We start from the raw sequence: 72,089 nt of genomic DNA, 5'->3' as shown, positions 1-72,089 counted from the left end.
CAGTGGATTCGAGCGAATACATGGACATGCTTCTGGAATGGAACAGCTGGCAGGAAACAGTGAATAGAAATAAACAGACTCATGAAGCAACAGCCCGACATTGTCTTTAAGGAATGATTCTGTTAGTATGACTATATCCCAGACACCCCATCACCTTCCCTGGATATCTCCTGTCTCAACAGCAGGACATATATAACAGAAGTGTTGGCACAGTGGGATACAGTTGGAAGGGAATTGCTCTGGGATTCCTCAACAGTGAATCTGATCCCATGAAGTCGCATGGCGTTAGTTTACACGTGGGAAAGGAAACCTCCTGCTGATTACCATGTAGCAGACTCTCTCAACTGATGAGTCAGTACTCCTTCATGATGACCAACACTTGCAGGAAGCACTGAGGATGACAAAGGCACAAAATGTACTCTGGTAGGGGGATTTCTAAGTCCACAAAAAGAGTGGTTCAGCAGCAGCATTACTGATTGAGCTGGTTGGGTCCTAAAGGATACAACTTCTCGACTCTGTCTGCGGCAGGTGGTGAAGGAAACATCAAGAGGGAAAAGTCATATTTGACCACAGCCTTACTAATCTGCCAGTTATAGAAGTATCTGTCCATGACAGTATCGGGTAAGAGTGACCACCGCATGGTCATTGTGGAGATAAATTCACACCTTCGCATTGAGAATAACCTTCACAATTTTAGGTGGCACTATCACGGTAAGAAGTAGGACAGCCTTTGAACAGATCTAGCAGCTCAAATCTGGGTTTCCATCAGGTGCTGTAGGTCATCAATAGCAGCAGAATTGTACTCCAGCACAACCTCATGGCCTGACATATCCCTCTCGCAACAATTACCATCAAGCCAGAGGATCAACCTTAGTTCAATGGAGTGTGCAGTAGGTCAGGAGCAGCACAGCACCAGGTATACCTGAAAATGAGGTGTCAGCCTGATGAAGCCACCAAACAGGACTGTGCACTAAACAGCATAAGGAGTAAGTCACAGACAGAGCTAAGTGATCCCACAAGCAACGATCAGATGTAAGATCTGCAGTCATTCTACTTCTACTTGAGAATAGTTGTGGACAATTTAACAAGTCATTGGAGGAGGAGATTCCATTAGTATTCCCATCACTAATGATGGAAGTGATGGAAGAGCCCGCACTTCAGCGCAAAATGAATACTTTCATGCATTCGCAATAATCTTCAGTCAGAAGTGCTGAGTGGATGATCCACCTCAGTCTCCTCCAGTCGTCCTCAGCAATTCAGTTACCAACATCAGCCAATTTGATTCACTCCATGCAATATCCAGATTCAGTTGGAGACACTGGATACCCTACAGGGTACATACCCTGACAACATTCTGGCAATAATACTGAAAAGTTGTTCTCCAGAACTTGTCACTGCCCTCGCCAAGCTGTTGCAATACCGTTACAACAGCGATATTTCCCCGATTACGTGGAAAATTACCCAAGCATCTCCTAAACATAAAAAAGCTGAACAAATCCAATCCGGCCAATTACGAACCCATCAGTAAAGTGATGAGAGGTGTCAGTGCTTTCAAGCAGCACCTGCTCAGCAATAACCTGGTCAATGACGCCAGTTTGGGCTCTACCAGGCCCACACAGCTCCTGATCCCATTACCTTGGTTCAAACATGTACAAAAGAGCTGAATTCCAGAGGTGGGATGAGAGCAACAGCTCTTTAAAACAAGGCTGCCTTTGACCAAGTGTGGAATCCAGGGGCCTTAGCAAAACTGGATTCAATGGATATCAGTGGCAAGTTCCCCGCTGGTTAGAATCATTCCTGACACGTGGAAAAATGGTCATGGTTGATAAAGTTCTGTCAACCCAGCTCCAGGACAAGACTGTAGGAGTCCCTCTGGCAGTGGCCTAAGCCCAAAAATCTTCAGGGCTTCTTCATCCGTGACCTTCCCTCCATTTTAAGGTCAGAAGTGGGAATGTTCGCCAATGATTGTGCAATATTCAGCAACATTCGTGGCTCCTCAGATACTGAGGCAGTCCATGTCCAAATACGACAAGATTTGGACAGTATTCAGACTGACAAGTGATAAGTAATAGTCAGGCTACACCAATACCAGACGCTGACCATCATCACGAAAATACAATCTAAACACAGCCCCTTGGTATTCAATGGTACTACCATCACTGAATCCTCAGTAGACTGCTACTGATCAACAAGGCAGCTCTGCACCATCTTCTCAAGGGGCAACTAGGGAGAGGCAACAAATGCTGGCCCAGCCAGTCACACCCAGATTCAGGAAATTTTTTTTAAAATTAACATTGGAAGGTTGCTTAGATATCGTAGGCATCGGTGCTCAGGCCCCAGCTGTTCACAATACCCATTAAACATTTGGTTGCGTGAATCAAATCCAATCTATCCCAACCTGCGACAGAGCGAAAGGATGTTGGTTTGTGAGTGGGTGAGGGAGTTGCAAAAAAGCTTCAATATGACTAAGCCAAGTGTTGTGAATGGGCAAATACGTGGCAGATGGAGAGCAAACTGGGTAGAGGTGACGGTGTGCCCTTTGGCAAGAACAACTGACTGGAAGCCTATCGTTTGAAAAGGGATGGTTTGAAATATGTTGATCTACAAAGGATGCATCTCCTTTTTGTTGCTTCCTTCTGCGCAGCCCTCCGAGGTCCCTGCAGGGCAATGAGTTCTGAACCCAGAAGTCAGCACTGGGAATGGCATTGGCACGCTGACCAGTGTACATAGACCCACCAAGTGTGGAGCTGTAACATTGAAAAGGATCTGGGTCTCCCTGTACACCAGACACTGAAAGCAATATTGAAGGAAATAATACAGTTCGGAAGATCAATGGTGTGCTGACCTGCATTTCAGGGGGATTTGAGTCCAGGAGTAGGGTGTCTTACTGCAGCTGTACAGGGCCTGAGTGAGACCCCATCTCGAAAATTGTGCAGTATTGTGTGCAATTTGGTCTCTGTACCTAACAAAGGACAAACGTGACATTGAGGGAGTGCAGCGAAAGATGACCACACTGATCTGTACGATGTTAGGCTTGTAGTGGGAGCAGTGTTTGGGGCGACTGGGCCTGTTTTCCATGGTCTTTAGGAAAATGAATGGAGATTTCAGTGAGATATATAAAAAACTTACAGGGTGAGACAGTTTGTAAGCAGGGATGAAAATTCCCCAGGCAATGGTGTTTAAAACAAGGGGCCGTAGTATTAGATACAGACAGGCCATTCTGCATTGAGATGGCAAAAAAATGTCTGCACTCAGGCTGGTGAAGCTGGGGAATACGCTGGAACCTGGAAGCCAATACATCGAATATAAATACGGATTTAGAGACAGTGAAGCGATGGTGAGAAAGAAGGAGAACGGTGTGGAAATAAAGGGTAAACCAATATTATATTGAATTGGGTAGAAAACTCGATGGAACAAAGGGACTACTGCACTTCTTAATTTATAGCTTCCCAAGCTTAATCACATTAACGGATATATTCATTGTATGGAATAAGTGCATTGCGGAGATGTTGAACATGACCGACAATGAGGAAGGCTTGATGTGTTGTATGGCCTACTCCATTCCTGATGTTTCTGTGCAGCCTGTGGGGAAGCTCCGTAAATTCTGTCACAAGTTCTCAGATGTTAGGAAGAAGGTCTCTGCAGTGTCGACAGGACTGCGTTTTCCATTCCTTTTCCATTACTGACACTGGGGCCGGGCGTTTTTTCCGGCTTTATCCTTTAAGACTTCAGAGCAGTTTGATACAATAGTGTCTTGCTGGGCAGATTCAGAGACCATTAAAAAGTTTATCACCTGTCTGTGTGTCTGCAGTCACGTTTAGGCCAGACAAGGAAAGTACGGGAGATTCACTTCCTGAAAGTACTTTGAGGAAAGGAATTGGTGTGTACAATCGACATTGATTTCAAGCGGACTATGACTGACACCAGATTTTGCATCTTAATATTTTGTCAATTGTTTTTAATTTCCAGAGTATCAGCCTGGTCTGGATTAATACTCCAGTGACAAAAGCACCATCTCCACATGAGGACCAAAAGGAAACCAAACTGAGCAGTTTAATTCTGTGCTGCTTGACAGCTCCGTCAAAACATAACTCCCACCAATTTGACTGTCGTGATGGGACTTAACGGGTGGTATATGGTCAAATTGTAGGTACTCTTCCCTTAGGAGATTGGATATAGTTGAGTAATTATTCACAATACCAGGGAGAGATCAGAGTTGGAACTGGAATGAAACAGTTTTCCCAGGGACACGGCTTGTTGTGCAGCACAAGTCTTCAGTTCTATTGCAGGAATGGTATCAGGGCCCATTGACGTTTTCGTATCTACTGTGTTCAGCTGTTTCTTCGTGTCACCAGCAGTAAATCAAATTGCTTGAATCCTGGCATCTGTGATTCTATGGGCATCACGTCGAGGGTGAGGTGGATCATCAACTCCATACTTCTGGCTGAGGGTTGCGCAGATGCCTCATCCTGGGTTTTTATACTGATGGAAAGGGATGTTCGATTATATAGGATGGGGATATTTAAGGGGGCCACTCCTCCAGTCATTTGTTTAATCGTCCATCGCCATTTATAACTGAAGGTGGCAGGAGTACGGAACTTCAATCACATCTGTTGGTCAAGTGTGGTAGCTTTAATGTGTTAGTATCAGGTTTAGGTTCACGTGGTTCTGACCCTGACATGTTCACCCACAGTCGTCACTGAGGCATAGATTGTGTTGATGGTAATGGCACACTGAGGAGATTATCCCGGGCAAAAAGTTACAGGTTGCGGTTGAATGTTGTTCTGCTCCTCCTGCTGCTGTGGTTTGCAGCACTTAATGAATACGCAGATTTGAGCTGCAATATCTGCAATGCAATTCTGTTGTCTGTCTCTTAGTTCACATCGAGACCCATTCACCCATCAGCACTGTACTCAGTGACCTACTTTGGTTTCTGATGTGGTAACCCTTTCATTTCATACTCTCATTCTTCTAAGGGTCGCTCCCTGGGTCATGCTTCCAATCTGACACATTCTGCAATACCAATTAATCGATTTTAATTCAATTGTTTAATTAACCTGAATCTTTTTTTCTTCCTTGAATAATGCCATCTTCTGTGTTTAAAGTGAATGTGTTTCCCTCTGTTTCTCTCCCTGACCATGATTTAGAGCTCTGCAGTGAGAGTGATGCCAGCCTTATGTAGTTTCAGAGCCATTCATCTTCACCACATTGTATTTGTCCTCTTTGGTTTGATGTCTCATCACTCATGGCTGCCTTGCCCTCCAATGAGTATGTTTTATATCCTTTGGGATGAATTTCTGATATCCTCCGAATTATCCACAGAAATTCCTGTCTTTGCTGCTCCATGGTCTTTCCTGCACGGCTTCCCCTCCAATTAACTCTGGCCAGATCCTCCCGCATGTATTTGCAGTTACATTGCTCAATTATAATCGCATTACATCGAGAAGAGAGCAATAGATATAAACTGAAAGAAGGTGTTTTGAGAGAAGGGACGCGAATAATAATGCATAGATTTCTTAACTAGCACCAATGAGAGAAAGAGAGAGGATATAGATGAGGAAATGTGCAAAGTGAGAAAACCAGATCACCGAAAGAAGTGGATGAACATCCCCCAATGTTTTGGCAATTCCTGTGTGCTGCTGTTCTTTGTACAGTGCATGTGCAACAGAGTAATACCTTCAACTGCTGGGTCTAATGCCAGAATTTTTCTCTCCAATGATATGACATACACTATCTTCAGAAAGAACAAAGCAAGCCAACATATTGAAGTCCTGGTAAAAAGGGGATTAACTGAAATAAGTTGGGACACTATAATCAAAAATTTGGAGCACACATGCTGGTAAGAATGAGAGATAAGAGTAGAGAATTCCAGAAAAAGAAGGAACATTGAGAGGATCAAATCATATTTCAATGTTTTATCAATTTTATGCACCATATGCATAATTTTTCGTTAAATGTGTCTCTGTTGTTCATTTACAATGTGTTGTGCAAAATGTGAAAAACGTTACTGTGTTAATAACTTAGCATATTTCAGTGAGAAAAATGTCAAAACCTTTTTTTATTTCATTTGAAAATAATGGCCAGGCAGATAACGCGTCCAGTGAACTTGTGGGTAATGCTAGTTCAGACTAGGCTGGTGGGCACAGCTGGTGAGGTATGTGCAGCGCTATCAGGTGAGGGGTCAGTAGATTATCAAGATGTCAAATTAGCTATTTTGATTGGCTATGAATTGGTTTTAGAAGCATATAGACAGAAGTTCATAAAAATAGAGACGGAACCAGATCAGACTTATATTGAGTTTGAAAGAATTAACCACAGTCATTTTGATGGGTGGGTGTTGGCATTAAAAATGGATAAGACCTGTGAGGCTTGAAGGGAGATTCACCTGCTGGAGAAGTTAAAAAAATCACTTCTAGAGACATAAAGAATTCATGTGAGTGTACAATAGGTCAAGAAGTGAGAATCGTGGCAGAAATGGCAAGTAAATATGCATTGGGGCATGAGATGATATTTAGTTTCTGTCAAGATTTGCATCCTGTGAGGGAAAGAAATTGGGAGAAGGGAAGATCACACATTACAAAGCGAACAGTAGCGCATAATTGTTTACCACAGGCGAAAAAAGAAGCCCATGGAGTTGAGAGTTGGTGTAGGGCCTCAGATATTCTCACTGTAAGGGAGTGGAACACATAAAATTACAGTGCCGATGGTTTAAGAAGGGCACTGGGAAAAGCTGGTTTCACTGCAGTAAGCGGGGACGCACAGTGCTGGGCGTTGAATGGAGGCACTTTGGGGAAAGATGTGGTAAAAGAGGCTAAACCAGTGGCTTTAGTGAAACTGGTAAAGGAGACTCCAAGTGAAGCTGAGGAGCTGCAGGAGATTGCACAGCCTCAGCAAGGGCTAGATATGGAGGCACTGCCTGATCTCTCATAAAATTCACCTCTGTAGATAAAGTTTAAACAGAAAGAACAGGGGGAGAGGACAAGAAGTTATAATTTTGTGAGATGCGGGATCTTCTCAGTCTCTAATAGTTGAGAAATGAGGTGCTGGAAAAGCACAACAGATCAGGCAACATCCGAACAGCAGGACAATCGAATATCAGGCATAAACCCATCGTCAGGAATGAGGTGGGAGAATAAGGGGACTGAAAGATAAATACGAGGGTAGTAGCTGGGCTGGTGGGACGGTCACTGGGAAGGCAATAAGAAGATGGAGCTGGGAGTGATATGTCAGTGGCGAGGGTGGAGTCGATAGTTGGGAAGAAAGATGGCCAGTTAGGTCAGTTCAAGAGGGCAGTGCCAGGTTGAACGGTTGGATCTGGGAGAGGTTGGTGGAGGGGAGATTTGGAATTTGGTGAAGTCAACTTTGATGCTGTACAGTCTGAGGGTTCCAGATGTCCTACCACTGATAGGTGTCCTATCACCCTCCTGTCTGAACTATTACCATCACACATGACCTGCATTAACCTATCGCTTTCCATGCTCCCTTCCACCCAGCTCCACCACCCCCCATTTAATTCTCAGCCTCCATCCCCCCATTTTCCTGCTGAAGAATTTATGCCTGAAACGTCAACGATCTTGCCCCTCGGATGCTGCAGACGCGCTGTGCTTTTCCAGCCCCACCCTTTTCAACTCTCATCTCCAGCAGCTGCAGCCATCACCTTCTCTCGCCCTCTAATAGTAAGAGATGAAAGTATTTTCATTCTTTGTGGCATGTTAATCAAGACCATGATAACTTGTGGATTGAGTACAGAAATTAAGCATTCCCTTGTGTAACATCAGGATGGAATGCCAAATCATGATTAGGGAAGTAACAGTGACATTGAGTAAAAGAGTGCCAGGAATACAGTTTGTTCTTGGGAACGATTTAGCAGGAGGCGAGGCGGGAGAGGCACCCTTTGTTGTGGAGAAGCCAAAGGAAGACTAGGGAATTAGTGATTTGAAAAAAAAATACCCAGGAACTTTCACAGACTGAATAGTAACAAGGTCCCACTGTCAAATGTTACAGCAGGAAGGAAAAACGAAAGAAAAAGACAAATGAGTTGATGTTCAGGGAACTGACACCCTTTTTGATGTAATGGTGCAGAAAAAAAATACCTGAACAAGCAGAAGATCAGGCAGAGGTGTTTAGTCCAGAAAGGCTAATGCACTTGAGCAGATATATACACACACATACACACACACATACACACGAACACACACAGAAAATGAATCAGACAATATTGTCGAACGTTAATAACTTAAAGATAGAATCATAAAATTAAAATGGAGAACTCGACAGGTTAATGCAGAAGCGAAATGGGCCAAAGTGCACCAGATTGTGTTCCCAGCAGCATACACTTTTACAGGTAGCATAAACTAACTGCAGGCGGTCAGCTAGGTGTGCCGAACACTCAGGCTAAGGCGCAGAAACATTTCTAGTGGCCTGGAATGCCCAAGGATGCCGTTATTTTTTGATGTACTTGACATACATAGCAAATGGTAGGTACGTCACATGCAGTAATAAAACCAGCACCTTTGTTGTCAATTCCTGCATTCGAAGAACATTTCACGTGGGTTATGATTAATTGTGAGGCTCCCCTTTCAAAAATAAAAGTGGAAACCAACATTTGATGACCATAATGGATGTGTCTACCAGATTTCTGCAGGCAATTTCATTACAGAATGTTAAGGAAAAAAGGGATGTGGAGATGTTGGTAGCTTTCTTTAGTCGTTGTGGACTGCCCAGAGTGATTCATTCAGACCAAGGGTCTCATTTTACTGCTCAGCTGTTTAAGGAAGTCATGGATAGCTGAGATATAGAGCACTTCAAATCAAGTGCGTCCTATCCTGAATCTCAGGGAGCCTTGGAAAGTTAGCAGCAGACGATGAAGACCATGTTAAAAGCGTACTGTTACGATTACACGAATGATTGGGATAAAGGTGCCCCATTAAATTGTTTGCCATTAGAGATGCCCCAAATAAATATACTCACTTAACTTCCTTTGAGTGAGAGGTCCTTTGAAATTAATTAAGTATAAATTGACAGGACCGAAGTTGGAGATCTCACACTTGGATAATGTGTGTGAGGCGAAGGAGAGATTAGATGGAGTAGAGGAGGTTGCTACCCAGTATCTGAAGAGCACAACATTGAGTGAAGCAGGTGGCAGACAAAAACTCTGAAACTTTGAAGATTTCCTGTGTGGATGACGTATTAGTATTACCACCAGTGGTAACATATGCCTTCAAAGCTAGGTTCAGTTGCACCTTTCAAATAAAAAAAACGTGGAGTCAGTTAAACTATCTAGTAAAGATATCGGAGATGACAAAAATCATTATCGTGCATGTCGTGTGAATGAATAACGCTCCATCCATATTTAAGACTCAGGAGCAGAGTTATGGTCAGATGAACAAATTGTGCAGTTTATCTGTATGATGTAGTGAACTTTAGCAAGTGATTGAAAGCTCACATGTTGGCAGAGCATGATGAACGATTACAAAAAGCAAACTTGGTAATAAACTTAAAGAAAACAGAATTCACGAAGGCCGATGTTTGGACATTATATTGGACATGGAAGATTGACCCCATGGAACACAAAAACGCTTTGAGGAATTTCCACGACGATCCTCGAAGAAAGAGGTGCTTCGATTTTTTGGAACTGAGTGGATTCTATCAGAAGTTTGTTCCAAACTTCAGCAGCGTATTGGCACTGCTGTTGGATATATTAAAAAAGGAAACAGAATTGTGGTGGACAGAACAATGCCTGGAGGCATTTGAGAATGTTAAAGCAGGATTAATCACCGCACCAGTTTTAGCTGCATCAAATATTTTGAAACCCTTTGAAAATTGTATTTGATGCTCGGGATATAGGGATCGGAGATGTATTGATACAGAAAGAGAGATGATGGAATTGAATGGCTAATTGGCTACTTGTCGAAAAAACTCAATATCCACCAAAACAAAAAAATACAAAATATGCATTATTGAACAGGAATGACTAAGTTTCGCAGTATCCTGACAATATTTTAATGTGTAGATGACAAACAAATTGTCGGAAATGGTTGTGGAAAACAACCAATCTCTCGCATTTTTTGGAATATTTAAAGACCAGAATATGAGACTATTTCATTGGAGTCTTACCTTACCGACTTTAAACTAGCAAAATATACATGCTGTGACTCCTACAATGTGATAGCAGATGTGTTTTCGCGGATTTAAATGAAAACGTGTAGGTAAGATTTGACATATTCAAGTATTATATTGATGTGCAGAATTAATATGAATGATCTAACTGAGATTAATACTTTTTTTTATTTCATAAAATTGGGATTAAGGATAAGAGGGGAAGAAATGTAGCCATTCTTTCATTCTGCTGGTTCATTTTATTTTCTGAAGCGGGAGATGTCATGGAGCCAAAAACATACATAGGCATTTTAAGACAGAACTGGTTTTGCTGAATACAAATTAAAGCCACAAATGCCAGCTAAAGGTCACTCTGTTTCATATGTTACCATTAGCTGAGATATTGATACCTGAGTTTTGGTTGCTGTTTTCACAGCCATTCAAATGAAACCAAAGAGTTTAAATAACGCTCAGGATACCAGAAGCCAACAAAATTTGAATATTATTACTTGGACACCTGAAGAGCAATCAAATTACGAGAATTATTATATCATGGGGAGTATATAAACCCAGCATTTTGAACACTGGAGGGAGAACTACTGCCATCCAACAACAGAGCAACGCTCTCTGTTAAAGACACGTGTTCATGCAAACCTAAGTGCAATTTTTAAAAAAAACGACCCAGGGAGATCAGCAGCTGAAACAGCGAATACAGCGGGGAAGATAGAGACTGTATGGCTTTGAGAGTGTAATGTTTAATGTGTGGGTTGTTGGAACAGCATATTTTTACAGAGTTGGAGTCAGATAGTAAGAAGCTAAGGAAAGAGGTGCTTATATTTTTGAAAAGTTATTGTTTAGTGTTCACTATTAAAGTTAAGAAACTAACTTGTTAATTTTTGTTTAAATAGTGGAATGCAGGAGATCTGTGTCACTCATATTTTAATAAGTGACGAGGAGGCGAGGCGAGCTTTTCTGGGTGTTAGGTTTTAATTAACAGAGGGGTTCAACTCCACCTTGTAAATGTCAATCCACGCTAACCCCATTTCCCTGCAGTTGGCCCAAATCCTTCTAGTCCTTGCTATTCACATATTTATCAAAATGATTTTGAAATGTTGTTAAAGTACCCCCCTCAACCACATCTGCTGACAGCTCATCCATGTACCAACCCTCTGTGAAAAGAAGTGACCCTTCAGGTTCCCTTTGATTCCTTCCACTTTAACCTTAAACTGATCCCATCTAATCCTCGATACCCTACACATTGGAAAAAGACTGAGAGCATTAACTCTATCCATACCCCTCATGATTTTATACAGCTCTCTAAGTACTCCATCTGTCTCCTACACGCTAAAGAAAATGTCCTAGCTTGTCCAACCTCTCCCTATAACTCAGACCATTGGGTCCTGGCAACATCTTTGTAAATTCTTCTGCACTCTTTCTAATTTAATAACATCCTCCCTATAACAAGGTCACAAAACTGAACACAATACTCCAAGTGCGGCCTTACCAAAGTCCTGTGTAACTGCAACACAAGTTCCCAACTTGTATACTCAATATCCTGCCTGATGAAGGCCAATGTGCCAAAAGCCTTCTTCACTACCCTGTCTACCTGTGACTCCACTCTTAGAGAACCTTGCACCTGAACACCAAGGTCTCTCTGTCCACTGCTCCCCTTAAGAGCCAACCATGAAACTCCTACTTGATTTGAGTTTCCAAAATGCATGAACTCACGCTTCTATATTAAATTCGATTTGCCATTTCTCGGCCCACTTTCCCACCTGATTAAGGTACTGCTGCAGTTTCTGATAATCTTCCTCACTATTCATGCTCCCAATTATTTTAGTGTCATCCGTAAGATTAGTTATCATACCTTGTACATTCTCAATCAAATCATAGATAACAAACAGCGATGGACCCACCCTCCAGTCTGACAAGCATCCTTCCATTAAACACTCTGCTTCCTACTAGCAAGCCAACTGTGTATCCAATTGGCCAGTTCCGTCAGCATTCTACGTGACGTAACCTTCCAGAGCAGCCTGCCGTGCGGAACCTTATCAAAGGCCTTACTGAAATCCATAGAGACTATGTCTATCATTTTGCCCTCATCAAATTTTCTGGTCACTTCATCAAAGGACTCTAAGAAATTTGGGAAGCATGATCTCCCACTCACAAGACTATGCGGACTGCTCCGAATCAAACCCTGTGTAAGGAATGGGTGCAGTCAATGGTGTGCTGTCCTTCGTTGTAAGATGATTCGAGTACATAAGTAAAGCCATCTTCTGGCTGTGGAAGAGCCTTGCTGAGAGAGCATTTGGGGCACTCTGTACGGATTTGATCTCCTTTGTAAGGAATGATCTCATTACCGCAGACAAGGGTGATGGTAACGTGAATATTGAGTGAATAAGCTGAGTGTTTAATATGTAGAGCTGTGAGCGACAAAGAAATGGTGATGCTGAAACACGAGGAGTGGCAGCGATCACTTATTTCCAAAACAGACATTGACAGGGAGAGAAATTTCATACTTTACCCAAGATTGATTGGTTTGATTTATTGTCACGTTTACCTCAGTACAGGGACACACTTTATTTATGAGCAGTGGAGGCAGATCATAGTAAGCATGACCAGGCAGTTCATAGGGTGAAAATAGATTTGGACAGAGTAAGGCATACTGGTTAGACTGAACAGGACGTGCACTAGACAAGATCAACATGACCAAGATCAGCATTATTTGAACGTAGAGAGTCCATTCATCAGTCTAACGTGGCTTTCCTTATAGTTTATTTGCCTAGATTATCTCTCCACACGCTATTGGGCAGTTGGCATGTGAACCTGTAATCAATGTCATGTTGCTCACAATCCCCAACAGCAGCCACAATACCTTCCATCTGAAACAGGTAGCCATTCCCACCAACGTCCGCCCTGCATAGAGAACACTATGCTCTCTTCTCGGAGATGGAAGGTGCCTTCTTGAGACTTCACACAAGACATATGGCTTTCATGCTCACCGCGAGAAAACTACGTTAAAGTCTCACGTGTGTATCATAAGCAATGGAGCCAAGAGGAACAACGTGGAGCAGTCTGTCTCTGCAGCCTCTGCTCCACTTGTTCATCATGTTGGAGCATTAATTAGGAGACACTTAAGACTGCCGATGCTGGACATCAGAGTAGAGCGTCGATTGCTGGAAAAGCACAGCAGGTCAGGCAGCATCCGAGGAGAAGGAGAATCGACGTTTTGGACAGAAGACATCATCAGGAATCAATATAAATTACCTCATTCTGCACCCGGTTAAGTGCATTGAGGTGGAAATGGTCTCCTACTGTTCCTGTATAAGTGACTCAATGGACTGAATAGCTTCTTCCTTGTCTGATCAGACAGGGCCAAGGGCCTGACTGGTTACCCCGGTTCCTGTTTGACAGCTCGATGTGCTGACAAGTGTGACAATGCCGCATTTTTAAGAGGTTGTTTGGTTCTGGTTTATTTTAAGAGAGTGACTGAACGATTGTCACCAAGCTGGCTAGTTAAGAACACTTGACTAAAAACTAGGGAGGCCTTGGGTTTACTTTAATGTAGACTGAATGGGTGTGACCAGCTCTCACAGATTAAAATCTCTGGGCTTTGTTTTCTCAACAACATCAGAAACTATTGGGGCCTCCACAGAGTTGGAAGCTTCAGTGAATGTCTCCAGGCTGCCACGCTCGCTGAAATGTCTCTCGATGCTGTTTTTGATTCCTGGATTGGAGAGATTTTTGTGACAATCTGTGTCTGAATATTTCTTTTTACCAGGTGTTGTGTTTATGTGACTTTCCTATATTGGAACAATTCATTAGTAATAGTTCCTGGATGTATTATTCTGTTAACTTGTCCAATGGAATTACGTTATTCTAAATTCCTCTTTCTTTGGTTTCATTTTAACTTTCGTGTTTAAGGAGATGGTGTTTTGCTTCACACCGAGTGGTTTGGCCAGTCACATTGTATCTGGAACACTCACTTTACATTTCCTTTAAAATAACAAAACATTAGTGTCTAGGCTACTGCCTTCAAATATTTTCGAGGGGCTTTGGTGCGGCCCATCACACGACACTCCTTCTCTTCCTGAGCAAGAGGCTGGAGCCACTAAATTGGATGCCCCTGTTCTTTTCCAATAATGTCAATGACTGAATGTCTTCCTCATATTCCTGTGAAACCGGCGTGAGGTAATTAATGAATTCTTGTTTTACTGTGGCAATGTGCAGTGTCAGGCAGTGCTGTTACATGAATGTTACCGACACTTTTACAGCACAAGCCTGAATGGTGTCCGGGTCTTGCTGCACAAGGACACAGACCAGTTCAGGAGCTGATGGGGGACAAAACACTCTAAACATTGTGGAATCTTCCGTGACCATTCCCCACTTCTGATCTTATGGTGGAGTGGGTGGGGGCGAGGAGACATTGATGAAGCAGCTAAAGATGTTTCTGAAGAGGAAGCTACCCTGAGGATATCCCACAGAAGTAACCCAGAACTGAGATGATGAATATCTTCCTTTGTGCCACGTTTTGCTCCAAGCAATAGAGAGTTACTCTGCTTCCCATTAAGTCCAATTTTGTCAAGCTCCTTGATGTCAACAAAAGGTAACCACTGCCTTGATATCAGGGCCAGTGATTTTTACCTGAACCTCTTTTGTTCACATCAATAGGCCATGGAATAGGAGCAACAAGTGTTTTCTTCAAACGGGTGGTATTGAATGTCAGGATATCTCTTCTTAAGAGTGTTCAGGGTGCTAGATGACTGAAAGTATTTGAAGAGGAAGTAGATGGATATTGATATGTCAAAAAGTTGAGCACAATAAGGAATTGGTTATGAAAGAAGATTTGAGACCAAGACCAGATCAGCGACGATCTTAGTGAAGGGCAAGACAGGTTTGTGGAGAGTACGACCTGCTCCTGTTTCTAATGTTCTCCAATTTTGTTTTTTTGAAAAAGTAGTGGGTGTTATTTTCATGGAAATACTGTAATTGTATATTGCAGTCAGGGACACCAGACAATTTTGTGAGACATTGCTTGGTGACGTATGCGGTCTGTATTCACAATGAATCTGGGTCTACAACATGATCAACAAATAACGCACAAGTTGCAGAGTGGGGATCCTCTCTGAAGAGAGATGAGGGGCCTTTTTAATATCCAGCCTGGGTTTTCTAATTACATTTCCCAAATCACTTCAAAGCGTGTGTGACAGTCATGAGAGGCTGAATGGTCTCTTCTGTTTCTGTGCACCAGGTTATAGGATTAAGTTTCCTCCAAATGTTCCTGTCTAGCAGGTTTGAGGGGCTGAATGGAACACAGAAACATGGGACTGAGGAGCAGGAATGGGTCATTAGATACTTTGAGCCTTCTCCACCAGGCAGTAAGATTGTGGCTGATCAGGTTGTGGACTCAGCCCCACTTTCCTGTCTGCGTCCCATTATCCATGACTCACTTCTCTGTCAAATATTTAACTAACACAGCTTTCAACAAATGTGAACATAGAGGCACGAAAAACTTCCAGTGAAGAGAATGCCGTTTTGAACGGTCCTTTCAGAATTTTTTATCATCCCTTTTGTATAATTAGACAGTCATGCAAAATGGAAACAGACCCGTTAGTCCAATCTGTTCACTCCTATCAGATATCAAACCTGATCTCGTCCCATGTGCCAACATTTCGCCAATATCCCTCCTCTTTCAGATACTTTTTAAATGTGCGATTATAACCGCTTTCAGCACTTCCTCTGACAGCACTTCTGTACAGACACCACACTCTGTGTGAGACATTTATCTTCAGGTCCCTTCTAAATCTCGCCTTCAGCCTATGCCCTCTTGTTCTGGACCCCCCTATACTTGGGAGCAGGGCGTGGTTGTTCAGAATATCCATGTCCCTGATGGTTTTATAAACCTCTATAATGTCACCCCTCAACGTCTGACACTCCAGGGTGAAACACCTCAACCTAATCAACCTAACCCAAAAGCTCAACCTCCAGTCCTGGGACATCTGTGTAAATCTTCTCTGCAGACAATCGAATTGTACACAGTATTCTTAAAGTAACCTCACGAATACCCTGCACATGTGCAACATGCCAGCACAACCCCTATATTCACTGCTCTTACTGCTTAACGAAAATGTGCCAAATGTGTTCAGCACTACACTGCCTACCTGCGACTCCACTTTCAAGGAACAATGTACCTGCAGCCCTATGTCCCTTTGTTCCACAACATTCCCCACGACTTTATCATTAAGTGTATAATTTCTACCCTGATTTGCCTTCCCAAAATGCAAAACCTCGTATTAATCTAAATTAAACTTCATCTGTCACTCCTTGCCCCTTTGTCCCACCTAATTGTGGTCTCGTTGTACTCTGGGATAATCTACTCCACCACCTTTCCGATGTCATCTGTAAACTTGCTAACTATGACCCTAATAGTCACATTTAAATCCTTTACATAAATGATGAAATGCAGGGAACTCAGTACTGATTCTTGCAGCACACTGCTGCTCATAAGCCTCCACTCTGAAAAATATCCCTCTTCCTTCAAGTTGATTGTGACTAGCTTCTTCCGTATCCCATGTGTCTGAAACTTACTAATCTGTCTACCAATCAGAATGAAATACTAGCTATGAAGAGAGGCTGCGTTGGTTAGGTTTATTTTTACTAGGGAAAAAAGAGATTGAGGGGGACCTGATTGAGGTTTTCAAAATCATGAAGTGTATAGACAGCGTAGATAGAGACGAGATTTATTCCAGGGTGAAGGATTCAGTAACGAGAGGTTGTGAGTTCAAGGTGAGTTGTGGAAATTTTAAGGGGGTTACACGCAGTGAGAACTTCACACAGAGAGTGGTGGGCGTTTGGAACGCGTTCCTAGCAGAGGTGGTAGCACAGTAGATTCATTTAAGATGCGTCTGGACGGCACGTGGGCGGCACATGTGGGCGGCACGGTGGCACAGTGGTTAGCACTGCTGCCTCACAGCGCCAGGGACCTGGGTTCAATTCCCGCCTCAGGCGACTGACTGTGTGGAGTTTGCACGTTCTCCCCGTGTCTGCGTGGGTTTCCTCCGGGTGCTCCGGTTTCCTCCCACAGTCACAAAGATGTGCGGGTCAGGTGAGTTGGCCTTGCTAAATTGCCCGTAGTGTTAAGTAAGGGGTAAGTGTAGGGGTATGGGTGGGTGGCGCTTTGGCGGGTCGGTGTGGACTTGTTGGGCCGAAGGGCCTGTTTCCACACTGTAATGTAATCTAATCTAAAAGATGCATGAGTAGGTGGGGAGCAGAGGGATACAGATGCTTAGGAATTGATCGACAGCTTTAGACAGTACATTATGATCAGCTCAGGCTTGGAGGGCGAAGTACCTGTTTATGAGCTGTAAATATTCTTTGTTCTTGGTTCTTTAAATGAACATCTTGCTGAAGTCCACATAGACAATGTCTACCAAACTGCCATCAATGTTCTTTGTCAGCACTTCATAAAACTCAACCAAATTAATGAGAGGTGATTTCCCATGTAGAAAGCCACGTTGTCTACCCTGATCAGCCCTTGCCTTCCCAAATGTATGTAAATCCTGACGCTCAGAACCCCCTCCCACAACTTACCCACGACTGACATTAGGCTCACTGGTCTATAGTTCCCCGGTTTTTTGGGGCCAGTGTTTCCTTTCTAGTCCCACTCCCCCACTGTTCACAACAAATTTTAAATGTAACCAGGTTTTTGTTATGGCCGATGATATCGGTCTCAGACTGGGTCAGGGTCAGTTTTAGGAACAAGTCAGGCTAGTTTCTTTAGTAAGTTAAAACAACACGTTTATGATTTAGAGCAATGTTGTTCAAACTGTGGCGGGAAGATGCATGGCAAATTGTTTGGGTATTGCAAATATATAATCAATATTTCCCTTTCTTAAAATACACACACACACACACACACACACACACACGAAATTTCTGCAATTTCAACTTGAAATAACTTTTTACAGGTATTATTGTGACTCATGACAAAAGGAAAAATTGCGAGATTGTCCAAAACGTCATTCTGCTTCTGACGATATTGTATTCACACAGCTGCTAGCAATAGGATTTCATCCTGGGAGAGTTGGATTTGGCTGAATTCCCTTTGTTTTAGTCAGTGAGTAGATTCCAATGAATTCTGGTTAGGGGTCACCTAAAGGGTAACACGATGGTTAGCAGTGCTGCCTCACAGCACCAAGGGCTTGAGTTCGATTCCAGCCTTGGGTGACTGCCTGTGTGGCATTTGAACATTCTCCACGTTCCTGTGTGAGCGACTAAATGGGTGATCCAGCTTCCTACCCGAAATCGAATTGTGTAGTTTCGGTGGATTGGTCATGCTAAATTGTTTGTAGTGTTTAGGGATTTCTAGGTTAGGTGTATTAGTCAGGGGTAAATATGGGGAAATGGTTGGGAAGGTTGATATGGACTTGCTGGGCTGAAGGGCCTGTTTCAACGCTGCAGGGAATATATAAAAATAAGAATGGTAATGATGACTGTAGAGTGTTTTTTAGCTTGCACACATTGCTGTGATGAGGAACAATGAAGGAGAGAGAGTGAAATAGGCCATTCCTTCTCGGACAGATTACATTTTCTTCCCCTCTGAGCTGAATCGTACAGTAATCCTCTCCGAAACTGAACCATGTGAGGTCTCCTTGTACATTGTCCAAACTATGTCTCCATCACATTCCCTGTTCCATGTAGGTGCATCATTGCTGTTGTCATGCACAGAGCCATACCCTTAGCAGAAAATGGTCTCGGTCGATTTGAAATATGTTTACATGTCCCTGCGTCATTAAAAAATAAATCTTTTACTTTATTTAGAATACCTGTGTAAAACTGATTGCATTTGTTAAATACATACAAAAAAATTCTGGAAAAGCTTGGCAGGCCTGTCGGTATCCAGCATGCCTTTTACATGCTGTAGTTGTACCAGCCTCCAACACATCTTCTGGCAGCTCATTCCATACACACTCCACCCTCTGTATGAAAAGGTGCCCTTTAGGCCTCTTGAAAACCTTTAACCTCTCACGTTCAACCAATGGCCCTCTGGTTTTGGACGCCCGTAACCTGGGGAAAATCCCTGACTACTCACCCTATCCATGACCGTTCGGATTTTATAAAACTCTACTGCTGCAAAATGTGACTTCAATCAATACGAATAGCTGTAAAGTCAGTCATCCTGGGCCTAAGTTCTTAAATTCAATACTGACACCTTTTCCTTATCTATCAAATCACAATTCTACATCCATTTTAATCAGTGTGTTCAGATATATCATGAGATAATTCTGCGGGCTTAACACCTTGACCTTTGTGCCCGGAGGTTGGAACACGAACACCACACAGCAGTACCCATAAAGGTGTAACAGTATTCTCCTGTCTGTTTGTTCATCAGCCTGTTCTGACATGTTGTGGCATACCTCTGTAACAGGCAGGACTTGAATCCAGCCCTACTAGTCCAGAGCTAGAAACACTACTTCACAAGTTCAGGAATTGGAATCAAATTCAGAGTTCTGGTTCAGAGGCAGGGACACTATCCACTACACTACCAAACCCAGACTTTGGGTCATATTTTAAGTGCCAGCTTTCAGCTCATGTGGATTTATTTTAATCAGGTTACCATTACTGAACTAAATAAAACATTTTGTTTTGTTAACAAAATGCAAGATATTTGTCTCAAGTGTGGGATGTTGAGTGCACGTGCTGTATCATCGAAATTAACTATGAACGTCTTTAATCGCTACTACCAGCAATCTACAATATTAAGAAACGAAATCCTGCAGTCACAGTCTGCCCAATGAAGGGTCTCGAATATATTTGAACTATTGAACACCACAGACGAAGAAAAAGCATAATTTCTGGCCCCAAAACACCGATCAGTATTACCCAACTCTCACGTGTGACTGCCCTCTTCCTAAAACCATGAAATGATACCAGGCCGCTGATTACTGTACAGCCTCTCCTCTCCACCGACTGTGTCTGCAATCTGTGCCTCGTCCCCCTAACCACACAAGGCAAGCCAAGCTCAGGGTCTTTGTGAAAATCAAGGCTGAAGTGTTCTGGCCTTTTTGATGAGGGGACGAAATTTTAAAGGGGGAGAGTAAGAAGGTGGCAATATCACACACTGGGTTGAGGGATGGCAGATGGAGTTTAGTTTGGATTAATGCGAGGTATTGGATTTAGTAAATCAAAAAAGAGCAGGACCTATACAATTAGAAGCAGGACCTTTGGCAGTGTTGTAGAACAGAGACCTAGGCCGTGAGGAATAATTCTTTCAAATTTGCACCTCATTATAGATAGCGTGGTCAAAAAGGTGTTCAGCACACGTCTTCATTGGTCAGACGTTTGAGTATCAGAATTGGGATGACATGTTGAGGTTGTGTAGGGCATTGGTGAGGCCCCTTCTGGAATACTGGGTCCAGGCTGGTCATCCTGCCCGCTCATTCAATAGGCACACCACCCTCTTGGTGAAAAAGCTGCCCCTGAGGTTGCTTCTAATTTTTTTCCCTCTCACCTTAAACCTGTACCGCCTAGTTTTGGTTTCCCCTACACTTAGCATATACCTTGACTATTCACTTTGATATTACTGACTTTATATTATTAAGCTGGAGAGGATTGAGCAGGCATTAACTTGGATGTTGTTGGGAATGGAGGAACTGAGCTATAAGGAGAGGTTGGATAAGCTGGGACTTTTTTCACTGGGGCGTATGAGATTGAGGGGTAACTTTACAGAGGTTTATAAAATCATGAGGGGTACAGATAAGTTGAAGGGCTGTTGTAATTTCCCTAGAGTTGGGAAGTCAAAACTGAGGGACATTTTAAGATGCGAGGAAAAAGATTTACAAAAGTCATGAGAGGTAATTAGTTTAGACAGAATCTGGGAAACATCTCCAGGACACCCGTACCAATCAACCATACTTCCCTGTGGCCCAAAATTTCAACTCCCCCTCCCACTCTGCCTAGGACATAGAGGTCCTGGGCCTCCTTCACCGCTGCTCCCTTGCCACTAGACGCCTGGAGGAAAAACGGCTCATCTCCCGCCTCAGAACACTTCAACCCCAGCGCATCAATGTGGACCTCAACAGTTTCCTCCTTTCCCCTTCACCCTAGTTCCAAACTTCCAGCTTAGCACTATCCTCATGACTTGTCCTACCTGCCTATCTTCTTTTCCACCTATCCACTCCACCCTCCTCCCTGACCTATCACCTTCATCCCCTCCCCAACTCCCCTATTGTACTTCATGCTACTTTCTCTCCACCCCCACCCTCCTCTAGCTTATCGCTCCAAGCTTCACGGTCTTTGCCTTTATTCCTGATGAAGTGCTTTTGCCCGAAACGTCGGTTTTGCTGCTCCTCGGATGGTGCCTGAACTGCTGTGCTCTTCCAGCAATACTAATCCAAAATTATTGTTAGATTCAGCCCAGTGAGTCATAGAATATGTTGAACCCACTCCCTTTTACAAAGCTGGAGAACAAATGCTCATCCAAAACTCTGCACCATCTGACCTGACACCAATATCCCTTTCACCATCTTTTCTGGGAAGACTGGTTCATGTTACAGGATGCTATCGAATTGTCTGCATTTCATCATTCTACAACCTGGAAATACATCCTTCCATGACACTGTCTTTCAGTAACTATTCCTGGTTTACAGATCAATGCACGGGTTGCTGGACAGACCCCTACATGCTGGGAGGTTAACTGAGCCTAGTTTACAGATTAATACACTGGGGTGGTGGACAGAGCCCTCTCTGCAGGGAGGGTAACTGCTCCTGGTTTACAGATCAATGCACAAGGGTGGTGTCCAGAGCCCTACATGCTGGCAGGATAACTGCTCCAGGTTTACAGATCAATGCACTGGGGTGGTGTACACAGTCCTACATGCTGGGAGGGTAACTGCTCCTGGGTTACAGATTAATTTACGGGTAATCACTGCACAGGTTGCTGTGCTGGTCAGACTATCTGGCTAAGGTTTATAGATAATGCAATGATGTGGTCAGTTCAGCGCCTTATGCTGGATAGATATCTGTTTCAGGTTCACATGTTAGTGCTCTGCTGTGTTCTGCACAACTCCCCATGCGAGATGGATATGTAGCATGTGCACAGCGCATCATGCTGGTGGGGTGGATAGGTGACCATGTGCATTTAGTTAATCCAAACAAACCTGATTAGGTATTTGCATCCCTATCGGAGGAGGTATCTGATGAGTATGAGGAGGTGAAGGAAGCCAGCTGAATTGCATATGAGCTTGCGCCAGATGTCTGCAGACAGTGTTTCAGGAATCTAAATAAGGTCCTTGGTTAAACGCACATTGAGTTTGAAAGAATCAATTAAGTAATTTTGAAAGGTAAGTAGGGGCATTAAAAACAGAGCAAACCTATGACACTCTTAGACCGATTTTTACTTTGGAGAACTTCAACAATTCACTTCCTGCTGTCGTGAGAACTCGTGTGGAAGAGCAGATCGTTAAAAATGGCAAGATTAAAAGTTCAAATGGCTGATGATGATGAAATGGTGAAATGATGAAATGATTAAATCAAAGTTTGGTTTCTGTGAGAGATTGAGAAGAATGTGCGAGATCTTGTTAAAACAAATCCCTGTGAAAGTAAGGTTTTCTGGCATAGGCCAGGAGAAGCAAGTAAATATGTTATAGCATTAAGAGGTACAGAAGCATGTAATGTCTTTATGCTGAGACATGAGGAGCTATGTCATTCAGAAGGACTATTGGAGAGATGAGAAGTGCTCCATTATGTAACGTGTGATTGTACTGTCCAGTGGAAACATCAACAGATCTATTTCACAATGGGGAAGGCGGCCTTGAGCTTGGTGTTGGCGTAACAATATTTCAGCATTTAAATTGTGATTAACATACATGAGACAAATCTTTATCACTGACCCCTTACTGTTTTTGGAGAAGTTTCGGGAGAAAATTACCAGTCTGTTTTGATTGCGCATATTATTGTTGCTATTCAATTTGAATTTATACAGTTGACAGAGCGAGAAAAAGTTTTTTCACGTTGTTGAGTCTTGGATCAAGAAAGGCAAAGGCATTCTGTGGCAGGAGTAATATGACTGAAATCGAAACATTTGCATGCCCAGTGTCTAGATTAGATTAGATTTACAGTGTGGAAACAGGCCCTTCGGCCCAACAAGTCCACACCGACCCGCCAAAGCGAAACCCACCCATACCCCTACATTTACCCCTTACCTAAGGCTATGGGCAATTTAGCATGGCCAATTCACCTGACCCGCACATCTTTGTGACTGTGGCAGGAAACCGGAGCACCCGGAGGAAACCCACGCAGACACGGGGAGAACGTGCAAACTCCACACAGTCAGTCGCCTGAGTCGGGAATTGATGGATCATTTTATTAAAGGTGGAGTTGTGATGATACTATCACTATATCAAGGTTACTTTCTCTTCGTTTTTATTAAAGAGAGGTTTGAAAGACAGAGGTGCAGAACTGGTGTCTGAAAACAGATTGAATAAGTAACTGAGAAAGCCTTTAGCTTTTATTAAAACGGTAGTAACAATGGAAGGGCAGCGGCCAGCACTTCCAGACCAGGTTTTCTCGTTTTGTTTTTAGCTGCAGCATTTGGAAGCTGCTAAGGATTCCAGAAGGTTTGGAAATTTCAATAAGTGTTCCCAAGCTGCTTTTCTCTCCGAGATCTCTATTGATGTTGATTTATCTTGGATCAGAACACTGCATGTAAGAATCTGTATTTGATTATATCTTTGTGCCAAGCAGTGTATACCAAGAAGGTACGATATCTATTGCATGTGTAATTGTGTAAGCTATCCCTAAATGTTATTTTCTTTGATTTTATTTTAACTAAAACTTTTGAATAGATTATATTTTGCTTAATGTCGAGTGGTTTGACCAGTCACAACAATTCTGGAACGTTCACTTCATATTTATGTTTAAAATAAAGAAAGGTTTGGGTCTAAGCAGCCTTCTTAAAAAATTTTGCGGTGATCTGGTATCGTCCACAACACTTTTAGCCGAGGGGTTTGTGACTGGCTCCTGTTATTGAACTCAGTGGATGGGCTGGGGATGTTTTGCCAGAGATTGTGATGTGAGCTGCCTTAGATATTCAGGGAGACCTGAGGATTTCGTGACCCAACTCTGGATGGAGCATGGAGACTATAGTTACAGCATCTGTGTGAACAACAAATGGAGCAGGGCCTTCAGAGAATGGAAGCTCTGAAACTACAGAGTGAGTGTTTGTGGGGAAAGGGATCTTCTGTTTCCAAATTGGGTTTTCCAGGAACAGCTTCACAAGCTACATTTAACTCAGGATGTGTGGAGACACTGATTGAAAAAGGAGATGGTCACAGAGTGGTGTCACCTCCTTCAACACGACCTGCAGCTTCACACGAGGGAAAGGACGGTGCTGCCAGTGTTTGTTCGGGTCAAAGTTTCATTCAGCTTCTATGATCCAGAACTTTCCAGGCAGGAGTGGGTGACATATCCATCATCTCCTAGTTTCTCAACATCAGTGTCACCATTGGGTGATGGAGGATATTGCTGGTGGATGAGGTAAATACATTGTTTCGCTATCAGCAAAGAGCTGTCGGGTGTATGCTTATTTTCCCAGTAAAGTGAGATTCCTGATGGTGTACATGGCGCTGCGGAGTACCCCTGTCAATGCGGAGAGGTAGAGGAACTGAAGTAGCTCTCTCTCTATTATTGTTGGAGCGTGCCCATGCATAGTACATCATGTTGTTGATACTCCTTTCCTGGCAGTTTGTTCATTCAGAAGCAGGCAGCCATTCCCAGCGTCTTCGGGTCTCCATGTAGAAAGGAATGAATGTGTGTTGGATAAAGGCCATCCCCGGATATACGTTTCAAAGCATCATCCCTACCACCAATCAACCACGTCAAAATATTCCATGTGTACTGAGAGCAATGCGGTCAGTTGGAGCATCAGACAGCAGACGATCAGGGATGAAACAAAACGTCTCCTGTCTGATTGGGTCTGAATGACTCCCCCCACCTTCCCCACCCCGCAGCACATCGTATCATTAAGTCCTCTAATCCCTCTCTATTTCAGTAGCATACTGCCTTCCATTATACCTGTAAATGAAATTACAAGTTATGTCATGTCATATTCCACCTGCCAAACTATTACCTATTGCCTTTAACTCTCTGTATCTATTCGCAGACTCTCCACTCTCTCTTGATGATTTAATATCTTGCTTATGAAAGCGACATCAACAAACTCAGTATCAGTGTAATTGTTCCATTCTAGTGATCATTGATATAGATTGTAAATAGTTGAGGACCCAACGGTGGTCGCTATATGACTCCACAGTTTACGTCCTTTCCAACTGATTAAGACTGATTTATCTGGATTGCCTGCTTACTGTCTGATAACCAGTCCTCCCTCATTCCTTTGTAACACAGCCGGAAGTCTGAATAAGAATGAGAAACATCAGTCATTTATTCAGCCCCTCAAGCCTACTCTGCCATTGAATATAATCATGGCTGATGTCATCTTTCCCCTCCATTGAATACAATCATGGCTGATGTCATCGCTGCTCCGTCGTTGAATACAATTATGGCTGATGTCATCTCTGCTCGCCATTGAATACAATCAGGGCTGATGTCATCTCGGCCTCAGCTCATTTTCCTGCTGGCACTCGACCCTAAAAATGATCTCTTGTCATAAATTGCGGCACATGAGGAAATATCCACTCCACATCTACACTTGCAATTATTTCTAACATTTTACAGACCTCAATGAGACCTCCTTTAATTCTTATAAATTTGAGAATACAGGCCTAAACTGTTAAATTTCTCTTCATTAGACTAACGTTTCATCTCTGGAATCAATCTAATGAACCGCTTCTGAATTGCCTCTAATGCAAATGCATCGTTCCGCAAGTCAGGGCACCCAAACTGTATTCCAGTTACATCCTCGCGAATGCCTTGCATAGCTATAGAAACATTCCCTAACTTTCTACTCCTGTTATTTTCCAAATAAACACCTAAATTATGCTTGCATTTCTCATTAATTGCCGTACCCTCATACAGGTTTTCTGGATATGCAATCAAACACTCATATCCTTCTGCTCCTAAGCAGTTTTAAGTTTGTCTCCATTTAGATAATAATTTGCCTTTTTATTACGCTTGACAACTTGAATAACTCCATATTTATCCAATGTAATTTTCATTGCCAAATTTTGGCACATTCACCCAAGGTATGCATATTTATTTTTAAATCTCTTGCATCTCCATTCCGAAATAATTTCCCACCAATGTTAGTGTCATCTGAAAATGTGGCGATATTATTTTCTATCCTGACAACCGAGTAATAATAATGACCACAAATATTTGTGGCATGTGTACTGAAATCTATGGCACCCCACAAGTTACATTTGTCGAAAGAAAATGGCACATTTATACCATCTGATTGTATTTTGTTGGTAACCAATCCTGCATCCAAGCAAATAAATTACTCCTAAACAGATGTTGTCTGATCTTACCACTTACTCTATGGAGAAGCGACATATCCAATGCCTTCAGGAAGACCAGATATATTCCATCTGCAAGAATCCTACTGTCTACCTTGTTTGTCACATCTTTGAATAACTCAAGACAGCAATTCACACTTGGTTTATCCTTTGTAGAACCATGTTGACGCTGGTGGATTGTTGTTTAAAGTTGCAAATGTTCCCAACAATGGATTATGATAATTTGCCTAAAATTTCAATAGTTTTATCGTTACACTTTACTCCTTAATTCATGCAGTTATTATAAATTCTTTCCTTTAGAAAACCTTTACGTTTTCTTTGAATTCCCCTTTAACAGACACAAGGCTTTCAAAGATCTGCTCCAATTGTTGTGTAAGAAGCATGTGTGGCTGAATGGATTCATTATCCTGCTGGCGTACAAAATCGGTGGACTGGCGCATTTGTGGTCAGAATGACCTCCTCCTGTTGATGCGTTAAGGGGTTGGGGGATTATGGAATCTTCCTGTTGCTGTGTAACATTTTGAGGGGATGATGGGTCTTGTCATATTCTTCCAGAACAGGCTGGAGATACTTTACTGACTCCTCATGCATCCCAGAGATGCAACCGAGGGAGTGATTGGTCTTCCCCTGTGCCCATACAACAGACACATGTCCGAATTACCTCCACGTTTCTCATTAAAAAAGAGGTCTCAGATAGTTTGTACCCTTATCCAATTCCCTTTCGCAGTATATGAGAGGTTGAATGACCTGTTATCCCAATGTAACAAATTTCCATCACTGTGTAACCTCTTCCAGTTCCTGTGTTAGAGACTTGAGGAAGCTAAGTGGACTGATCCTTTTGCTGTATAATGGCTTACTGGTGCAGCATGGTCTACTCTAGGTCCAGTTTTCTGATTCGAGAGGCTGATTGGCCTCCTCATATCACCTTAGACCAGGCCCCAAGGATAGAATACCCATGTCCTGTTCTGGTATATCTGGGTCGAAGGCGTGAATATCCTTATGTTGTTCCTGTGTAACGGGCTGGAGAACTGGAATGGTTTCCTCCATTTGTTGTGTAATTAGCTTCTATTTCTGACTCCTTTCCGTGTTCGATGTAAAAATATGATCATCTTTCATTCTTCTAAACTCAACCTGATCACCCTTTCCTTATGGGTTAACATTTTCTTACAGGAATGAGTTGACGGAAACATCTCTGAGCTGCTTCCCATGTAACAATATCCTTTCCTCAGTAAGGAGATGAAATCTGTACACACGACCCGAGATGTGATTTCACTAAGACACTGCACAGTAGCAGCAACGCTTTACGAGCCTCCTGTAAGGTTCCCATCCAGGTTGGAGCAGTCTCAGCTGGCTGGAGAAAAACACAGCCTTGTTGAAAGATCGGTGTCCTTCTCTACTCCACCAGCATAACGGGGGATGTGGAGAAAATGGCACAGCGACACTTAAGAAGAGCATAAATGATATGGCGAGATGATCACTAACATTAATTTACCCAGAGCCCGCTTTGCTCAGATTCTACAGAATCTAATAAGGTGGAGTGTAAAAACTGCAAGGAGAATGAAACATTGATGGTCGTTCCATATGAAAGTGAAAGCTGCAATACAAATGTTGAGCATCTTATAAAACAGGAAATGATACATTCACGTATGTACTGTTTAAATTACTGTTTAACTGTTAAATTACTAATTTACTCTTTAAATTATATCTGAACTGTGTTATTGAAACTGAATGCTAATGCTGGAAAAATGGATTTCATCAGCAGGTGTGAAATGGCTTGCATTAACATTATGTCGAGCACCGATCTTGAGATCAGGCTATTTAGGAATGGGTGTTGAGTGTTCAGAAAAACAACTTGAAACTTTCTGAAAAGGACTTTATGAGAACGGTGACCACAACGTATTTGGTTTTCCTTTATGCTGTTTGAGTACACGACAGTTTTTGTTTTATTTGTAGTAACCGTTAGAAATCTGAGTCATGCAAGCCATGAAGGTGTGAGGAGAAAGTGGGGACTGCAGATGCTGGAGATCAGAGTCGAAGAGCGTGGTGCTGGAAAAGCACAGTCAGGCACCATACTAGGAGCAGGAGAATCGATGTTTTTGGAATAATCCCTTCATCAGGAATGAGACTTGTGGTCCAAAATGGCTGACGGATAAAGGAGAAGGGGGTGTGGAAGAGGGAAAGTAGCTGGGAATGCGACAGGTAGATGAAGGTGGGGGTGAAAGTGATAGATGATGAACGGAGGCAGAACGCCTCATCTATTGCATCCATTATACCCAATGTTGTCTTCTCTACATTAGCGCGGCAGAACGCCAACTTATGTATCACTAAAGAGAACATCGCTGGGACAGCCACATTGAGCAACTCCACCATCCTTTGGCTGAACACTTTAACTCCCCTTCACACTCTGCCAAGGACATGAGGGTTCTATGCCTGCTCCATCACCACTCCCGAACCATACGGAGCCTGGAGGAAGAAAGCCTCAAATTCTGCCTTGGGACCCTCCAACCACAGGGGTCAATGTGGATTTCACTAGTTTGCCCATTTCCCTAAACCCCACCTTATCCCAGTCCAAACTTTCAACTCAGCACCTCGATTTGAACGTTCCTATGTGTCCACATTCCATCCCATCAGCTCCACCTTCATCTACCTGTTATATCAAAGGAGGCAGCTTAGAAAAATTGCCAAGTGTTGTAGTAAGCCAGTGGATTCGGTGAAATGTAAGGCTCAGCAAAGGATGACCAAGAAAAAGAGAAGAACATCAAAAAAATTAAAGCACGCAAACAAAAGAAAAACACAATAACTCTGAAAAAGCTTCGATCAATGTATAAAGCAAAAACAAAAGCAAAGTCGAATGTGGTACAGCGAGTGTGAGGACACGATGATTAATTTTAGAGAACAGAGAAATCACAGGGAAAAGAAACGTTTTTTTGTGACCATCTTCAAGGAAAAATATCCATACGTTCTCCCATAAATACCAAGAGAGCATGGGACTTGTGTAAGTAAAGTCTAAGATCATCCTTATCAGTGACGAAGTCACCTTTGAAAAGATAGCTGGATTGAGTATTGATAAATCTGACAGACCATATGCACTTCATACAAAAATTTCAGAGAAAGCAGCAATAGACATATTGATTGCATTGCGGTTTTTCATGTTATTTTCCCACACATTACGGAAAGGCATTTAGCCAGTCTGGATGAGGTGCAAATGATAAATATTATCCGACAATTGAAAGGATGAAGATGGAGAGTAGTGAGTTACAAACCAGTTAGCTTGTCATCGGCGGTCGTTTATCTGTTGGAATCAATCACAAAGAACGTGCTGCTAGATATATAGAAGGTAATGGCAAAACTGGGGAGAATGACAACGCATCGATGAAACGAAAATCATAAGTGGCAAACATTTTTGGAATGGTTTGGAGATGATACTTGTGGACATCCGCAATTAAAAAACCACTGGATAACGTATAGTTGGATATTCAGGAACATTTGTTTAAAGAACTCACACAGTAAGCTCATAAGAAAAGTTAAAACGAAAGGTGTTGGGAAGAACATATGAAAATGGGACAGTACAAATTAGGTTTATATTTATGTGAATGTAATTGCAATGTAGAAGATATCATGCACCAGTTGCATAGAGTGTTGGTGAAACAAAACGTAGAGTATTGTGTACCGTTTGGAGTCCCAATCTAAGATAGATATTATTGGTTACAAATGCCAGACCGTGACCATCACCAATAAAATACAACTTAAACACTGCCCCTTGGCATTCAATGGTGTTACCATCACTGAATCTCCCAGTATCAAAAACGTGGGAGCTAATAATTGCTTAGAAGCTCACTGGACTCGCCACATAAGCACAGTAACTTCAAGAGCAGGTCAGAAACAAGGAACATTGCGGCGAGAAACTCAGTTCCTGACTCCCAAACGTCTGTCAATCATCTAGAAGTCATAGGTCACAAGTGTGATTTACTAAAGAAGAACACAAAAATTTGGTGGACAGAACAGTACCAGGAGGCATTTGAGATTTTAAAATCACTATTAAGCATTGCACTAGTTTTAGCTACATTAAATATTTTGAAACCCTTTAAAAATTGTGTTGGATGCAAGGGATACATGGGTCCGACATGTATTGATGCAGAAAGATGATGATATAATTGAATGGCAATTGGCTACTTGTCGAAAAACTCAATGTCCACCAGACAAAAGTACAACATCTCCATTATTGAAAAAGAATGATTGAGTTTGGTATTGACCTAGCAACATTTTAATGTTTATATGACAAACAAATTGTTGGAGACGATTGTGGACAGCAACGGCAATCCTCTTGCATTTTTTCGATTTTTTAAAGACCAAAATATGAGACTATGTTATTGTGGTCTTAATGGGATTAAAATATAGAGGACAAGAAATGAAGCCATCTTTTCATTCGGATGGTTCTTTTTTTCTCTGAAGTGGGGAGGCGTTATGAAGCCGAAAGCACGTCTGGCCACTATAAGACAGAACAGGTTTTGCTGCATATAAAGTATTGCCACAGAGGCCAGCTAAAGTTCACACTATTCCACATGTCACAATTAGCTGGGAAATGGATACCTGAGTTTTGGTTGTTGTTTTGACAGCAATTCAAATAAAACCAAAGATTTTAAATAATGTTCAGGATACCAGAAGCCAACGGAATTTGAACATTGTTGTTTGGACACCTGGAAAGCAATCAAATTATGATAATTATTGTATCATGGGACGTATATTTACCCAGCATTTTGAACACTGGAGGGAGAGCCACTGCCATCAAAATGCAGAGTAGCTGCTGTACAGCAGCAGTGTTACCTGGCCATCTCAAACACTCTCTATCAAAGATACATGTTCATGTTACACATACTTGCAATAAAAAACATCCAGGGAGATCAGCAGCTGAAAGAGAGGACACAGCAGGAAAGATAAATTCTGCGTGGTCTTGAGATTGCAATGTTTAATATATGGAATAACATATTTTTGAAGAGTTGGAGTCAGATAGTAAGTAGTTATGAAAAAAATGGCTTGTATTTGTGAATAGCTCTTGTTAGTGTTCACTATTAAAATTAAGAAACGAACTTGTTATTTTTTTATTAAATAGTGTAATGTAGGAGACGTGTCACTCATATTTTAACAGACTACGAGTTGAAGGAATCTTTTCTGGGTAATTGGTTTTAATTGATAGAAGGGTTAGACTCCACCTTGTAGATGTCCATCCACGCTAACCCCATTTCTCTACAGTTGGCACAAGTCCTTCTAGTCCGTTCCTATCCACATATTTATGCAAATGCTTTGAAATGTTGTTAATGGACCCTCTCAACCTCATCTGCTGGCATTTCATCGAAGTACCAACCTCTGTCGAAAGAAGGGTCCCCTCAGGTTCCCTTTTATTCCTTCCCCTCTAACTTTAAAGTAATCCCCTCTAGTCCTGGATTCTCTAAACCTTGGTAAAAAACTGAGAGCATTCAACCTATCCAGACCTCTCATAATCTTATACAGCTTTATAAGGTCACCCCTCAGCCTTCTACACTCTAAAGAAAAGGTCCTAGCTTGTCCAACTCAGACCATTGGGTCCTGGCACCGTCCTTCTAAATTCCTTCTGCAGTCTTTCTAATTTCGTAACATACTCCCTGGAACAAGGTGACAAACACTGAAAATAATACTTCTAGTGCAGCCTTACCAAAGTCCGGTGTAACTGCATCATAACTTCCCAACTTCTATACTCAATGCCGTGCCTGAGGATGGACAGTGTACCAAAAGCGTTCTTCACTGCCCTGTCTACTTATTACTCCACTCTCAGAGGACCGTGCACCTGAATGCAAAGGTCTTTCTGCCAAATACAACCCTTAAGGCCCTCACATACACCGTGATATTCCTACCTTGATTTGAGTTACCAAAATGCAAGACCTCACACATGTATATTAAATTCCATTTGCTATTTCTGGATCCACTTCCCCACCTGCTATAGGCCCTGCTGCAATTTCTGAAACACTTCCTCACTGATCACAATACCACTTATTTTCGTGTCGTCTGCAAAGTTACTAATCATGCCTTGTACATTCTCAACCAAATCATAGATAACAAACTGCAATGGACCCAGCCTACAGTCTGACAAACATTCTTCCACTAAACCCTCTTTCTTCTACCACCAAGCAAACCGTGTATCCAATTTGCCAGTTCCCCCAGCATTCCACGTGATGTAACCTTCCAGAGAAGCCTGCCATATTGAATCTTACCAGAGGCCTTACTGAAATCCATAGAGAGTACGTATACTACTCTGGCCTCATCAATCTTCGTGGTCACTTCATCAAAGAACTCTAACAAATTGGGAAGCATGATCTCCCACTCACAATTCTATGCTGACTGCTCCGAATCAAACCCTGTATAAGTAATAGTTACATTCTTTGGTATGCTGTTCTTCATTGTAAGATGATTCGAGTATATTAAATAAAGCCATCTCCCTGCTGTTGTGGAGCCTTGCTGAGAGAGTATTTGGGTCACTATCTACAGATTTCATTTCCTTATCACAGACACGGATAATGGTAACATGAGGATAGAGTGAAGAATTGATTGTTTAATCTGTAGAGCTGTGAGCGACAAAGAAATTGTGATGCTGAAACACGAGGAGTGGCAGCCATCACCTATTTCCAAAAGAAATATTTAAAGTGTAAGAAATTCTATACTTTACCCAGGATTAATTGGTTTATTCATTGCCACGTGTACCTCAGTATAGGGAAAAACTTTACTTACGAGCAGTGGAGGCAGATCATAGTCCGCATGGCCAGACAGATCATAGGGTAGAAATAAACTTGGACAGAGTAAGGCATACAGATTACACTGCACAGGACGTGCATTCGACAAGATTAACATGAACAAGATCATCACTATTTGAACTTACAGAGTGCATTCATCAGTCTAATGTGACATTCCTAATAGTTTATGTGCCTTAATTAACTCGCTCCACGTTATTGTGCAGTCGGCGTGTGAACCCGTACTGTAAGTCATATTGTTCACAATCCCCAACTGCAGCCACAATGTCTTCCATCTGAAACAGGTAGCTTTTCTCACCAGCTTACGCCCTACATAAAAATAACAATGCTGTCTTCTCAGAGATGAAATATGCCTTCTTGATACTTCACACAAGACACATGGCTTCCCTCATCCCCACTAGAATACCACGTTAAAGTCCAAAGTGTGTACCATGAGCAACGCAGCGTGGGGAGTGAACGATCTGCCCCTATTTCTGATGTTCTCACATTCTGTTATTGGAAAGTTAGTGGGTGTTATTTTCATGAATGTTCTGTTATTGAATATTGCAGTCAGGGAGACCAGAGGATTTTGTGAGTCATCGCTGGGTGAGGTACGTGGGCTGTATTCACAGTGAAACTGTGTCTACAACATGACCAATAAATGAAACACAAGTTTCAGAGAGGGGCAGTTCTGTAAAGAGAGATGACGAGCCTTTTTCATACCCGTGCCTGAATTTTCCAATTACAATTTCTAACTACCACAAACCGTGTGTGACAGTCCTCAAGAGCTGTATTTGCTCTGTTTCTGTGCATCAGATTATAGCAGTAAGTATCTTCCAACTCTTCCTGACTAGCAGGATTAGGGGGCTGAAAGGAACACTCAAATATGGGACAGAGGCGCAGGAGTCGGCCATTAGATACTTTGAGCCTTCTCCAACAGAAACTAAGATTGTGGGTGATCAGGTTGTGGTCTCAGCCCCATTCATCTGTCTGTAGCATATTATACGTGACTCACTTCACTGTCAAATATTGAGCTAACGCAGCTTACAATCAATGTGAACAAAGAGGCACGATAAACATCCAGTGAAGATAATGCTGACTTGAAAGGACCTTTCAGAATTTTTCGTCATCCCTCTTGTAGAATGAAAAAGTCATGCAGAATCGAAACCGACCCGTTAGTCCAATCTGTTCACTCCTTTCAGATATCAACTCTGATCTACTCCCATTTGCCAGCATTTGGCCAATATTCATCCTTTTTCAGATACTTTTTAAAATATGCGATTGTGACCGCTTTAACTACGTCATTTGCGAGCACTGGCTGTACACATACCACTCTTTTTATGTAACATTTACCTTCAGCTCCGTTCTAAATCATTCGCCCTTTTGACTTCAACCTATTCCATTTTCTTCTTGACTCCCCTATCCTGGGGAGCATAACATAGCTGTTCAGAAAATTCATGCCCCTGATGATTTTATAAACCTTCATAATGTCACCCCTCAGCCGTTGACACTCCAGCGGGAAGCACCTCAACCTAATCAAACTCTCCCTAAAGCTCAAACCTTCAGTCCTAGAATATCCGTATAAATCTTTTCTGCAGATAATCGAGGTGTACGGAGTATTCTTAAAGTGGCCTCACCAACATCCTGTACAGATGCAACATGCCACCTCAACTCCTATACTCAATGCTATGTGATTAAGGCAAATGTGCTGCATGTGTTCTGCACCACTCTCTCTACCTCCACTTGCAAGGAACAATGCACTGCAGTACTCCGTCCCGTGGTTCCACAAGACTACCCGGGACCTTTAAATTAAGTGTATAATTTCTGCCCTGATTTTCCTTCCCAAAATGCAAAACCTCGTACTTTTTTTTCTAAATTTAGTTTCATATGTCACTCCTTGCCCCTTTGTCCCATCTTAACGTCCCCGATATTCGCATCCAAATCCTTGACATAAATGATGACAAGCAGTGAATTCAGTACCTATTATTACAGCGTACTGCTGCTCACAAGCCTTCACTCTGAAAAATGCCCCTGTTCCTTCAAGCCAATTGTGACTAGCTTCCTCTGTATCCCATGTGAGCGAAACTTACTAAACGGCCTACTAATCGGAATGTTACGAACACCTTGCTGAGGTCCATTTCGCCAATGTCTACCAAACTACCTTCATCAATCTTCTTTTTCACCTCTTCATAAAACTCGATTAATGAGACATGATTTCCCATGCAGATAGCGACGTTGACTACTAAGAGCAGCCCTTGTCTTCCCAAATGTATGTAAATCCTTTCCCTCAGAAACCTCTCTAACAACTTACCCACCACTGACATCAGGCTCATTGGATTATAGTTCCCCGGCTTTTGAATTCACTGTTTCCTTTCCTAGTCCCACTCCTCCAATGTTCACAACAAATGCTAAATGTAACCAGTTTGGTGATATGGCCGATGACATAGGTCTCAGACTCAGTTTTAAGAACAAGATAGGCGACTTTCTTTGATCTACTAAAATAGCACGTTTATGATCCAGAGCAATGTCACACAAACTATGATGGAAAGATGAATGACACACTTTTTGGTATTGCAAATAAAGAGTCGATAGTTCCCTTTCTAAAAACATTGACAAAACATACAGGAAAACGACAAACAACAGCTCTGCAATTTCATATTGAAAGAACTTTCTCCAGCTATTTGTGTTACTCATGACAAAAGGTAAAACTGAGAGATTATCCAAAATGTTATTCTGCTTCTAAATATATTCTACTCACACAAGCTGCTAGCCATGGGATTTCATTATAGAACAGTTGGATTTGGCTGAATTCCCTTTGCGTTAGGCAGTGAGGATATTCCAATGAATTCTGGTCAGAAATGCTCCAAAGGATGGCATGGTGGCGTCAGTGGTAAGCACTAGTGCCTCCCAATGCCAGGGACTTCGGTTCGATTCTAGCCTTGCGCAACTATCTGCTTGGAGTTTGCGCGTTCTTCCCCTGTCTGTGTGAGCTTCAAATAGCTGTTCCAGTTTCCTCTCACAGTCCAGAATTGTCTAGGTTTGATGGATTGGTCATGCTAAATTATCCATAGTGTTCAAGGATTTTTAAGTTAGTTCCAAGGGTACTCCTTAGAAGGTTGGTATGGACTTGTTGGGCCGACGAGTCTGTTTCCACACTACAGGAATTCTATAAAAATAATAACAGTAACGATGACTGTAGAAGTGTTTATTTTTAGCTCGCATACATTGCTGTCATTAGGAACAATGAAGGAGAGAGAGCGTAATAAGTCATTCCTTCTCAGGCAGATTTCATTTTCTACCTCTTTGAGTTGAATCACACAATAATATCATCCTCTCCCAAATTGGATCATGTGAGGTCTCCTTCCACATTGGCCAAACTATGTCTCCATCACATTCCCTGTTCCATGTAAGTGCAGCATTGCTGCTGTCATGAACAGAGCCAGACCCTTAGCAGAAAATGGTCTCGGTTGATTTGAAGATATTTGTGCACTTCCCTACTGCATCAAAAATAAAATGTTTAATGTATTCAGAATACCTGTGTTAAAATGAATGCATTTTGTAACAAATACAGAAATTGCTGGAAGAACTCGGCATGTCTGTCAGCATCCAGATGCCTTTTTAATGTTGTAGTTGTACCAGCCTCCATCACTTCCTCTGTCAGCTCATTCCATATGCACGCCACCCTCTGCATGAAAACGTGCCCCTTAGGCCTCATCAAAATCTTTCCCCTTTAATTTTCAAACAAAGCCCTCTAGTTGTGGACGCCCCTAACGTCGGGAAAAACCCTGACAACTCAACCTGACCATGACTATTCTGATTTTATAAACCTCTACTGCTACGAAATGCGACTTCAATCAACACAAATGGCTATACTTTCATTCATTCCGGGCCAAAATTTTGAAATTCAATACTGACACCTTTTCCTTCTCCGTCCGGTCACAATTCTACCTCCATTATAATCAGTTTGTTCAGATGTATTATGGAACACTTATGTGAGATTTACACTCGACCTTTGTGCCCGGAGATAGGGACACGAGCACCAATCGGCAATAGCCCCCAAAGCTGTAACATTAATCTCCTGCAATTTGCTCGTCAGCCTGCTATGACGTGCTATGACAAACCTCTGCAACAGGCAGGAATTGAATCCAGACATTCTGGTCCAGAGCTCGGAGTACTATCACACAAGTTCATGAATTGAAATCAAATGCAGAGCTCTGTGTCAGAGGCCTGGACACTACCTACTACACTACCATTCCCAGATTGTGGATAATGTATTAAGTGCCAGCTTTCAGCCCGGTACAGATTTATTAAAATCTAGTTGATATTACTGAACTGTATGAGCATTTTTTTATTGATAAACAAATGCAAGATTTTGGCACAACTGTAGGATATTGAGTGCACAAGCTGTGCCATAGAAATTAACTATGAACATCTTCAAATGCTATTATCTGTAGTCTGTCATATTCGGGAAATAAATCCTGCAGACACACTCTGCACAATGAAGGGTCTCGAATGGATATTTATTACTGAACACAAGAGACAGAGAAAGAGCATAATTTCGAGCCCCCAAAAACCGATCACTATTTCCAGCCTCTCGCATGTGACTGCCCTCTTTCTAAAACCATGAAATGATACCTGGCCGCTGATTACTGTCCAGACTCACCTCCTCACTGTCTGTGATGCAATGTGTCCCTCCTCCTCCTAACCACACAAGGCAAACTAAGCTCAGGGTCCGTGAGAAATTCGAGGCCGCAGACCTCCTGGAGTGGGGATGGGTATTTTAAATTGGATGGGGAGGGTGAGTAATATCACACACTTAGCTGAGGGGTGGCAGATGGAGTTCAGTTTGGATTAATGCGAGGTAATGGATTTGGTAAATAAAACAAGAGCAGGACCTATAAACTTAAACGGAGGGCCTTTGGCAGTGTTGTAGAACAAAGACCTAGGCCATCAGGTATAATTCTATAAAACTTGAATCGCATAGAGATAGCGTGATTAAGAACGTGTTTAGCACACTTGTATACATTGGTCAGACCTTTGAGTATCGCAATTAGGACGTCATGTTGTGGTTGCATAGGACGTTGGTGAGACCTCTTCTGGAAGACTGTGTCTCGTCTGGTCATCCTGCTAGCTCATTCCATCAGCACATCGCCATATGTCTGAAGAAAGCTGCCCATTATGTCAATTTCATATTTTTCCCCTCCCACCTTAAAACTATGGCCTCTAGTTTTGGAGTTCCCTACCCTTAGAAAATGTTTTGACTATTCAATTTGATATTTTGACCTTGATGTGATTAAGTTAGAGGGGATCTAGAAGAGAATTACATGAATGTTGCTGGGAATGGAGGGATTGAGCTACAAGGTGAGGCTGGATAGGCTGGGACTTTTTTTACTGGAGCTTATGAGAGTAAGGGTAACTTCACAGGGGTTTATAAAATCATGAGGGTGTGCAGATAAACTGAGGGGCTTAAGTCTTTTCCCTGGAGATGGGGATTTAAAACTGAGGGATATTTTAAGGTGCGATGAAAAAAGATTTACAAACGTCAGGAAAGGTAATTATTTTTGACAGAAGCTGGCTTGTGTGTGGAATGAACGTCCAGAAGAAGTGGTGAAAGCAATGACTTTTACAACGTTTAAAGGACATTTATATCAGTACATGGATAAGTCATCAGTTTGGATGGTGCTGTGAGCCGCTGCCCTCTCCCTCTCCCTCTCTGAATTAATTCCTGTTGATTTTCACCCTCTGCCAACGTCTGTGCAATATCGTGTAGACCAGCGGGGGGTGACATTACATCACTTTAAACACCAAAGCAACTGTGATACCTGGCACACACAGATTCGCAGAGATGCACACACAGCAATTTTTCGGACACGGCGTGAAGCACATCTCTTAATTTAAACTAAACATAAAGAAACGCCTAATTCACCTTGTAAACTGTTAAAATATGATTGACAGAGAACTCCCAAATTTGAAAGTTTAAATAAAAACATAATTTTAAAAAATTCTGACAGTGAACATTTGACATCAATTATTCACTACTCTGAGATCCCCTTTCTCTTAACTGTTTATTAACTGACTCCAACTCTATAACAATATACTGGTTCAATAAGATGCTTATTAAAATTACATAAACTTAATGTCAAAACCACACAGCAGCTATTGTTTTTGTGTCTTTTTCTGGCTGTAGATCTCCCTGTGTCATCTTCTTTCTGTTTACTGCGAATATGTTTCACATGAAAAGTTGCCTTAGATGGAGATTGTTTCCTAATTTCTTCCATCAGTGTTAATGACATTTGCTTTGTCAGCAACTTACAAAATGCCTGCATTTTTAATGTGCACAACGTTGGATTATCTCATTAGTTCGATTTTTGGAAAACAATTCATTCAAACTTGATTTGGTTTTAGCATCCTGGGGGAAAAAATCAACTGTGTGGTAAAATTCTAATTGTTTTGGAAAGAAAAACAAACTCAGGGATCTATTTCACAGACAAATGTTACAGAATTTAATTTGTCCTTGGCGAAGATGAGATGTGAGACCACCCTCCTGCCCACTGAGACCGTAAGGATTCCATCTGTATCAGCTCGAAACAAAAGGGAGTTAGAATCAATGCCAGTTTCTTAGTTGTGCCGGAGGGTTTAAAGTGAGAATTGCCCTTCACTGATCATTGCTCCTTACTCGGTTGGTGGGACGTGGATGTTTCAGAATCTCCACATGAGGTGTCCCAGTCCTCTCTAGTTTGTGTCAGGGTCCTCTCCAAATGGCGTGGGGAGGGAGTGTGAGGGAATGGATATCGGGCACTCCCCCACCCGGCTCGGACCTTTCTGTCCTATTACAGGCTATTTCTACTGGAATGGGAGAAGGGGATGGAGGGAGGGTGAGAGTGAGTGGCCCTGCTGTTAGTGCTGGTGTAGGTGGGGGCAACTGTGAGGTTTCCGGAGGGGGTCAGTGCACAGTGTTGTATCCATGCTGTGTTATTAGTGTGGGGGTGTAGTGGTGGAAAGACAGAAGGAAAGAGAGGGGATGAGGGAGAGAGAGAGAGAGAGAAGGTGTTGCATGCTGTAGTGAGAGTGGTGGAGCATGATCCTTGATCGGGGGTACTTGTTATCACAGATATACCGTGAATGTGAGGGAGCAGAGAGAATATGTTGACCCGTACCCTGGCAGAGCGGGGAAGGTTAGTGATGCTTGTCCTGTATTGCTGGACATTTCTTCAGACCGTAGATACTGCAATGAGCTGGGTGGTGAGCTCAGACCATGCTCAGTGCGTCTCGTGGGGTGGACCTCACTGGGAAGAGAATGGTACTCATTTGTGCCAGCCCATTCACCAGGACCTCTGTGTCTGTGTTGACAAATTGTGGTGTAATTGTCCCTTATCTGCCATGCCCGGGGTTAACTATGCAGGACTGCTCCGAAATGAGAAAGCTCCACAGTGTGCCGGTTGGCCTTGTAAAGATGGCACCAGTGCCAGGGATCACGGAATATCCAGGAGCATCCGGACGATGTTGAGTACTGCTATGGTCTACACAGTTCCCAGTGCTGGACAGATATCTACTTCGGGGTTATTGATCAATGCACTGTTGTGGTATACATAGATCCATGTTTTGGACAGATGTCTGGAGGGGACTGTTGATAAAATTAACCCTTTGGTCTGCACAGCTCCCTATGTTGGGCTGACATCAAGGCCGGGTGTATGGTTCAATGCATTGCAGTGGTCTGCACAGCTCCGCTTACTGGAGAGATATGTAGTCCGGGATTGTGAATCTGGAATGATATCTCGTCCTGGTATAGGTCATTGCCATGTAATGGCCTGCACAGCTCCCTGTTCTCGACCGATATCTCGTCCGGGTTTTTGGATCAATGCACTGCTGTTGTCTGCACAGTTCGCCCTGCTGGACTGATATCTAGTTTGTGTTTGTAGGTCAATGCACTGCTGTGGTCTGAACACTCCTTATACTGGACAGATATCTAGTCTGGCATGATAGATCAAAGCACTGCTATGATCTGCAGAGCACTCCATAGTGGATAGATATCTAGTCCGGGTTTATAGATCAATGTGCTGCTGTGGTATACATAGTTCCCTGTTCTGGACAGATATCTAGATGGATTTGTAGATCAATCAACGTCTTGGCCTGCACAGCTCTCCATGCTGGGTACATATCTCGTCCAGGTTTATGGTTTAATGCACTGCAGATACTGCACAGCTCCACAGGCTGGAGAGATATCTAGTCAAGGATCGTAAATCAATGGACTGCTGTGGTCTGTACGTCACCCCGTCCTGGACAGATGTCTAGTCCTCTTTTATAGTTCAAAGCACTGTATTTTTCTGTACAGCTCCACATATTAGAGAGACATGTAGTCCCGCTTTCTCGATCAATGAGCTGCTCTGGTCTGCACAGCTCTCCATGCTGGGCAGATATCTAGTCAGGATTTACAGATCAATTCACTGCTGTCAGTTGCATGTGCTGGACAGATATCCAGACGGGCGTTTATACCAATTCAAAGCTCTACTCTGCTCAGCTCCTCATGCTGGCCAGTTATCTTGTTCGGGTTTATCGAACAATGCATGCTACAGTCTGTATAGCATTCGGTGCTCGAGAGATAACTAGTCTGCGGTTATCATTGCTGTTGTCTGCTCAGCTCCCCGTGCTAGACAGATAACTGGTCCGAGTTTCTAGAACAATGCACTGCTGTTGTCTTCACAGTTCACAAGCTGCGTAGATATCTAGTGCTCGATTATAGAACAATGCACTTCTATTTTCTACACAGCTCCCCGTAATGGGGAGATATCTAGTGCGGGTTTATCGATCAATGCACTGCTGTGGTCTGCATGGTTCCCTTTGTGGAACATAGATCTAGTCCGGGTTTATAGATCAATGCATTGCTGTAGTTTGCCCAGCTCCCCAAGCTGACAGATATTTTGTCGGGGTTTTTCAATCAATGCACTGCCGTGATCTCCATAGTTCCCTGCGCTGGAAAGATATCAAGTCCTGATTTATAATTCAATGCACGGCAGTGGTCTGCACAGCTCCCCATCCTGGACAGATATCTCGTCCGGGTTTAAAAATCAATGCACTTCTGTCGCCTGCACAGCTCCAGGCGCTGGAAAGATATCTAGTCCGGGTTAATAGTTCAATACACTGCTGTTGTCTGCACAGCTCCCTGCGCTGGAAAGATATCTAGTTGGGATTTATAGATCAATGCATTGCTGTGTCAGCACAGCTCGCAGTGTTCGACAGATATCTAGTCCGTATTTATTGATGAATGCATAGCTATTGTCTGCAGAGCTCCCCATGCTAGAATGATATCTAGTCCAGTGTTATAGATCGATGCACTGCTGTGGCCTGCACAGCTCCCAGTGCTGGACAGACACCTCTTCCGGGTTTATCGATTAATGCACTGCTGTGGTCCGCATTGATCCCCGTGCTGCACAGTTATCTCATTTGGATTTATAGATCAATTCACGAATGTGATCTACAAAGCTCCCAGTGCTGGATAGTTATATGATCCAGGTTCAGAAATAAATGCACTGCTGTGGTGTGCAAAGCTAAACGTGCTGGCCAGATATCTAGTTCGCGTTTATATATCAATGCACTTCCGTCGTTTGCATAGCTCCCGGTGCTGGAATGATATCTCGACCTGGTTTATAGGTCAAGACACTGCAGGGTCCTGGACAGCTCCGTGATCTCGACATATATCTAGTCAGCGTTTATAGATCAATGCACTGCTATGTTCTGCACAGCTCTCTGTGTTCGGCAGATATCGAGTTCGTGTTTATCAATCAATGCATTGCCGTTGTCTGCACAGCTCCCGATTCTGGACAGATATCGAGTCTGCTGTTATAGATTAATTCACTGCTGTGGTCTGCACAGCTGAGTGCTGGACAGATACCTAGTCTGGGTATTTAGATCAACGCACTGCTGTGGTCTACACTGCTCACTGTGCTGGACTGATATCTGCTCCGGATTTATTGAACAATTCATTGTTGTGGGCTGCATAGCTCCCCATGCTGAGCAGATACCTAGTCCTAGTTAATAGACCAGTGTGCTGCTGTGATCTGCATAGCTCCCTGTCCTGGATTGATATCTAGTCCGGGTTTATAGATCAATGCACTGCTGTTGGCCGCACAGATCCCCATGATGGACAAGTATCTAGTCCGTGTTTGTAGATCAATTCACTGCTGTCGTTTGCATAGATTCATGTGCTGGACAGATATCCAGACGGGTGTCTGGACCAATTCAAAGCTCTAGTTTGCTCAGCTCCCCATGCTGGCCAGTTATCTAGTCCGGGTTTATCGAACAATGCATGCTACAGGCTGTATAGCATTCGGTGCTCAAGAGATAAATAGTCTGCGGTTATCGATGAATGCATTGCTGCTGTCTGCTCAGCTCCCCGTGCTAGACAGATAACTGGTCCGTGTTTATAGAACAATACACTGCTGTGATCCGCACAGCCCCCCGTGATGGACAAGTATCTTGTCCGGGTTTATAGATCAATGCACTGTTCAATGTACAGCTGCAGTCTGCACAGTTACCTGTACAGGGCAGATATCTAGTGCGGGTGTATCGATCAATGCACTACTGTGGTCTGCACAGCTCCCCGTGCTGGAAGGATATCTAGTCGAGGTTTATGTCTCAATGTAGTCTGCACAGCTCCCAGTGCTGGACAGATATTTAGTCCAGGGTTATTTATCAATGCACTGTTGTAGTCTGCATTGCTACCGATGCTGGACATATATCTAGTCCGGAATTATATATCAATGCACTTCTGTGGTCTGCACAGCTCCCCGTGCTGGAAGGATATCTAGTCGAGGTTTATGTCTCAATGAAGTCTGCACAGCTCCCAGTGCTGGACAGATATTTAGTCCAGGGTTATTTATCAATGCGCTGTTGTAGTCTGCATTGCTACCGATGCTGGACATATATCAATGCACTGGTGTGGTCTGCATAGCTCCCCAGCATGACAGATAACCTGTCCAGGTTTATAGATGAATGCACTGCCTTTGACTGCACAGCTCCCGATGCTGGACAGATATCTCGTCGGTGTTTATAGATAAATGCACTGCTGTGTTCTGCAAACCTCCCCTTGATGGAAATATATCTATTCCGGATTTATACATCAATGCACTGATGTGGTCTGCAACGCTCCCCGTGCTGGACAGATATCTAATCCGAGTTTACAGATCAATGCACTGGACAGAAATCGACTACTGGTTTATAGATCAACGCACTGCAGGGGTCTGCAAAGCTCGCCATGATGGACAAATACCTGATCCGGGTTGATAGACCAATTCATTGCTATCGTCTGCATAGCTCCCTGTGCGGGATAGATACGTAATCCGGCTTTACAGATTAATGCATTGCTATGGTCTGCACTTCTCCCCATGCTGGGCAGATACCTAGTCCTAGTTTATACCTCAATGCAATACTGTGGTCTGCATAGCTCCCTGTGCTGGGCATAAATCTAGTCCGAGGTTTTGGAACAGTGCACTGCTATGATCTGTACAGTTTCCCATGCTGGGCAGATATCTAGTCGGGGTTTACAGTTCAATTCGCTGCTGTGCTCTTCACAGCTCCCCGTGCTGGAGAGATGTCTAATCCGGGTTTATAGATCAAGCACTGCAGGGGACTGCAGAGTTCCCTGTGCTGGACAGATATCTAGTCGAAGTTTATTGATCAATGCACTGTTGTGATGTGTACAGCTCCTCGTGCTGGACAGATATCTAGTTCGGGTTTATAGTTCAATGCACTGCTGTAGTCTGCACAGCTCCCCAAACTGGAGGGATACCTAATCCGGGTTTATATATCAACAAACTGTTGTGACCTGCACAGCTCCACGTGCTAGACAGCTATATAGTCCGAGTTTAAAGAAGAATACACTGCAGGTATCTGCATCGCTCCTGTTGCTGGACAGATATATGGTCCGGGTTTCTTGATCAATGCACTGCCTTGGTCTGCACAGCTCCTGGCAGTGGACTGAGATTTAATCGTGTTGATAGATCAATGCACTGCTGTAGTCTGCAAGATCCCCGTGCTGGACAAATATCAAATCCGGGTTTATAGATCAATGTTCTGCTGTGGTCTGCAAAGTCCCTGGCTCTGGACAGATATTTAATTCGGATTTACAGATCAATGCACTACCCGGGTCTTCATAACTGCTACTCCTAGAACGAAATCTAGACCAGGTTTATAGATCAATGCACTGCAGGGGTCTGTACAGCTCTCCGTGCTGGACAGATAACTAGACAATAGACAATAGGTGCAGGAGTAGGCCAATCTGCCCTTAAAGCCTGCACCACCATTCAATATGACCATGGCCGATCATCCTTAATCAGTATCCTGTTCCTGCCTTATCTCCATAACCCTTGATTCCACTATCCTTGAGAGCTCTATCCAACTTTTTCTTAATTAATCCAGAGGCTGAGCCTCCACTGCCCTCTAGGGCAGAGAATTCCACATACCCACCACTCTCTGGGTGAAGAAGTTTCTCCTCACCTCTGTCCGAAATGGTCTACCACGTGTTTTTAAGCTGTGTCCTCTGGTTCGGCACACATCCATCAGCGGAAACTTGTTTCCTGTCTCCAGAGTGTCCAATTCTTTAATAATCTTATATGTCTCAATCAGATCCCCTCTCAGTCTTCTAAACTCAAGGGTATACAAGCCCAGTCGCTCCAGTCTTTCAGCGTAAGGTAGTCCCGCCATTCCAGGAATTGACCTCGTGAACCTATGCTGCACTTCCTCAATAGTCAGAATATATATCCTCACGTTTAGAGACCAGAACTGCACACAGTACACCAGGTGTGGTCTCACCAGGGCCCTATACAGCTGCAGAAGAACGTTTTTGCTTCTATGCTCAATTTTTCTTGTTATCTAGGCCTGCATGCTATTAGCCTTCTTCACTATCTGCTGTATCTGCATGTTTACCTTCATTGACTGGTGTACAAGAACTCTTTGTACTGCCCCTTTGTCTAAATTGATTCCATTTTGGTAGTAATCTGTCTTCCTGTTCTTGCCAGCAAAGTGGATAACCATGCATTTATCCACATTAAATTGCATCTGCCATGCATCTGACCACTCACCTAACATGTCCAGGTCACCCTGTAATCTTCTAACATGCTCCTCACATTTCACCCTGCCATCTAGCTTAGTATCATCAGCAAATTTGATAAAGTTATTACTAATTTCATCTTCTATATCATTAACATTTATTGTAAAAATCTGCGGTCCCAGCACTGATCCCTGTCTTACCCCACTGGTCACTGCCTGCCATTCTGAAATGGAGCCGTTTATCACTACTCTTTGTTTCCTATCAGCCAAACAACCTTCAAATCAAGTTAGTATTTATCCCCCAATACCATGCTCCCTAATTTTGCTCACTATGGTCCTAGTCGGATATTAGTAAAAGTATTCTGAAGTAGTATTCTGTAGTAAGTACACTACATCTACTGGATCTCCCTTGTCCATGTTCAGAGTTGACTCCTCAAAGTGTCCCCTTCATAAATCCATACCGACTCTGACCTATCCTGTTGCTACTATCCAGATGTATCTAATTTCATCCTTTAAAATAGAGTCCAGCATCTTTCCCACTACTGAGGTCTTATAATTTCCAGCTTTCTCTCTCCCACCTTTCCTAAAAAGTGCTACAATATTAGCCTCCCTCCAATCCGCAGGAACTGATCTCGAATCTGTCTAACTCCGGAAAATAATCACCAACGCATCCACGATTTCTCAAGCCAAAACTTCAGTACCCTGGGATGTAGACCATTAGGCCCCAGGGACTTATCAACCTTCAGACCTAACAGTCTTTACAACACCAATTCCTGGCAAATATAAATTGCCTTTAATTCAGGTCATTCAGACACTGTTATCTCAGGGAGATTGCTTGTGTCTTCCCCAGCGAACACAGATCTGAAGTCCCAATTCAATTCTTCTAATCCGGGTTTATATTTCAATGCATCCCTGCTGTCTGCACAGCTCACAAAGGTTGACAGTTATCTAGTCCGGGGTTATAGGTGAATGCACTGCTGCAGTCTGCACCGCTCCCCATGCTGGGCAAATAGCTATTCCTCATTTATACATCAGTGCACTGCAGTGATCTGCATAACACACCGTGCTGGACAGATATCTAGTCCAGGTTTATAGATCAATGCACTGTTGTGATCTGTACAGCTCCCCGTTCAGGACAGGTATCTAGTCAGGTTTTATAATTCACTGCAGTGCTGTGGTCTACACAGCTCCCCATACTGGAGAGATATCTTGCCCGTGTTTATAGATCAATGCACTTCTTTAGTCTGAATATTTGCGCTTGCTGGGCCAATATCTAGTACTAGATTATACATCAATGCACTGTTGTCGTCTGCATAGCTCCCTGTGCCGGCCAGATATCTAGTGCGGGTTCATACTTCAATGCACAGCTGCAGTCTGATCACGACCTGTGCTGTACAGATATCGAATCGGGATTTTCGATCAATGCACTGCTGTGGTCTGTACAGCTCCCCATGCTGGATAGATATCCCGTCCGGGTTTATAGATAAATACATTGGTGTTGCCAGCACAGCTCCCCGTGCTGAACCAGAATCTAGTCTGGGGTTATAGATTTTTTGCACTGCTGTGATCTGCACAGCTCCCCATACAGGAAATATATATATTCCGGTACTATAGATCAATGCACTGTTGTGGTCTGCACTGCTCCCGGTGCTGAACAGATATCTAATCCGGGCTATTGACCACTTCACTCTTGTGGTCTTCATAGCTGCCCATGCTGAGCTGATATCTATTTCTAATTTATAAATCAATGCACTGCTGTGGTCTGCAAAGCTCCATGTGTTGGACAGAGATTTCTTCCTGGTTTATAGTTCAATGTACAGCTGCGATCTGCACAGCTACCTGTGCTGGACAGATATCTACTCTAGGTTTATATGTCAATGCACTGTTTTATTCTGCATTGCTCCCAATACTGGAGAGATATATAGTCCAGAGCACTCGATCAATGCACTGCTGTGGTCTGTACTGTTCACGGTGCTGGACAGAAATCTAATCCGGATTTATACACCAATGCACTTCTGTGGTCCCAATTGCTCCCAATGCTGAGCAGATATTGAGTCCTAGTTTATACATCAATGCAGTGCTGTAGTCTGCCTAGCTTCCTGTGCTGGACCATATCTAGTCCGGGTTTATACTTCAATGCACAGCTCTCCATGCTGGAGATATATACTCTGGTGCTATAGATCAATGCACTGCTTTGGTCTGCATAAATCCCGGCGCTGGACAGCGATCTAGTCCGGGGTTATAGTTCAAAGTACAGCTGCGTCTGCACAGTTACCTGTGCTGGATAGATATCTAGTCCAGGTTTATATATCAATTCACTGCTGTGGACTGCAAAGCTCTCTGTGCTGCACAGATACCTCTTCCAGGATAATAGCTCAATGCACTGCTTCTGTCTGGTAAGATAAATCAATGCACTGCTGTGGTCTGCACAGGTCTCCTGTTTGGACAGATACCTAGATGGGGTTTATAGATCAGTGCACTGCTGTGGTCTGCACAGCTCCCCGTGCTTTACAGATATCTCTTCCAGATTTGTATCTCAATGCACTGCTGTCGTCTGCATAGCTCCCGATTTTGGACAGATATCTAGTCCAGGATGATAGATCAATACACTGCTTATGTCTGCACAGCTTCCGGTCCTGGACAAATATCCATGTGGATTTATAGATCATTGCACTGATGAGGTCTGCATAACTCAAAGTGCTTGACGGACATCTAGTCCGGGATTATAGATCAATTCCCAGCTTGGTCTGCACAGCTCACTGTGCTGGACAGACATTTGCTCCGGGTTCATTGATTAGTTTCCTGCTGTGGTCTGCACAGGTCCCTGTCCTAAACAGATATCTCGTACGGGATGATAGATCAATGCCCTGTTGTTGTCTGCACAGCTCCCCATGCTGGACAGATATCCAGTCTGCATTTATAGATCAATGCACTGCTGTGTTCTGCACAACATCCCATACTCGAAAGATATCTTGTCCAGATTTATAGATCAATGCGCTGCTCTGGTCTGCATAGCTCAACGTGCTGGACAGACATCTAGTCCGGGTTTATAGATCAATTTCCTGCTTAGTCTGCACACCTCCCGGTGCAGTACAGATACCTAGTTCTGGTCATAGATCAATGCACTGTTGTGGTCAGCACAGTTCTCGGTTTATAGATCAATGTACTGCGGTGGTCACTGCTGTGGTCTTCAAAACTCACTGAGCTGGATAGATATCTAATCAGGGTTTAGATAGGAATGAGCTGCCAGAGGATGTGGTATGGCTGGTACAATTGGAACATTCAAGAGGCATTTGGATGAGAATATGAATAGGAAAAGTTTGGAGGGCTATGGGCCGAGTGCTGGCATGTTGGACTAGATTGGATTGGGATAGCTGGTCGGTTGGACTGAAGAGTCTGTTTCCATACTGTACAGCTCTATGACTCTATGACTCTATATCAATTCACTGCTGAGGTATGAATAACTCAACGTGCTGGACAGATACCAGTCCGAGTTTATCGATCAATTCCCTGTTTGGTCTGCACTGCTCCCTGTGCTGGACAGATATCTAGTCCGTGTTTATACATCGGTGCACTGCTCTCGTCGGCACACCACACTGTGCTGGACAGATATCTCGTCCAGGTTTATATATCAATGCACTACTGTGGTCTGTTCAGCTCCTGGTTCTGGACAAATGTTTAATCCGTGTTTACAGATCAATGCACTGCTGTGGTCTGTCCAGCTCCTGGTGCTCGATAGATACCTAATTCGGGTGTATGGACCAAAACATTGCTGTTGTCTGCACAAGCCCCTTGATGGACAGTTTTCCAGTCCGAGGCTCTCGATGAATGCACTACTGTGGTCTGTAAAGCTCAACATGCTGGACAGATATCTAGACCGGGTTTATAGATCAATACACTGCTGTGGTCTGCATAGGTCCCGGTGCTGGACAGATATCACCTTTAGATTTATATATCATTGCACTGCTGGGTGCACACTGCTTCCCGTGGTGGAACTCTATCTGCTTTACAGATCAATGCACTGCTGTGGTCTGAAATATGCACCGTGCTGGACAGATATCTAATCCGGGTTTAAATATCAATGAGCTACTGCGGTCTGTATAGCACAACGTGCTGGGCAGATAGCTAGTCCGAGTTTATAGATCAATTCCCTGCTTGGTCTGTACTGCTACCTGTGCTGGAAAGGTATCTAGTACGGTTATATACATCAATGCACTGCTGCCGTTGACACACCACCCTGTGCTTGACAGATATCTCGTTCGGGTTTATAGATCAATGCACTGTTGTTGGCTCTAACAGCTCCCGGTGCTGAATAGCAATCTGGTCCGGGTTTTGTGATCAATGCACAACTGTGGTGTGCACTGCTCACCAAGTCAGACAGATATCTTGATGAAGGGCTTTTGCGCGAAACGTCAATTTTGCTGCTCGTTGGATGCTGCCTGAACTGCTGTGCTCTTCTAACACCACTGATCCAGACAGATATCATGTTCAGGTTTAAAGGTCAATGCACTGCTGTGGTCAGCATCGCTCCCAGTGCTGGACAGATATCTAGTCGGGGTTAATAGATAAATGCTGAAAATGTGTTGCTGGAAAAGCCCAGCAGGTCAGGCAGCATCCGAGGAACAGGAGATTTGACTTTTCTGGCATAAGCCCTTCTTCAGGAATCTGAAGAAGGACTTATGCCCGAAACGTCGAATCTCCTGTTCCTTCGATGCTGCCTGACCTGCTGCGCTTTTCCAGCAACACATTTTCAGTTCTGATCTCCAGCATCTGCAGACCTCACTTCCTCCCCGATAATGGATCAATGCCCTGCTGTGGTCTGCATAACTCAAAGTGCTGGACAGCGATCTTGTCCGAGTTCATAGAACAATGCACTGCAGGGGTCTGCATATTTGCCAGCACTGAACGGATATTTAATCTGTTTTTTCAGACGAATGCACTGCCTCGATCTGCATAGATTCTGCTGGTGGGCAGATATCTAGTCAGTTTTATCGGTCAATGCACCTCAGGGGTGTGCACAGCTCAGGAAACTGGAAAGATATCTAATCCGGGTTAACAGATTAATTCACTGAAGTGATTTGCAAAGCTTCCGTTTCTGCACAGATATTTAATCTGTGTTTATAGATCAAAGCACTGCTGTGGTTGGAATAGGTAAACGTGCTGGGCAGATATCTAGTCGAGGTTTACAGATCATTGCACTGCAAGAGTCTACATAGCTGGTGGTGCCGGACAGATATCTAGGCCAGGACTATAGGTCAATGCACTGCAGGTGTCTGCATAGCTCAGGGCACTTGACTGATATTTAATCCGGGTTCATAGATGAATGCACAGTTGTTCTCTGCGAAGCTCTCCGTGCTGGAGAGATATTCAATCCGGGTTTTTATATCAATGCACTGCCGTGGTTTGTATTGCTCAATGTTCATGACTGATATAGAGTCATAGAGATATACAGCATTGAAACAGACCCTTCAGTCCAACCTGTCCATGCCGACCAAATATCCGAACCCAATCTAGACCCACCTGCCAGCACCCGGTCTATACACCTCCAAACCCTTCCTATTCAGATAACAATCCAAATGCCTCTTAAACGTTGCAATTGCACCAGCCTCCACCACATTCTCTGGCAGCTCATTCCATACACGTACCACGCTCTGCGTGAACAGGTTGCCCATTAGGTCTCTTTAATATCTTTCCGCTCTCACCCTAAACCTATGCCCTCCAGTTCTGGGCTCCCCGACCCCAGGCAGAAGACTTTGCCGATTTATCCTATCCATGCCCCTCATAATTTTATAGACCTCTATAAGGTCGCCCGTCAGCCTCCGACGGACCAAGGAATACAGCCCCAGCCTGTTCAGCCTCTCCCTATAGCTCAGATCCTCCAACCCTGGCAACATCCTTTTAAATCTTTCCTGAACCCATTCAAGTTTCACAACATCTTTACGATAGGAAGGAGATCAGAATTGCACGCAACATTCCGACAGTGGCCTAAACAATGTCCTGTACAGCCGCAACATGACCTCCCAACTCCTGTACTCAATACTCTGACCAAAAAAGGAAAGCATAACAAACGCCTTCTTCACTATCCTATCTACCTGAGACTCCACCTTCAAGGAGCTATGAACCTGCACTCCAAGGTCTCTTTGTTCAGCAACACTCCCTCTAACTTTACTATTAATTGTAAAGGTCCTGCTGCGATTTACTTTCCCAAAATGCACTACTTCGAATTTATCTGAATTAAACTCCATCTGCCACTTCTCAGCCCATTGGCCCATATGGCCTAGATACTGTTATAATCTTAGGTAACCCTCTTTGCTGTCCACTACACCTCCAATTTTGGTGTCATCTGCAATCTTATGAACTGTACCTCTCATGCTCGCATCCAAATCATTTATGTAAACGACAAAAAGTAGAAGGCCCAGCACTGATCCTGGTGGCACTCCAATGGTCACAATCCTCCAGTATGCAAAACAAGCCTCCACCACCACCACCATCTGTCTTCTACCCTTGAGCCCGTTCTGTATCCAAATGGCTAGTTCTCCCTGTATTCCATGCGATCTAACCTTACTAATCAGTCTCCCATGGGGAACCTTGTTGAATGCCTTACTGGAGTCCATATAGACCACATCTACTGCTCTGCCCTCTAGTCCGGGTTTGTAGATCAATAACACTGCAGGAGTCTGCACAGCTCCCCGTGCAGGACCGATATCTAATACTGGTTTATAGATTAATGCACTAATGTAGTCGGCAAAACTCACCGTGCTGGATAGATAGCTAATCAGGGTTTAGATATCAATGTATTCCTGCGGTCTGCAAAGCTCAAAGTACAGGACAGATATCTTGTCTGAGTGTCTAGACCAATGCACTGCTTGATCTGCACAACTCCCTGTTCTGGACTGATATCTGCTCCGGGTTACACATCAATGCACCGCTGACGTCAGCACAGCTCTCTGTGCTGGAAAGATATCTGGTCCGAGTTTATCGATCAACTCACTTCTGTGGTCATCATAGCTCCCGGTGCTAAATAAATATCTGGTCCGGGTTTTTGTTTTAATTAATGTACTGCTGTGGTGTGTAAAGATCACCATGCAGGACAGATTTCTCATCCGGGTGTATAGATCAATGCACTGCTGTGGTCTGCACAGCTCCCTGTGGTGTACAGATATCTCGTTCCGGTTTATAGATCAATGCACTGCTCTGGTCTGCATAGCTCCCAGTGCTGGACAGTTATCCAACCCTGGTTTAATGATCAATGCACTGCAAGGGTCTGCACAGCTCCCCGTGCTGAACAGATATCTAATTCGGGCTTATAGCTTAATGCACTGCTGTGGTCTGAAAAACGCACTGTGATGGACAGATGTCTCACCGGGTTTCCATATCAATGCACTACTGCGGTGTGCATAGCTCAACGTGCTGGACAGATATCTAGGAATCAGGGAGCAGTTCATCAGGGAGATGGAGCAACACTTTCCGTGTCTGAACGACTCAGTACTGAATGTTTCATTTAGTCTTGAAATCCCTCTGCATTTATATAATGCACAGCCTTTTATCCCTCCTGAAAACAAAAATCACAGGTTCACAGTTATCCACATTTGATCTATTAAGTTGTAGTCCACTGCTTATCCATTCACAGATTCTCTACCTCCTCTTGATAACTTCAGTTTCTCTCGATCTTAGTGTCGGTTTAAAGTTAGTTAGAACATGTTTGTTCCATTTCTGGAAACCGGTGATTGAGTTTGCAAATAGTTGAAGCCTCATCGTTGGTCGCTGTATCACTGCATTCGTTAATTTGTGTTAAACTGATAGAGACGGATTGCTCCAGAATCTATCCCTGCTCCTGGCCTGGTAACCCATCCTCCCAATATTCCTATGTAGCAGCATTGAAAGGCTGAATGTCCCCTTCCATTTCCTGTGTAACAGGTATGAGAGAGTAAAAGATCTGCTCCAGTTGCTGATTAATAGCCTCCAATGGCTGAATGACTTAATTCTGTTATTGTTTAAAATTCGTGATGGGCTGAATAGCCTGCTTCAATATAGGTGCAGTTATGAATGATGCTGAACATTTTGGAACCATCAGTGAACAGCACACTTCTGATTTTATGACGGAGGAAAGGCCATTGATGTGGCAGCTGTTCTTAGCCCACACCGCCTCAAGGATGCCCAGTTTCCAATTGCTCGGTCCTTTAGAAGTATATCCTACTTCATAGGAGGGAGTGTCATATAAAACAGGAAGCAGTATCTTCAATATGAGGCTGAGTCTTTCCCTCTGCCAGGACTGTCTGATGGCTGATCCTACAGGTACTGTTAGGGACAAATCCACCTGGGACAAAGGGTTTGGTGAGAATGTTTCCCTCTTATTGGTTCCTCCATCACTTCCCCAGCCTAGCTGCTGTGTATTTGAGGTATCTCCCTGCTCAGTCAGTGGTGGGCCTGTGGTGACATTCTTGGTGATAGACATTAAAGTAACACAACCAAAGGACGTTCTGTGTTCTTGTCACCCTCAGTGCTTCCTCTGATTTGGGTTTAATATCGAGGGGAACTGAGATATCACCAAGGAATGGGGTTGGGGGTGTGGGTTGGGGGTGTGGGTGGGGAGAAAGAGATGCCGATCCTCAGGTGATTTCCTTGACCATGTGTGATCTGTCACCATGTGATTGTCCTGGTTCTGGAATCAATGTTGTCGAACTGCAGGGTAAATCCTTCCCTGACTGTATCCCAGGGTGTCTCCACCACTGGTGGGTCTTTTCTGTTGGTGGGACAGGATATACTTATGGATGCTGATGGTGCTTCACGAAAAATTGCCCATCAGGGCAGATCTTGTGAGTATGACGGTGTCAGATTGGAAAAGCACAGCAGGTCAGGCAGCATCCGAGGAACTTTTCAGGCATAATCCCTTCATCAGGAATGAGGCTTGTGGGGCGGGGGGGGTGGGGCTCAGAGAAAAATGGGAGGGGCGTAGGCTGGGTCTGGGGGAAAGGTAGCCGAAAATGTGATTGGTAGATGGAGATGGAGGAGATGTGATAGTTCAGATAGGTGGGAAAGGTGATGGACAGGTCAAGCAGTTTCCCGGAACATTCTGTCCACAACAATCGAGAAGTGACATTCCCCGAAACCATTCTGTCCCCAACATTCTATAATTGACATTCTCCAGAACATTCTGTCTCCAACATTCTATAACAACCATTCCCCGGAACATTAGGTCCCAGACATTGTTTGTGAACGGCCGGACGTCAATGAATTGAAAAACGAAAGGATCCCGAGGGAATAGATCCCGTTACAGGGAGAAGGAGAGACTGTTGTAAGATTCCCTCAAGGCAGTTAAACGGGTGAACAAGTTTTCCCTTCATTTACATTTCTTCACGGCACATGATAGACCACAAATTAGACGAAAAGACAGAAATTTCCGAACTCCGTTTGTCTTCAGGAAACTGGGAGAGAATCCTTCAGGACAGTGACTTTTTCACGGTCCGTGTCAGGAACTGGGAAGAAGTGACCTGTGTCTGCTCTCGAGTGATTGAGTGTGAGGAAATGCTCGAGAAACCTTCCGTTCTTATGGATGTGTCTCTGTGTTTTCGGGGAGGGAGGGTTTCCTGTGTTTAATGGCACATTTTTGTCAGTAATTCTGACCTTCCCATTTGTTATTCCAGCTCCAATTACTGTAATAAATCCCTGAATACAGTGACACATTTGAAAATCTCACTGGATCCCCAACCAAACTGGTCAGTTTGCCAGTGGATAATGTGTTTGTTTTCCTTCCTCACAGTTAACGTAGTAACCATCTTCGTCCTGCTTTATAAAGATTGTGGATTGTCTCCATGTGTTAGTCGTTACCTGGGGGCCATGGCAGTGGCGGATCTCCTGGTCATTATATTCGACCTGATACTGAGACACATTCCCATTGTTTATTGGGAACAGTTTCGTTTCCTATACGACGTCCCCGTTTGTAATATCCACGCCGTACTACTTTATACAGCTACTGACTGTTCTGTTTGGTTTACCGTGACTTTCACCTTTGATCGGTTCGTGGCCATTTGTTGCCAGAACCTGAAAAGTAAATATTGCAGTGAGAAAACGGCGGCTGTGGTTCTGGGAGCAGTGACTGTGCTGAGCTGTTTAAAGAATGTTTACTGGTATTTTATGCTCACGTCTCGGTATTGGCTGCGGAACCTCCCCTGGTTTTGTGATGGAACAGAGGCTATTAGATTAGATTAGACTTAGATTAGATTAGACTTACAGTGTGGAAACAGGCCCTTCGGCCCAACAAGTCCACACCGACCCGCCGAAGCGCAACCCACCCATACCCCTTACCTAACACTACGGGGAATTTAGCATGGCCAATTCACCTGACCCGCACATCTTTGGACTGTGGGAGGAAACCGGAGCACCCGGAGGAAACCCACGCAGACACGGGGAGAATGTGCAAACTCCACACAGTCAGTCGCCTGAGGCGGGAATTGAACCCAGGTCCCTGGTGCTGTGAGGCAGCAGTGCTAACCACTGTGCCACCGTGCTGCCCATTCTAACCTCCATTGTCTGGGTCACAATCGAGTTCATCCATTACATTCTAACCCCGTGTGTCCCATTTCTCCTGATTCTGCTGCTCAATGTTCTCACCGTCAGACACATTATAGTGACCAGCAGAGCCCGCAGGAGACTTCGCGCTCCCACCAATGGGGACGCTCAGGCTGACACAGAAATGAGAAACCGAAAAAAATCCATCATTTTAGTGTTTGTGATCTCGGCCAATTTCATACTATTATGGTCTACGTTAATGGTGTATTCTATATGTAGGCGAATGTATGATTTTGGGTATTACACTGTGGATCTCGATTCCTTTGTCCGGGAATTGGGATTCATGCTGCAGCTCCTCAGTTGCTGCACAAACACCGCGATTTATGCCGTGACCCAGACTAAGTTCAGGCAGCAGCTGAAGAATGTGCTGAAATATCCCTTCACCCAAATTCATCCATCTATCAAATTCACTCATTAATCAATCCAACCGAGATTTTCTCATTTCAGTTCAGTGTTTTAGCGATGGAGCAGTTTGTCGCTATGTTAACAGACTGAGGATAGCGTTGGTTTGTCCATTCTTCTCCCACCGGGTGGTTACAGGAACACATTTCAGTGGTTCTGACAACTCAGGGGCCAGTGAGAAAAGGACCATCCCACTGTCTGTATCCATCTCTTCAATTTGTAAACAATAAAACTGTTCATTAAAAAGTGTCGAGCCTGCGATGAACGATGTTGTTGTGTGTCTTTGTGATTGAGAAGCTGAGCTGGAGAGAGACAGACTCAGCCCCAAGTCCTGGTCCTCAGGGTAGAGGAGGAAACCCGGCCCTGAGCTCAGAAGTTGGGTTGAACTCACTCTGTTCTTGCTTTCAAATCTGGGTCCCCCCGACTCTGACCTGGCCTCCACATCCCCTCTCCTTCACTCTTCTGCTTCATTTCTCTCCCTCTCTCTCTCTGCACATTCTCTCTTTCTTAACATCTTACCATTTTACTCCCCCCTTCCCCCCCACTCTCTCACAAGCCCCAACTCGTTTGTACCTGCCTCCATTCTTCTCTCTCCCCCTCAACCTGACTCTCACTCTCCTGCTGTCTCTGTCTACCCCAGCCATTCTGTCTGGACAACATATCCCCCTCGTCCCACGTTCCATATTTCTCCATCCTATCACCCCCATCCTCATACATGCAGCCTCACCACCAACCCCCAGTCTCTGGGTCAGAGGGAAAGGGAAGAACTGGCGAGATTGCGTGAATTAGAGAAGGAGGGATGGAAGGGGGAGGAGAGAGATTCAGTCAAAGAGATACGGAGGGAGGTGGGGAGAGAGAGAGGCAGAGAAGAAGGCGAAACAAGTGAGAGAAGGTGGAGAGAGAGTGAAGGAGCGGGGAGAGAGGGGGGCGCAAGAGAGAGATAGGGTGAGAAGGAGAGACAGTGAGGAGATAAAGAGAGAGAGGGTGAGAGAGAGTGGTCGAGAGAGAGAGTGAGACTGAGAGAGGGGCGAGTGAGGGGTGAGACAGCGAAGGGGCAAGAGAGAGACAGGGGATAAGAGACAGAGAGGGGGCAAGAGAAAGAGGAATGGCAAGAGCGGGATGGCAAGAGAGACAGAGGAGGCAAAAGAGACAGGGTTGAGAGATGGGGAAGAGAGAGAGGTGTGCGAAATAGAGGGATGAGACAGAGTGAGGGATCGTGAGGGTGAGGGATCGAGAGGGAGAGGTGACAAGAGTGAGGAATGAGAGAGAGAGGGGACAAAGGAGAGGGAAAGAGAGAGTGAGAGGGCGAGAGAGAGAGAAAAAGGGCGAGAGTGAGGGGGCCAGAGAGACGGGGCGAGAGAGAGAGAGAAAGAGAGAAGTGGGGCAAGAGAGAGGGAAGTGAGAGAGACAGAGGAGGGTGTGTGAGAGATGCCGGGCAAGAGCGAGAAGGGGTGAGAGAGTGGGCAGACAGAGAGAGCGTGAGGGCGAGAGAGGGAGCGAGAGGGCGAGAGAGAGAGAGCTTCAGGACGAGAGAGAGCGTGAGGGCGAGACAGAGAGGGCAAGAGAGCGTTAAGGTGGGTGAGGTAGAGAGGAAAGGCCAGACAGAGAGACAGGGATTGAGAGAAAGAGAGAGAAAGAGGGAGAGAGATGGGATGAGAGAGAGACAAAAAGGTGACAGACAGAGAGAGAGGGAGGGAGAGAGTGGGCAAGAGAGATAAGGAGGGGCAAGGAGAGAGGTTGTGAGAGAAAGAAGCTCCGATAGATGGAAGGGGATGAGAGGGAGAGAGCGGGGGTGAGAGAGTGTTGGGGCGAGAGAGAATGAGAGGGTGCGAGAGAGACAGAATGGGCGAGAGAGAGAGCCGAATCGAGAGAGAGACGGAGAGAGAGATAGAGTGAGGGAACGAGAGAGAGTGAGACGGGTCGAGAGAGAATGAGTGAGTGACAGAGAAAAAGATGCAAGAAAGAGGGGATGAGAGAGACAGAGAGGGATAAAGAGAGGGAGAAAGAGAGAGGGGAGAGAGAGATTGAAGGTGGAACGAAAGGGACAGAGAGCATGAGAGAGAGCAAGAGAGCGAGCGGTAGAAGCGAGCGAGGGAGCGATCGAGCTAGAGAGAGTACAGGAAGCGAGGGGGCGAGGGAGAGAGAGAGATAGGGAGAGGGCGAGAAAGAGAGATAGTCAGAGAGGGCAAAAGAGAGAGAGGAAGTGCAAAGAAAGACGGGGCGGGAGTGAGTGTTTCGGAGAGAAACAGGGGGTCAAGAGAGTTGGGAGTAAAGAGAGAGTGGGGGATAGAGAAGGAGAGATGGCGAGCGAGAGGGGGGAGGAAGAGAGAGAGGGACAAGTGAGAGAGGGGAGAAACAGTGATTGAAGGCCAAGAGGGAGAGAGATAGAGGGGCCAGAGAAAGGTGTCAAAAGAGAGAGGGGCAAGTGAAAAATGTTGGGTACAAGAGACAGAGAGAGAGGGAGAGGGAGAGAGAGAGACAGAGAGAGAAAAAGCGAAAGAGATAGCGAGAGAGAGAAGGGGGAGAGAGTGGATGCAAAAGCGAGATAGAGGGTTGACAGACGGAGAATGGTGGAGGGGGCAGTGAGAGAGGGAGAGTGGGAGACAGAGAGGGTGAGAGTGAGAGCGCGCACGAGGGGTTAAGAGAGGGCGAGATCGAGAGAGAGAGAGACAACGCGGGATCGAGAGGAAAGGAGGGAGAAAAGGGGCGAGAGAGAGAGAGTATGAGGGGACAGACAGAGTAGATGACAGCAAGAAAGAGAGGGTGAGTGAAAGATAGAGAGGGGAAGAGAGAGAGTGAGCGAGAGATAGATAAAAGGGGAGCATGCGAGAGAGAGAGATCGAGAGAGATGGTCAAACAGTGGGCGAGAGCGGGGGACGAGAGAGAGGGAGCGAGAGAGGGGACGGGAGAGGGGAGCGAGAGAGAGAAGGCAAGACAGAGGGCGAGAGAGAGTGTGAGAGGGGATGGGAGAGGGGGAGAGAAAGAGGCAAGAGAGGTGGCGAGAGTGGGACTGGCAAGACAGAATGGTAAGAGAAGGCGCTAGAGAGGGTATAAGAGATGGAGCGAGAGAGGGTTCGAGGGAGGGGTTCGAGATGGGCGCGTGAGAGGGCACGAGGTAAGAGGACAAGAGATAGCGAGAGGGGGGCGAACGAAGCGGCGAGACGGGGGTTAGAAAGAGGGGGACGCGGGAGGGAGTGTCAAGAGGGGGGCGAGTGATGGGGCGAGCGCTGCGGCGAAAGTGGGGCATCGAGAGAGGGTGGGAGGGGGCGAGTGAGGCGGGAGAGAGAGGGCGAGAGACGGGAGCGAGAGAGGGAAGCAAGAGGGGGGCAAGAGAGAGGGTAAGAGAGGGGCCAAAAGAGGTGCTCAACGAGGGGCAAGAGAGGGGGCGAGGGAAGGGATCGGGATGGAGGCGGGAGAGGGGGCGAGATGAGAGGGCAAGAGAGAGCGAGAGAAGGGGAGAAAGAAGGGTCGAGACAGGGGCTAGAGAGAGGGGAGGGAGTCTCAAGAGGGGGGCGAGCGATGGAGCGAGTGCTGCGGCGAAAGTGGGGTGTCAAGAGAGAGGGTGGAAGGGGGCGAGTGAGGCATGAGAGAGGAGGGTGAGGGGTTCGAGAGAGTGGGCAAGAGAGATGGTGAGAGAAGGGGTGGGTGAGGCGAGAATGGAGTGGTGAGAGAACGGCTGGGTGAGATGAGAGAGGCGGCGAGAGAGATGGGGCTGACAGACCAAAAGGGGCGAGGTGGGAGGTGAGAGAGAGATTGTGGGCGAGAGAGGGTGGGGGAGCGAAAGCACAGGCGGGGGGCAAGAGAGGGCGAGACAGAGAGGGAGAGAGAGAGAGACAGCGCTAGAGCGAGAGGGAGGGAGAGAGTAATGTGGCGAGTATGCAGAGGCAGAGAGAGTGGGCGAGAGAAAGATAGAGAAGTGGACAGAGAGAGGTAGAGCGAGAAATAGGTAAAGGGGGGACGCGCAAGAGACAGGGAGATGGAGAGAAATGCTGAGAGAGACGTGAGAAAGAGAAATGGCGTGAAGAAGAGATGGGACGTAAGAGGAGGTGTGATAGGTGGGGTTGAGAGAGGGGGCAAATGAGGGGGGCGAGACAGGGGACAAGAGATGTGGTGAGATTGGCGGCGAGAGGTGGCAAGTGAGGGGCGAGAGGGAGGTTGTTGACAAAGACTGGCGGGGGGAAATGAGAGAGAGTGTGGGCGAGAGAGGGTGGGGGAGCGAGAGCCCGCACAAGGGGGAAATAGAGGGCGAGACACAGAGAGAGACAGGGCTAGAGCGAGAGGGAGGATGGGGGGAGAAATGTGACGAGAGAGAGTATGAGGCGGCAGAGAGAGTGGGTGAGAGAAAAATAGGGAGAGGGGAGAGAGAGAGCAAGAGATAGTTGAAGTGGGGGACGCGCATGAGAGAGGGAGAGATCTAGAGAGATGGCAAGACAATGGGCAAAAGAGGTAGGGTGAGAGAGGGGACAACAGAGGGAGTGAGAGAAGGGAGCGAGAGAGGGAGGTAAGACGGGGGCGAGAGAGGGGGTGAGAGGGAGGGAGAGACGTGTGTAGCACAGGGGAGAGCAGGGGCGATATAGGAGCGAGAGAAGGGGCGAGAGAGAAGGGAATGTCGGGGACGAGAGACGGGATGAGGTGTGTTGGACAAGGGGCTTGAGGAGTTGAGATGATGCATGAGAGACGAGGCGAGAGAGAGGGGGCGATAGAGCGGGCGAGAGAAAGGGCGAGAGGGGGAGTGTAAGTCAGGCGCGAAGTGGGGTGAGTGGGAGCGAGAGTGGGGTGTAGGACAGGGGAGATAGGGGGTTAGAGAGGGGTCAAAAGAGGGGGCGAGAGAGGTGGTCAGCGAGGTGAGTGAGAGAGGCGTACCAGAGAGGGGACGAGTTAGGAGGGCAAGAGAGAGCTAGAGAAGGAGGAGAGGGGGATTAGAAAGGCGGGTTCAATACGCCTCAAGAGTGGGGGAGGTCGAAAGGGTGTCGCAAGGGGGGCGGAACGAGGGCGCGAGTGATGTGGCACCAGTAGGATGTCGAGAGAGGAGGCCAATGGGGGGGGCGAAAGAAGCGGGAGAGAGAGTGGGTGAGGCGGTTAAAGAGTGGGCAAGAAACGCGGCGAGAGAAGGGGCTGTGCGAGGTGAGAAAGGCGGCGAGAGAGAGGGTGTTGAAAGACCAAGAGGAGCAAGGTGGGAGGTGAGAGATAGAGTGAGGGCAAGAGTGGTGGGGATCGAGAGTGCGCGCTAGGGGGCAAGAGAGGGCGAGACAAAGAGAGACAGCGATAGACTGAGAAGGAGGGAGAGAGAAATGTGGCGAGAGTGCGAGATAATGAGGAGGCAGAGAGAGTGGGCGAGAGAAAGATGGAGAGGGGGAGGGCGAGAGAGAGCAAGCGATAAGTAAAGATGGGGCGCGTGAGAGAGAGGGAGTGATCGAGAGAGATGATAATACAGTGGGCATGAGATGTGGGGCGAGAGAAAGGGGGCAATAGAGGGGATGAGACAAAGGGCGAGAGAGGGGTCTAAGACCGGGAGCGGGAGAAGGGGGTGAGAGGGAGCGAGAGAGGGGTGTAGGAGAGGGGAGAGAGGGGGATCGAGTGGGAGCAAGAATGGGGGCTTGAGAGGGGGTCAGAGAGAGGAGCGACAGTGAGAGCGAGGGAGGGGGTCGAGAGGCTTGCCGGAGAGGGGACGAGATAGGAGGGCAAGAGTGAGCAAGAGAAGGTGCGAGAAAGGGATTAGACAGACGGGGTGCAAGATGGCTCGAGGATGGGAGAAGTCGAGAGGGTGTCTCAAGAGGGAGCGAACGAGGGGGCGAGTGATTCGGCGATAGTAGGGTGTCGAGAGAGGCCCCCAGAGAGGGAAAGAGAAGCGGGTGAGAGTGGGTGAGTCGGTCGAGAGAGTGGGCAAGAGAGGGGGCGAGAAAAGTGGCTGGGAGAGGCGAGAGAGGGGTGGCGAGAGAAGGGTCTAGGCGAGGTGAGAGAGGCAGTGAGAGATGGGGTGTTGACAGACCAAGAGCCCCATGGTAGGCTAATGCTAAAACTACGGAGGTATGGCATTGAGGATACATTAGAGGTTTGGATTAGGAATTGGCTGGCTGGAAGGAGACAGAGGGTAGTAGTTGATGGATTATGTTCATCTTGGAGCGCAGTTACTAGCGGTGTACCACAAGGATCTGTTTTGTGACCATTGCTTTTTGTTATCTTTATAAATGATCTAGAGGAAGGACTTGAAAGCTGGGTAAGCAAGTTTGCGGATGACACAAAAGTCGGTGGAGTTGTGGATAGTGAGGAAGGAAGTGGTAGGTTACAGCGGGATATAGATAAGTTGCAGAGCTGGGCGAAAATGTGGCAAATGGAATTCAATGTAGCTAAGTGCGAAGTCGTTCACTTTGGTAGGAATAACAAGATGATGGATTACTGGGCTAATGGTAGGCTACTTGGTAGTGTGGATGAGCAGAGGGATCTTGGTGTCCATGTACACAGATCTCTGAAAGTTGCCACCCAGGTAAATAGTGCTGTGAGGAAGGCATATGGTGTACTGGGCTTTATTGGCAGAGGAATTGAGTTCCGGAGTCCTGAGGTCATGTTGCAGTTGTATAAGACTCTGGTGAGGCCTCATCTGGAGTATTGTGTGCAGTTTTGGTCGCCATACTATAGGAAGGATGTGGAAGCTTTAGAACGAGTGCAGAGGAGGTTTACCAGGATGTTGCCTGGAATGGTAGAAAAATCTTATGAGGAAAGGCTGAGGCACTTGGGGCTGTTCTCATTGGAGAAGAGAAGGTTTAGGGGAGATCTGATAGAAGTGTATAAGATGATTAGGGGTTTAGATAGGGTAGATACTAAGAACCTTTTACCGCTAATGGAGTCAGGTGTTACTAGGGGACATAGCTTTAAATTAAGGGGTGGTAGGTATAGGACAGATGTTAGGGGTAGATTCTTCACACAGCGGGTTGTGAGTTCATGGAATGCCCTGCCCGTATCAGTGGTGAACTCTCCTTCTTTATGGTCATTTAAGCGGGCATTGGATAGGCATTTGGAAGTTATTGGGCTAGTATAGGTTAGGTAGGATTCGGTCGGCGCAACATCGAGGGCCGAAGGGCCTGTACTGCGCTGTATCCTTCTATGTTCTATGTTCTATGAGGGGAGAGGTGAGAGAGAGAGTGTGTTCGAGAGAGGGTGGGGGAGCAACAGTGCGCACGAGGGGGCAATAGAGGGCGAGACAGAGACAGAGAGAGAGAGACAGCGCTAGAACGAGAGGGAGGGAGGGAGAAATGTGGCAAGAGTGAGATTTTGAGGGGCCGAGAGAGTGGGTGAGAGAAAGATAGAGAGAGGAAGAGAGCGCGAGGAAGACATACAAAAAGAGGGGGGCGCGAGAGAGAGAGAGGAAGAGATCGAGAGAAACGGTAAGACAGTGGGCGAGTGAGGTGGGTCGAGAGAGTGGGCGAGAGAAGAGCCGAGACAGGGTCGTAAGACAGGGGGTAAGAGAGGGGGTGAGAGAGAGCGGGAGAGGGGTGTAGCACAAGAGAGAGAGGGGGCAATAAAGGGGGCGAGATAAGTGGCGAGAGAGAGGGGGTAGGTCGGGCGATCAGCCCGAGTGAACAGCACCATCTTTATTCAGGGCAATGACTCACTGGACATGTGCACGGCCTCCAGCTTTATCGGGTGCTAGATTCAGATCGGTGTATGTGCAGCCTTCTCTGGGAGAGAGTGATGGGGAGAATTCACATAAACCATATTCAAAACGAGAGAAAAAGTTTTCTTTCTGGATTTTGATGTGAAGAGAGGAGATGCGGTTTTGCAGATGACACCAAAAGTGGTGGTATTGTGGACAGAGAAGAAGGTTACTTCAGAGTACAACAGGGTATTGATCAGATGTGCCACTGGCTGAGGAGTGGCAGCTGGTGCTTAGTTCAGATAAATTGCGGTGCTGCATTTTGGAAAGGAATTCAGGACTGATACACTGAATGGTAAGGTCCTGGAGACTCTTGCTGAACAAAGAGACAGGTTCATAGCTCTTTGTAAGTGGAATCACGGTTAGATAGCATAGTGAAGAAGGTTTTTGGTATGCTTTTCTTTATTGAGCACAGTATTGAGTACAGGAGCTGGACGGGACATTGGATTGGCACTTTTGGAATATCGTGTGAAGTTCTGTTCTCCCTCCTACCAGTAGGAGGAAGTGAAACATGAAACGTTTGAGAATTGATTTTCAATTATGTTGCCAGGGTTAGGAGATTTGAACGACAGGAAGCGGCATAATAGGCTGAGGACATTTTCCTGGAGGTCACAGGCTGAGGTGTGAATTTATAGAGGTATAAAAAATTATGAGGCGCATGGATGAGGTAAATAAACAAGGGGTTTTCCCTGGGCTGGTAATGTCCAGGACTAGAGGGCATAGGTTTAGGGTGAGAGGGGAAAATTCAAAAGGGACCTAAAGGGCAAATCTTTCATGTTGCTTGTGACATGAGAAGTAGTGGTGGCTGATCAACTTGCAACATTGAAAAGACATCTGAATAGGAAGGGTTCAGAGGGATCTCAGCGAAGTGCTGGCAGATGGGAATATATTTGTTAAGGATAGCTGGTTGGCATAGACGGGTTAAAACAAAGAAGTCTGTTTCTGTCCGAGACTTCTCTGACTGTGGGATCATAAAAGTGAAGACTGCTCTGATTCAACTCTGGGCACCTTGATGTCCACTTGTTCATTATCTAGCTTCCTCAGTATCTCCTGAGTGTAATTTTCTCTGTTTAGTATTTTACTATTACTTTCACAGACCTTTTGTAAATGAATTCGTTTTTTCCAATAAGCGAGTGGATTTTCCTTCCATTTCTGACAGTCAAATTCTGTTTCTTTCAATGAATACAATGCGGTTTGTTTGATTGAATAAAGGCGTTAAGGTCGAGGCATTGAATGAATGCAATAAGCTTGATTCAATGGGTTAAGCATGAAACATTGAAAGAAGGAATCAAGCTCTACTCTTTGAATTCAAATGTATACTTTCAAAGAGTACGGCCTTTCTCATTCATTCAAAATATCAGGCTTAACTGATTCATTCTAAAAATCTAACTGAAACTCAATCATTCAATGGAACAAGTGGTATTCATTCATTGAATCCGGCTTATCGCATTCATTCTATGTCTCGTCCTTAAAGCCTTCATTCAATGAAACGAACTGCATTTTTTCATTCGAAGAACAAAGTTTACGTTTCAATTCAAATACACATTGTCTCATTTAATCAATGTCTCCAGCTTTAATGATTCATTCAATGAATCAGACTGAGTCCTGGTGCACAGTGGAGCTAAATTAGAGAATTGGTGCATGGCAACAATAAATGGGAGAATTAGAGTAGGGCATCTTTAAATGGTAGAATCGGGCTCGGGCATCAGTAAATAGAAGAATTAGTACAGGGATATGAGTAAATGGGAGATCTATTGGAAACAATAAATGGGAGATCTGGTGCACAGTGCCGTTCCATTAGAAAATTGTAGTGTGTGCCAATATATTGGAAAATTGGAGCAGAGCATGTCCAGATTGGGAATAGGGGCCAGGGAAACAATTAAAAGAAGAAATGTTGCAAGCATTGGTAAATTAGAAATTCAGTTCAGTGCATTACTAAACGAAAAAATAAAATCAGCAGGGCTTCCGTATATTGAAAGTGTGTATCAGGGAACCATTAATTAAAGGAATTGATGCAGAGCAACATTAATTGGAGAATTCAGGCAGGTGTCATTAAATTCTTAGTGGGAGGACTGGGGCAGGATAACCTCACTGGGGGAGTTGTGTGAAATTCCTGACATCGTGCAGGATTGGTCAATGGGAGAACTAGTGCAGGGAAGCGGAGCACTAATTAGAGCCTTAGAGATGTCCAGTTCGGAAACAGACCCTTCAGTCCAAATTGTCCACGCCTAAATTTAAGAATTCTGACAGCTCTCCACTATATTTGAGAATCATTGCAAGAAACTACTAAATACAAAAATTGCGAACAAGCTTATTGAAATGTGAGAATTTGCAACAGGACATCAGATAATGGGTGAATCAGTGCAGTTCTGCACTAAATGCTTGAGTTATGCTGTGTTGCACTAACTGGGAGAATTGGGGCAGGACAATACCTTTTGGGAGATATAGAGTAGGGCATCACTAAATTGGGCGAGGTCATCAGTCAGAATGAGGATTGGTGTCAGGCAACACAGAGTAGAGACCTTGTTCAGGAAATCAGTAATGGGGGAAATGGTGCTAAGCAACACTGAATTGGAGAATTGGTGTGGGGTATCAGTAAATGAAAGACCTGGTGCAGGGTGCTGATAACTTCGCGAATTGAAGCAAATGGTAGAACGCGGCAGTGAATCAGTAAATAGGACAAATGTTGGAAAGGATTATTGTTCCAGATTCAATACAGTGCACCACGAAATGGGGGAGTTGTTGCAATTCACCACTAAAGGTAAGATATGTGTAGGATCAGTAATTTGGAGATTTGATGCAGTAATCGCAAGATGAGAGAATTTTGGCAGTGGACGACTAAATGGGAGAATTATTGAAGGGAAATACGGAATGGAAGAACTGGTGCACAGTGGAGCTAAATTAGAGAATGAGTGCATGGCACCAGGAAATGGGAGAATTCGAGTAGTGCACCCTTAAATGGTAGAATCTGCTCAGGCATCAGTAAATGGAAGAATTAGTACAGAGGAATAGGAAAATGGACTTGGTGGGAATCAATAAATGGGAGATTTGGTGCACAGAGCCATTACATTGGAAAACTGGTGTGTGTGTGTCAATATATTAGAAAATTGGAGCAGAGCATGTCTAAATTGGGGAATAGGGGCCTGGGGATCAATAAAAAGAAATATTGCAAACACCAGTGAATTTGAGATTCAGTTCAGTTCACCACTAAATGAAAACAATTCAGCAGGGCACTCATACGTGGAAGAAGTGTTTCAGGGAACAATTAGATGGAAGGAATTGATGCAGGTCATCAATAATTGGAGAATTCTTGCAAGTGCCCTTAAATTGGGCAGGGTAATACTCAATGGGAGGGTTGGTGCAGTTTCAGGATTTGTGCACCATTGGTAAATGGGAGAAATGGTGCAGAGCAGTGGAGCCATAAATGTCATACAAAATAGGCAAAAATGAATGGAGAACTTGTATAGGACGTAGGTAATTGGGGGAAATGGTGCTAAGCTACTGAATTGGAGAATCATTGCGGGCCATCAGTAAATGAGAGACCTGGTGCACAGTGGAGCTAAATTAGAGAATTGGTGAATGGCAACAGTAAAGGGGAGAATTAGAGTAGGGCACCCTTAAATGGTAGAATCGGGCTAAAGCATCAGAAAATGGAAGAATTTGTACAAGGCTATGAGTAAATGGGAGATTTGGTGGGAATCAATAAGTGGGAGATCTGCTACACAGTGCCGTTACATTAGAAAATTGGTGGGAGTGCCAATATATTGGAAAATTGTAGCAGAACATGTCTAAATTGGGGAATAGGGACCAGGGAATCAGGAAAAGAAGAAATGTTGCAAGCATTGGTAAATTGGAGATTCAGTTCAGTGCATCATGAAATGAAAAACAATTCAGGAGGGCATCTGTACGTGGAGGAAGTGTTTCGGGGAACAATTAATGGAAGGAATTGATGCAGACCAACAATAATTGGAGAATTCACGCAGATGCCATTAAATTATAAGTGGAAGGAGTGGGGCAGGATAACCTCAATGGGTGAGTTGATGAAATTCCCGAATTAGAGCAGGATTGGTAAATGGGAGAATTGGTGCAGGGAAGCAGACCACTAATTACAGCCTTAGAGATGTACAGCACGGAAACAGACTCTTCAGTCCAACGTCTCCACTCCTAAATTTAAGAATTCTGGCAGCCTCCACAAAATTGAAGACTCATTGCCATAAATTAATAAATGGAAAATTTGGAAAAGGGCTTAACGTCGTGTGATCATTTGCAACAGGGCATCGAGATAATGGGTGACTTATTGTAGTTCAGAGCTAAATGGGTGAGCTATGCTGTGTTGCACTGAATGGGAGAATTGGGGCAGGGCATTACTTTTGGGGAGATTTAGAGTAGGGCACCCCTAAATTGGGGGAGGGCATCAGTCAGTATGGGGATTGGTGTAAGACAACACAAAATGGAGAACTTGTTCAGGATATCAGTAATTGGAGGAAATGGTGTTCAGCAACACTAAATTAGAGAATTGGTGTGGGGGCTAACAGTAAATGAGTGACTTGGCGCACAGTGGAGCTAAATTAGAGAATTGGTGCATGGCAACAGTAAATGGGAGAATTAGAGTAGGGCACCCTTAAATGGTAGAATCGGGCTCGGGCATCAGTAAATGCAAGAATTAGTACAGGGATATGAGTAAAAGGGCGGTTTGGTGGGAATCAATAAATGGGAGATTCGGTGTACAGTGCAATTATATTGGAAACAGTTGTGAGTGTCAATATATTAGAAAAGTAGAGCAGAGCGTGTCTAAATAGGGGAATAGGAACCTGGGGATCAATGAAAAGAAAAATGTTGCAAGCATCCGTAAATTGGAGATTCAGTTTAGTGCATGACTAAATGAAAACAATTCAACAGGGCACCCGTACGTGGAAGAAGTGTTTCAGGGAACAATTAAATGTAAAGAATTGATGCAGGCCATCATGATTGGCGATTTCATACAGATGCCTTTAAATTGGTCAGGATAACACTCAGTGGGAGACTTGGCGCAGATTCAGGATTTGTGCAGGATTGGTAAATGGGAGAAATGGTGCAGAGCAGCAGAGCCATTAACAGAGTCATACAATCATAGAGATGTACAACATGGAAACAGACACTTCACTCCAACTTGTCTATGACTCAATTTTAGAATTCTGGCAGCGCTCCACGAAATTGGAGAATCATTCCAAGGAAGTACTAAATGGAAGAATTGGGCAAGGGGCTTATAAAATAAGAGAATTTGGAACAGGGCATCTGATAATGGCAAATTGGTGCAGTTAGCACCAAATGGGAGAGTTTCAGTTTAGCAGTAAATGGGAGAATTGGTGCAGTGTAGCACTAAATGGGAGAATTGGGACATGACACTATTTGATGTGGGAATAAGAGTAGTGCACCCCTAAAATGGGGGAGGACATCAGTCAGTATGAGGATTGGTGTAAGGCAAAACTGAATGGAGAACTTGTTCAGGACATCAGTAATTGGGGGAAATGGTGCTCAGCAACACTGAATTGGAGAATCGGTGCGGGCCATCAGTAAATGAGTGACCTGGTGCACAGTGGAGCTAAATTGGAGAATTGGTGCATGGCAACATTAAATGGGAGAATTAGAGTAGGGCACCCTTAAATGGTAGAATCAGGCTCGGGCATCAGTGAATGGAAGATTTAGTACAGGGATATGAGTAAGTGGGAGATTTGGTGGGAATCAATAAATAGGAGATTCCATTATATTGGAAAACTGGTGTGAGTGTCAGTATATTAGAAAATTGCAGCATGGCATGTCTACATTGTGGAATAGGGGCAGGGAATTAATAAAAGGAAGAAATGTTGCAAGCATTGGAAAACTGGAGATTCAGTTCAGTGCATCACTAAATGAAAACAATTCAGCAGGGCATCTGTACGTGGAAGATGTGTATCATGGAACGACTAAATGGAAGGTATTGATGCAGGGCAACAATAATTGGAGAATTCATGCAGGTGCCATTAAATTCTAAGTGGGAGGACTGAGGCAGGTTAACACTCAATGGGTGAGTTGGTGAAATTCCCGACTTAGAGCAGGATTGGTAACTGGGAGAATTGGTGCAGGGAAGCGGAACACTAAATAGAACACAGAGATGTACAGCACGAAACAGACCCTTCAGTCCAACTTGTCCACTCCTAAATTTCAGAATTCTGGCAGCGCTCTACTAAATTGGAGAATCATTGCAAGGAACTACGGAGGATCTAAAATTTGAATTTAGACAACCATTATGTGTAGATTTTTATTTACCACAAAATGGTTTCTCAATGTAAAAGAATGCTATGAAATGGCTTGTGAACCTGTCCTGCTCATTTTGCAGAATTAAGCAGAAATTCGAAGATAAGAGGACAATAGAGTTTTCATAAAATGAATACTGACGCATTAATTGACTATTTGAACTAACCTTCAACTGATACATTGCATGACAATTTACATAAATAAGATTTCTTTTCCAAGGAATACCATTGGATCAGCCTATTGTCAATTATGTCTCCATTTTACAGATGATTGGACTTTTCTTGTCATTAAGAACCCTTTTCCAGGAAATATCATTGGATTAACTTTCTGCAAATCATGTCACCTTATTATATGTGATTGGGGTCTGCCATGTCATTAGGGCTGTACTACCTCTTTAAAAAACATATTAAAAATGTGTAATTTTCAAATGTAATCGTGCGACTTCACCATGGAATACAGAAGCTTTAACCTCTGTGTTGCTGGATAAAATTGCGTCAAGGTGCCTTAACTCAATAAACTAACGACCACTGTTTTTTGAACAGACCGTATTCGTTGATTCTTTTGACCGACCTCGAATCAAGAGGTCATAGATCTTCACAGAATGGTACAAAGTCAAGCCGGAGTGACATCTGGAAGAGGTAATAGTTATTTATGATCAGCAGGATGTTGCACCGATAAGCAGGAATGAAATCTGTTAGAGGTAATAAATGTTTATGATCTGCTGGATGTTACAGAGACAAGGAGGAATGAAATCTAGAAGAGGAAATAACCATTTATAGTCTGCCAGGATGTTAAAGGGTCAAGCAGGAATGAAATTTGGAA

Source organism: Hemiscyllium ocellatum, chromosome 39 (genome assembly GCF_020745735.1).
Source record: "Hemiscyllium ocellatum isolate sHemOce1 chromosome 39, sHemOce1.pat.X.cur, whole genome shotgun sequence".
Taxonomy (NCBI): Eukaryota; Metazoa; Chordata; class Chondrichthyes; order Orectolobiformes; family Hemiscylliidae; genus Hemiscyllium; species Hemiscyllium ocellatum.
This window is presented reverse-complemented; position numbering follows the sequence as displayed.